Below are 71,019 nucleotides of genomic sequence, written 5' to 3' on the forward strand. Positions count from 1 at the left end.
CTTATCTTTTATTAGAAATTCTTCAAGACTTTTAAAGTCATTAATATTTTTATGACATTTTTTAAACCAAAGAAAGAAACCTATTATTTCTCCTGTGGTTTTTAAGTCTTGAAAATACTGAGATACTATTTCTTCTTTCTCAGTACTATTGAAATGGTTTGTATACCATTTCCGGAGGAGTGCATTTTCCTCAGACATAAAATCCTTATTTAGGATTTGTCTTAAAGAACTTCCAGTTTGGAGGCTCTTTTCTCGGTCTATTAGACTTATTGTTCTAAAATTAAAGAACAAATAGAGTTGGTCCATAATACTATTATTATGGGTGGAGATCACGCCTTTGGAGTCTTCCTCCAAAACTATGGAATATTTTTCCATATGGCGGAACACAGGGCATGGGGAGATAATCTCCATAGGTGCAGGCAGAGCTGGCTCTTTGGCGAGTGCTAAGTTGACCATGCACAGTGAAGATATAGCTTTCTTTCTATTAACCTTATCAACAGATATGTATATGCTAACTGATCATCAAATAGTATATGATTCTGAACAAAAGCAGTATGATATGGGAGCTATCTTCTAGTCTATATTTGAACCACTGAATCTTACTATACAGATATATGATATAAATGCATGCTCAGGATATGATAATTTAACCCCATGGAACTTAGTAAACCATCCTGGCAGTGGCTTCTGCAGTATCTCTGGCTCCACCTGTATAAACCTAGAATGCTTCTTCTTGAGATTTTCATAATAGAAAATATTGGTGAAGGCTTGAACATAGTCCCAGTAATTAACCAGATAGACTTGTCCGTTGGTTGTGATCTGCTTGGCCTGATTTGGGTCAAGTCCCCATTCATTTGGTCTGATCACCTTCAAAATATAGCATTTGCTAAAGTTGATTATTCCACTCCTGATACTTCCATTTTGGAAGTTATGTTGGGTTTCTACAGATTTAGTATGGAGCAGGAGTGCCTCCATTACTACTCTGTTTTTCCCCTCCATTGAAGGGTAACCCCGTTCGTCAAAGTATTTTTGACGTATGAACCATGGATCACTCAGATGAGCAACTTCACTGTGATCCAGGTACATAATAACCTCCTCAGATTTCTTCTCCGAGTAAGTACTGTCCAGGAGATTCTCCTGTAGTACTTCCTTCATCGTTGGGCTCGACGATGAAGTTGGTTGCAAGGAAGTTCCTTGCCCAGCACTAGTGTGCTGTTCATGGTCAACCTTCTGTTTTCCCTTATTGAGAAAGGTTGCCAAGTCCACCAGTTTCGAACTGCTGGGCTCCATTGGTGGGAAATTACCCGCAGTTAACTGTGGAGCAGCTTGAGTGGGAAGTGCATAAGCACTGCGTCCCCTGCCATATATGGGAAGTGCATAAGCACTGCGTCCCCTGCCATAATGACCATAATGGGGCCATGTATTCCCAGTATTTTCGGGAAGTGCTATATTTGCACTGCGTCCCCTGATATTTCGGGCAGATGATTTTCTGCCTTGTTCATGGTAGTCTCGCCTTGGGATCATTCCTGCAAGAATTCATGAAACAAGGGATGAAGAAGACTAGTATCTTCTACCGTCAGATATTCAATCTGAAAATCAAAAACACTTAATTGTGCTTGCCATCCAACAGATACTTTCTGTGAGGCTTCAATGATTTGTTTTACTGCATTGCAGTTTGTCCTTAGCACAAATGGCTTGGATAACAAATTGAGGGGGCGCAAGTCCCTCGGAGCGGAAGCGGGGGAAAGGAAGGAGAGAGGCAAGAAGCAAAGAACCGAGACGGAAGCAAAAGAGATTTTCTTATTACTTCAAGGGGCTGTCTAAGGTTCCTCCTACCCAAATGCGAGTAGTCGTTGCCTTAAATAGACCTCGGGTTACAATGGATTCCAATTCATTTTGGAGTCCGGGGTCAGACTGTCTCCTCACATGGACGACAGACAAAACAATAAAGAATGACACGACATAAAGAAAAGAAAAAGAAAGACCGAAAGGACTCAAAGGCAAAAGTAAGCAGTAAACAGTACTGCTTTACAAAAGTGCTTTATTGCACAGTGTCCTTGGTCCGCCGAAAGTGGATTCCTTCGTACGTCCTTTTCTTGTCCTCTGCTGGTGGAGATGCCATCCGTCAGAGTGACGTGACATTGGTCTGTGTTGCTTTCTGCCGAAAGTAGATTCCTTCGCTGCCAAGAAAGCATCTTTCCTGCCAAAAGCTATTTCTTGCTGGCCAAGAAAGCATCTTTCCTCGGGTGGAGGGATTCCTTCCGCCTGAAGGAAAGCACCGATGTGATGTAAAGTGGCCTCGGGCTGAGCCACTCTGCAAAGGCGATTCCTCCTGTTGGATGGAGGACGTCGATTGCATTTCCAATGCCAAAAGGAATGACATTCCATTCGTATTGTCCGAATGGTGTGGTAAATGCTGTTTTATACCTATCACATTCCTTAATTGGAATATGATAAAAAGCTAAGTCTAGCTTAAACTTAGAAAAGATGAATGATTCACTCAACCTATCTAAGCATTCTTTCTGGTTAAAAGATGGATATATTTTCCATCCCAAAGCTTTATTTAGAGGTTTGTAATTTATAACCAATTTTGGTTTACCTCTAGCTTGCACTATGTTACTTTTAACATAGTATGCTTCAGAACTCCATGGTGATTGGGATTCCCGAATCAGCCCTTCATTTAGGAGTCTATCTATTTCAGCTTTACACAGATCAAGATATTTCTGTGTAGGTCTAGCCTTAGGAGGTACATCCTTTTCATTAAAGGATTCATCATAAGGTAAGGAAATAAAATGATTTTCCCTAGACCTGGTTGATAGGTTATTTCCTATCTGTTTCCTTAGATCCTTAATCCTTTTAAGTATTAAAGGATCTTCAAGCTTTCCTAAGGTGCTAAGTATTTTAGCCTGCTTTATCAGAAAGCTTAAATAATCTTCTTTACAAGCTAACTTGATTTTAACTTGATATATGGCTTGATTATAGCCCTGAGAGACATACGGAGTTATTCTTTGCCTTTTCATATTAGGCACTATGTCTCTTTTAGATTCTAACAGATTAATTTCTGTTTTTAACTCCTCAATTTCTTGCCTCAGTTGATTTACCGAGACCATGGCTCTATGGTTATTGGTCAACATATTAACCATATGAACCATCTGATGTAGAGCTATAATCTACATCACTTTCTTCTTTATTAGAAGAATAATATCTTTCTTTTTCTTCTTCACTTGAAGAAGGATGAATTTTCTGTTTGTCTTCTTCTTTATTTGAAGAAGGATCTTCTACTGGTTCGTCCCTAATTTTGGACTTCCAATAATGGACTGACAGGGAAAGGAAGATGGTCGTTGCGCCCCCTCATTCAGGAGGCGGCCGTGCGGTTGAACAGGTTGAGCTGAAGATGGTCGCTCCCGCATCCCGGCGGAGTCCCCCTGCGTGCAAGCGTGTAAGGGCTCTCCCAGGGCAGGGTCAAGCAGTTGTGCGTGCTTTGATAGGTATACATGGGTGTCACTGTGGCGAGCCCATGTAGGAGGAATGGGCTTCCTCCTCAATTTGGTGGCACCCCCGCCATCAATTTGGTATCAGAGCCAAGTTAGTTCTTGGTTCAGGGAGGAGACTACCGCACGCCGGTAGGCCGGCAGGAACAGGGCTTAGCCTAATGAGAGGCTAAGAGGCGTCTGGCTTGGGAGTGCTAAGGCACTCGAAGGTATATGGTTCTTTCTATGTAGCCTTATTATGCTGCTGAAATAGTATAGGATTCTGCTGAAAGCATGATCTGGTGGCTATGGTCTATCTCGTTTTGAGCTTATGAATCTCCACTATCTGTTATGATGTCCAAGCATGATCTTATATGATAGTTTAATATTCTGTGTCCGAAGGCATCTTATGGTAATAGTTTATCTATCATTGAACGGTATGAACACATCTTCATCCTGAATCCGTCATAAGGATGATTTCAAGTATACTACACTTTCTCTCCCGGGGATAATGTACTTGGATGGGTTGAGGCCGAGAGCGGGAGGGTCAAGAAGTCCGATTGAAGTACCCGTTGGTAAGTCCGCATGGAGGCGGCAGTGAGGGGAAGAGAGGACGATGAAGCCTAAGTCCCCGCAGTGTTCCTCCCCTGGATGGTACATCGCCTGGTGTTCCTCCCCGCAGGGCCAGAAATTAATATGCTGCCCTCCCCAGTGCTTCAACATTTTGAAGAATGGGTGGATAATCATCCCACCATCAACAAGCTCACAGATGAATACATCTCAACAGAGCTATGCCCGATGATGTTCGTAATCCAGAACAAGATCCCATGGATATTCAAGTGGATCATATCGGCAGAAATGGACCAGGAGGTAAATATCCCTGTCCTAAAGAGAAAATATCTCTACAAATGGTGGCGAGGTATGCCTCAAGAAAAATATGATGATATCATTTCCACCATTAAATCTGATTTAGCTACCTTCAAGAAGGACCGTTCTGAAATTCAGTAGTCTGAAGGTTCTACTGACAATTATTTTGCCAGTCTTAAAGCTAAACTCTCCAGGAAATATCCACAATGCAGTCCTGAAGAGATTATGTCCAAATGTCTGGACCAGCTGAAGAAGCAGTTCTGTTCTACATTTGAAGCAGAACATCTGACAGACTCCATCAAGAGTACTGCATCGAAGAAGACAGTGTCAATCAAGGATGCTGCCTCGCAGAGTTCATCTAACTCTTTACCTGATGATGTTAATATGTTCAGGTGTCTTGCAGGAGAAGCTCAAGATCCCTATGCAGAGGATACTCTCTCTCCTGAAAAAGAAGAAGAACAGTCTACTTCTATGCATAATCAAATGCATAAGATGAGTAGAGCTGAAGCTACAGAACACATGTGGCAAAGCATCTTGGAAATACATCCAAGGAAGGGTGCAATCAAGACCCAACATCAAGCAATCCTTGATGATCCTAGGTTCAAGCCGGTGAAGCTACACCAAACCAAGGGAAAAGAACCTGCCTCTGACTAAGCAGAGGAAGATGATTGTTCTATGACCGGGAGAATCTACTTTCGGCAGAAGAACCAAGCCTTGTGTCTTCATCAAGCAATGCTTTCGGTGGAAGAAATAATCTCTCACCAAGCACAAGGACAAGTCCAGAGAAGATGCTCTGAACAAAGCTGGATTGAATTAGACCAGCAGTGCTCGCCTGCACATGGAAGGACGTCCTCCATCCAGCAGGAGGAATCGCCTTTGCAGAGTGGCTCAGCCCGAGGCCACTTTCTATCACATCACCGCTTTCCTTCAGGCGGAAGGAATCCCTCCGATCGAGGAAAGATGCTTTCTTAGCCAGCAAGAAATAGCTTTTGGCAGGAAAGATGCTTTCTTGGCAGCGAAGGAATCCACTTTCGGCAGAAAGCAACACAGACCAATGTCACGTCACTCTGACGGATGGCATCTCCACCAGCAGAGGACAAGAAAAGGACGTACGAAGGAATCCACTTTCGGCGGACCAAGGACACTGTGCAATAAAGCACTTTTGTAAAGCAGTACTGTTTACTGCTTGATTTTGCCTTTGAGTCCTTTCGGTCTTTCTTTTTCTTTTCTTTATGTCGTGTCATTCTTTATTGTTTTGTCTGTCGTCCATGTGAGGAGACAGTCTGACCCCGGACTCCAAAATGAATTGGAATCCATTGTAACCCGAGGTCTATTTAAGGCAACGACTACTCGCATTTGGGTAGGAGGAACCTTAGACAGCCCCTTGAAGTAATAAGAAAATCCCTTGAAGGGGAAGAAGATGGAGAAGAAGAAGAAGATGAAGAGGGTGGCAAAGAAGAAGAAGAGCAAGAGAAGAGGGAGAAGTAGAAGTAGAAGAATGAGAATAATGAGAAGTGGAAGAAGAGGGATGAGAAGCAGGTGAAGAGAAAAAGAAGGAGGACAAGAAGAAGTAGAAGCTGAAGATGATGACGAAGGATGAGAAGAAGAAGAAGATGATGAAGGAGAAGGAAAGAAGAAGATTAAGATAGGAGAAGTAGAAGAAGAAGGAGAAGAAGGAGAAGAAGATGAAGAGGTTGAAGTATTACAAGAAGATGATGATGATGATGATGATGATGATGGAGGAGAAGAAGAAGGAGAAGAAGAAGAAAAAGAAGAAGTTGGAGAAGCAGGAGAAGACAACCAAGTAGTGGAAGAAGAAAGAGAAGAAAAAGAACAAGAGGAAGAAGGAGTAGGAGGCGAAGAAGAAGAAGAAGAAGAAGATGGGGAAGAAGGAGAGGAAGGAGAAGAGGAGGAATAGGAAGAAGTGGGAGAAGGAGGAGGTGAAAGAACAAGAAGAAGAAGAGGAAGAGGAAGTAGATGGAGAAGAAGAAGTAGAAGAAAAAGAATAGGAAAAAGAAGAAGGAGAAGAGGGAGAATAAGAAGAAGTGGGAGAAGACGGAAAGGAAGAAGGAGAAGAAAAAGAAGAAGTGGAAGAAGTAGAGGAAAAGGAACAAGAGGAAGAAGAAGGAGAAGAGGAAGAGGAAGAAGAAGAAGAAGAAGAACAAGATGGAGAGCAAAAAGATAAAGAAGAAGAAGAAGGAGAAGACGAAGAAGATGGAGAAGAAGTAGAAGAAGAAAGAGAAGAAGTAGTAGACGTAGAAAAAGAAGAGGTAGGAGAAGAAGGAGAAGTTGATGATGATGAAGGAGAAGAAGAAGAAGATTGAGAAGAACAAGAAGAAGTTGGAGAGGAAGGGGAAGAGAAAAATGAAGTCGAACAAGAAGGAGAAGAGAAAGAACAAGGGGAAGAAGATGGAGGAGAAGAAGAAAATGAAGTTGGTGGATAAGAAGAAGAAGCGCAAGAAGAAGATGAAGAGCGAGAAGAAGGAGAAGAAGAAGAGGAAGGAGAAGTGGGAGAAGTGGAAGGAGAAGAAGAAGAGGAAGGAGAAGAGGGAGAAGACGAAGATGAAGAATGAGAAGAATAAGAAGAAGAAGAGGAATGGGAAGAAGGATAAGAAGAAGATAGAGAAGGAGAAGAAGAAGAAGAATGTCACGTACGAAGGGATTTCAGAACAAATCCCAACAACGTGCGGCTCGGTCCACCGAAGATAACCGATCAGCCTTCCTGGCGTAGGAACCTAGTCTCTATGACTTAGGTCATGCCTAACAACAATAATGCCACGAAGCATGACACCAGAAAATACCACGAAGGAGAGAGAGTGGAACACAGGGAAAGAGAACTTTATTGAATAACCACTCAACTGATTACAATAAGCTCTCCTGGTCTTTCGAGCTCTACCCGATACTAATCCCTCCCTTTTGAGGGTCCTCTTATAGAGGAGCAACCTCGAATTACAAGTCCCTCGCAAACTCCATTTTTCATGTACAAGATAAGGTTGAATCCTAGATAAGATAGAAAATCCTCCATTCCTGCAGGATTCTGCGCAATCAGATAAAACTGCCAAATTCATACCCCAACAGAACTCGGACTACCACGAAACCGGATTCGATGGATTCGGGATGAAAATCCTTCTAGATGATACTTTTCCACTTTGAACGGACTTCTGTAGAGTTTCCGAAATGCCCCTCAACGTGAAAACGCGTGGAACAGCGTTACAGCCACGTTTTCTAACCATACATCTTTCAGTTATGAAAACGTGTTAAAACGTGTCCCTTGCCTTCCGGAGACTTATGCCATGTACCTCCATTAGTGGCACACATTTTCATGCATCTCAATTTTCCGAATTTAGTCCATGCTTCGAGATAAGCCCACAACACTGAATCAGACTCGTTGCAGCAGCTTTCCTCCTAATGATGAGCCAGCATGTATTCTTGCCAATACATGCCTTGGAGCACGTGCCCCCAGCCCCATGCTCTTGGGTAGTACTCCTAGATCTTGCACACGTTTCCCTAGGTGATCCTAGGGCCCAAATTTGGTCTCCAAGTTGCCCAAATCTCCAAAAAGCACGGTCAGACCTCGAACCCGTCCAGCGATCCGATCTGGTTTATACCTTGACCCGCGTCTGGCCCAGCCTCGATTCGAGGAGCCATGACAAGAAGAACACGAAGAAGGAGGAGGAGGAGAAGACGAAGAAGATGGAGAAGAAGAAGAAGGAACAGACCAGGCAGAAGGAGGAGGAGAGGGAGAAGGAGGAGGAGGAGGGGCAGAAGAAGAAGAAGAAGAAGGAGAGGAAGAAGAAGTAGAAGAAGGAGAAGAAAAAGATGGATGAAGAGGTCCAGGAGGAGGAGGGAAGAAAGAGGAGAAGAAGAAGAAGAGGGAGAAGAAGAAGGAGAAGAAGAAGAGGTAGGAAAAGAAAAACAAGAAGCGAAGAATAAGAAGAAGAGAAATAACAAGGGGAAGAAGATGGAGGAGAAGAAGAAGATGAAGATGGTGGAGAAGAAGAAGAAGAGCAAGAAGAAAAACAAGAAGAGGGAGAAGAAGTTGGAGAAGAAGAAGAGGAAGGAGAAGAGGGAGAAGAAGAATGAGAAGAAGAAGATGAGGAATAAGAAGAAGGAGAAGAAGAAGAAGAAGAAGAAGAAGAACGAGAAGAAGAAGAGGGAGAAGAACAAGAAGATGTTGGAGAAGAAGGGGAAGAAAAACAAAAAGTTGAAGAAGAAGGAGAAGAGAAATAACAAGGGGAAGAAGATGGAGGAGAAGAAGAAGATGAAGATGGTGGAGAAGAAGAAGAGGAAGGAGAAGAGGGAGAAGAAGAAGAAAAAGAATGAGAAGAGTGAGAAGAAGAAGAAAAAGAAGGAGAAGAAGAAGAAAGTGAAGGAGAAGAAGATGAGGATGAAGAGGAAGGATGAGAAGAAGAATAAGATGATGAAGGAGAAGAATAAGAAGATTAGAATAGCAGAAGTAGAAGAAGAAAGAGAAGAAGGAGAAGAAGATGAAGAGGAGGAAGAAGTTGTACAAGAAGAAGAAGAAGGAGAAGAAGAAAAAGATGATGATGACGACGGAGGAGAAGAAGAAGGAGAAGAAGAAAAAGATGATGATGATGGAGGAGAAGAAGAAGGAGAAGAAGAAGGAGAAGATGGAGAAGGAGAAGAAGGAACGGACCGGGGTGAAGGAGGAGGAGGAGGAGGAGGAGGAGGAGAAGCAGAAGAAGAAGAAGGAAAAGGAGGAGAAGAAGAAAAAGAAGGAGAAGAAGGAGGAGGAGGAGAAGAGGGAGAAGAAGAAGAAGCATGAGGAGGTGGAGGAGGAGGAGGAGAAGAAAGAGAAGAAGAAGAAGAAGGAGAAGAAGAAGAAGGAGAAGAAGAAGAGGAAGGAGAAGAAGAAGAGGATGTGGAAGAAGGAGAAGAAAAAAAGTGTGGTAGGAGAAGGAGAAGAGAAAGAAGAAGTGGAAGAAGAAGGAGAAGAAGAAGGAAGAAGAAAAACAAGAAGTGGAAGAAGATGGGGAAGCGAGAGAAGGAGCGGACTAGGGAGAAGGATGAGGAGGATGAGGAGGAGGAGGAGGTGAAGAACAAGGGGAAGAAGTTGGAGGAGAAGAAGAAGATGAAGAGGGTGGCGAAGAAGAAGAAGAGCAAGAGAGGAGGGAGAAGTAGAAGTAGAAGAATCAGAATAATGAGAGGTGGAAGAAGTGGAATGAGAAGCAGGTGAAGAGGAAGAAAAAGAAGGAGGACAAGAAGTAGTGATAGAGATCAAGGGGCTGGCCGAGTGGTTCAAGCTAATTCCAAAGATCCATTACAAGGAATTGGAGGTCCAATGACTAGAGCAAGGGCAAAACAAATGAAAGAAGCTTTATATGGACTAGTCATGAAAATTCAAGAGAAGGAGGCTGCTCTAGAAGACTCTAAGGCTTCACCAAGATTGATCACTTATCTTTACATAGTAAATGCTGAAGAACAAAGCTTGGAGCCATTAAACAAGGCTGATCCACGTGGAGATGCTATTTAGGCCCATTTTTCGTGGGTACTTTTGGGCTTGAGTCTTGTTGTGTTCCTAATTACTTGTACATGAAGTTTTGACTTGTCAACTCGTTTTTCCTAAGTTATTCATGTACTTCGTAGTTAGGAACCTTGAAAGTTGTGTCATTTATTATTTTGAAGTTGTAACTTGGAAGTTGTGACTTGGAAAACGTTTTTTACTTATTGCCTTGGAAAGGGATGGTGTCCTTTCCAATAGCTTAGTTTGAAGCCTATATAAAGGCTGCCATATGTAACCAAGGGATTATTATGAATGAATTAAAGTGTTGGCAAGCTTTGCTATGCTCTTTTGTGTTCTTGGATTAGAATACAAAATTCTGACTTATCAAAGGGAGTGATCAACCTTTGTGGCGTCTTCAAGGATTAGGGTTTTAAGGACTTAGTTTCCTCAGAGTTCTAATCTGATCTCCTACAACTTGTTTTTCTAGCGATCTCGGGGCAAGTATAGCAAATTGATTCAAGGGTTCCTAGGGCAGGTCTCCTGGTGGGTTCTTGTCATTTGGTATCAGAGCTTTGGTTCTTGAAATCAGGTTACTTATCCTTTATCATCTTTGTTCCTTTGTTCTTATTTTATTTCTTTAAGTTTCTTTGTTCGTTCTCTTATTTCTGTTTTTTTTCAGTTCCTTGTGTTTCTTGTTTCCTCTAATCTGTTTTGTTCTTTAATCTTCTGTTACTTAGTTTGATTCAAAAAAAAAAAAAGACGAAAAAAAAAACGAAAAAAAAAACGAAAAAAAAAAGAAAAGAAAAGAAAGAAAGAAAGAAAGAAAGAAAGAAGGTTATTGATTAAGGGGCATTAATTACAAGGCTGTTTCACTTGTTGCAAAGCTGAAGACCCCTTGTTGCAAGGTTGTTTCACTTGTTACAAGACCGTTTTACGTATTACAAGGCTGCTTAGCTTGTTCTTATTTCTCCTTGCTTTCTAGTTGTTTCTATTACATATCCTTTACTTCCTTTTGAAGTCTTCTTATGTTCTTGATGCTTTAAGACAATTTTTCTTGTGAGTACCATTTGCCTCATCGAAGTCCTTAAAATTCTGATTTTCTTGGAGATTTGCCACCATCCATCTGATCGCTCTTTGTGATTTGTTGATTTTGATTCTTTCAAGAACATAAAGAGGGCTCGCTTGAGTGGTAAAAGGCAAGAGTGTGAGTTCATCATCAAGAAAAAGCCATAAAAGAGTGTCCACCCGAGAGAGGAGTGTGTGAGGACCTATTCTGTTTATACTAATCTTTTGATTGCAGCATACAAAGATGAGTAGTGGAGGTAGTGAACAACCAGATGTTGATATGAAGTTATGGATGAAAGCCATTGCTGATCAACTTACTAAGCTTGGTGCACGAATGGATGATTTGGAATCACCAAGCAGAATCAAACCTTTGAGGGGGCAGATGTTTGAAGATGATGAAGAAGATTTAGATTATGAATCTTACTCTAGAAGGGGAAAGAAGGCCGATGATTCAAAAGATAATAATCTGGGCAGCATCAAGATGAAGATTCCTATCTTTCAAGGAAAGAATGATCCCGAACTTTACTTGGAATGGGAGAGAAAAGTTGAACATGTGTTTGATTGTTACAACTATTCAAATGAGAAAAAGGTGAAATTGGCAGCCGTTGAGTTCACGGATTATGCAAGCATATGGTGGGATCAATTGATGATTAGTCGGCGAAGGATTGGAGAAAGGCCAATTCGGTCATGGGAAGATATGAAATTGGTAATGCGCAAGAGATTTGTACCTAGCCATTACTATAGAGATTTACATAGAAAGTTACAAGGGCTGGTTCAAGGCTCCATGAGTGTGGAAGACTATTATAAAGAAATGGAGATGGCAATGATTAAAGCTAATATAGAGGAAGATCGAGAGGCTACCATGGCAAGATTTATTGGAGGCTTAAACAAAGAGGTTGCTGATGTGGTTGAATTGCAACACTATGTGGAGATGGAGGAGCTGTTGCACAAGGCCATCAAAATAGAAAAGCAAATCAAGTCCAAAGGATCCAAATCGGATTTGGCTTCTAGTTCCACATGGAAGTCTAATTGGAAGGATAACAAATCTGCCTCAAAAACAAAAGAAGATGCAAAGCCAAAAGATTCGGTTGCTATTTCAAAAGGTAAAACCGAAACTAACACTTCTTCTAAATCACGTAATGTTAAGTGTTTTAGGTGCCAAGGATTTGGGCATATTGCTTCCCAATGCCCAAACAAGAGGATTATGATTATGTTGGAGAATGGTGACATTGAAAATGCTAGTTCAAGTGAGGATGAGATGCCACCCTTAGAAAATTGCAGTGATATTGACATGGAAGAACCTGTACATGGAGATATGTTGGTGACAAGAAGAGCACTAAGCATCCAGCCTAAGGATGATGGTGATAAGGAGCAACGTGAACATATTTTCCATACTAGATGTCATGTGAAGGGAAAGGTATGTACCATGATTATTGATAGCGGAAGCTGCACTAATGTTGCTAGTACTTTGTTAGTAGATAAGCTAGAGTTACCCACCATGAAGCATCCTAATCCATACAAGTTGCAATGGTTAAATGAATGTGGAGAAGTGAGGGTAAACAAGCAAGTGCTCATTTCATTTTCAATTGGCAAATACACAGATGAGATTCTTTGTGATGTGGCACCAATGCATGCTAGTCATATTTTGCTTGGACGACCATGGCAGTTTGATAGGAAGGTTACACACAATGGATACAAAAACCATTATTCTTTTATGATGAACAACCGCACTGTAGTCCTAACCCCTCTCAAACCTTTGCAAGCTTATGAAGATCAGATTCGGATAGCGAGAGAGTGTAAAAAGAGAGAAGGTGAGTCCGAGAGGAAAAATGCAAATGAAAGGAGTGAGATTGAGAGCAGAGAGAAAAGTATTCAAAAAAAAGAGAAAAGTAAAAAAATGAGTGTGTTTGCTGAAAAAAATGAGGTTAAGAGTGTTATGTTCTCAAGACAGCAACTACTTGTACTTATGTACAAGGATGTTTATCTTTCTACTAACGATCTTAACCCCTCCTTGCCTAGTGTTGTTGTGACTTTATTGCAGGAATTTGAGGACATATTTCCAAAAGAGATTCCTAATGGACTACCACCCTTAAGAGGCATTGAGCATCAAATAGACTTCATGCCCGGTTCTACCATTCCAAACAGACCTGCATATAGAGCTAATCCCGAAGAAACAAAGGAAATCCAAAGGCAAGTGGATGAGCTGGTGAAAAAGGGAATTGTCAGAGAAAGTCTTAGCCCATGTTCGGTTCCTGTCATCCTAGTCCCAAAGAAAGATGGAACATGGCGCATGTGTGTGGATTGTCGAGCCATCAACAAAATAACAGTTAAGTATAGACATCCTATCCCAAGATTAGATGATATGCTTGATGAATTACATGGCTCTTGTTTGTTTTCTAAAATTGATTTGAGAAATGGCTACTATCAAATTCGTATGAAAGAGGGAGATGAATGGAAGACATCATTCAAAACTAAATATGGATTGTATGAGTGGTTAGTGATGCCTTTTGGTTTAACTAATGCACCTAGTACTTTCATGAGATTGATGAATCATGTTTTGCGTGCTTTCATAGGTCAATTTGTGGTAGTTTACTTTGATGATATTTTAGTCTATAGTAAGAACTTGGATGAACATGAACAACATTTGCATGCTGTTTTTAGCAAATTGAGAGAACACCAATTATATGCTAATCTTAAGAAGTGTACATTTTGCATGGAATCTGTTGTATTTCTTGGTTTTGTTGTTAGTTCTCAAGGTATTAGCATGGATGAGGAGAAGGTGAAGGCAATCAGGGACTGGCCTACACCTAAGAATGCGAACGAGGTAAGAAGTTTTCATAGTTTAGCAAGTTTTTATCGAAGGTTTGTTAAAAATTTCAGTTCTATTGCTGCACCTTTAAATGAACTTGTTAAAAAGAATGTTATTTTTAAGTGGAATGATCAGCATGAACAAGCTTTCACTGATTTGAAAGATAAGCTAACTAATGCACCTTTGTTAAGTTTGCCTAACTTTGATAAAGCTTTTGAAGTTGAATGTGATGCATCCGCAATTGGAATAGGAGCTGTTTTGATGCAAGATTCCAAACCAATTGCTTATTTTAGTGAAAAGCTAAGTGGGGCAGCCTTGAATTATCCAACATATGACAAAGAACTTTATGCATTAGTGAGAACTCTTCAAACATGGCAGCATTACTTGTGGCCGAGGGAATTCATCATTCATTCTGATCATGAGAGCTTGAAGTTCTTGAAATCCCAGGGTAAGCTTAATAAGAGGCATGCTAAGTGGCTGGAGTTCATAGAAACATTTCCTTATTTCATCAAGTACAAACATGGAAAAGAAAATATCGTTGCTGACGCGTTGTCTCGAAGGTATGCTTTACTTACTACCTTGCAAACTAAGTTACTTGGTTTTGAATTGATTAAGGACTTGTATGCCAACGATTCTGATTTCTGCCAAACATGGAATACATGCAAAAAGAGTGCATCTGGTGAGTATTATAGGCATGACGGATTTCTATTTAAGAAAAATCAGTTGTGTGTGCCTATTTGTTCTATCCGTGAATTGCTTGTCAGAGAAACTCATGGGGGTGGTCTGATGGGACATTTTGGTGTGCAAAAGACTTTAGATATCTTGCATGAACATTTTTATTGGCCTAACATGAAGCATGATGTGCAAGCTGTTTATGATAAATGCATTACATGTAGACAAGCGAAATCTAAAGTTTTACCACATGGCTTGTATACACCTTTACCCGTGCCTAACCAACCTTGGATTGATATTTCTATGGATTTTGTTTTAGGATTACCAAGGTCTCAAAGTGGAAAGGACAGCATATTTGTTGTTGTTGATAGATTTAGCAAAATGGCTCATTTCATTGCATGTTCTAAAACCAATGATGCAATACATATTGCTGACTTGTTCTTTAAAGACATAGTTCGTTTGCATGGTTTGCCTAAGACAATTGTTAGTGATAGAGATGTGAAGTTCCTAAGTCATTTTTGGCGCACCTTGTGGAATAAATTAGGAACTAAACTCTTATTTTCTACTATTGCACATCCTCAAACGGATGGACAAACTGAAGTAGTTAATAGGACACTCACTACTTTGTTACGTACCATCATTCAAAAGAACTTAAGGCAATGGAAAAAATGTTTACCACACATTGAGTTTGCATACAACAGAACTGTTCATTCTTCTACTTCATTTTCACCTTTTGAAGTTGTCTATGGCTTTAATCCTTTAACTCCCTTGGATATTCTATCTTTGCCTACTAAAGAACGTGCTAATCTTGATGGAAAGCAAAAGGCAGAATTTGTGAAGGATTTACATGCCAAGGTTCGGGCTAACATTGAAAAGAAGAATGAGCAATATGCTAAGCAAGCCAACAAAGGACGTGTAAAGATTGTTTTTGAACCTGGTGATTGGGTCTGGGTGCATATGAGGAAAGAACGGTTTCTAACACAACGCAAATCCAAACTACAGCCTAGAGGAGATGGACCTTTTCAAGTCTTAGAGAGGATCAATGACAACGCCTACAAGCTGGATTTGCCAAGCAACTATAGTAATATTAGTGCTACTTTTAATGTTGCTGATTTATCCTTATTTGATGTAGGTGATTCGAGGACGAATCCTTTCAAGGAGGGAGGGAATGATAGAGATCAAGGGGCTGGCCGAGTGGTTCAAGCTAATTCCAAAGATCCATTACAAGGAATTGGAGGTCCAATGACTAGAGCAAGGGCAAAACAAATGAAAGAAGCTTTATATGGACTAGTCATGGAAATTCAAGAGAAGGAGGCTGCTCTAGAAGACTCTAAGGCTTCACCAAGATTGATCACTTATCTTTACATAGTAAATGCTGAAGAACAAAGCTTGGAGCCATTAAACAAGGCTGATCCACGTGGAGATGCTATTTAGGCCCATTTTTCGTGGGTACTTTTGGGCTTGAGTCTTGTTGTGTTCCTAATTACTTGTACATGAAGTTTTGACTTGTCAACTCGTTTTTCCTAAGTTATTCATGTACTTCGTAGTTAGGAACCTTGAAAGTTGTGTCATTTATTATTTTGAAGTTGTAACTTGGAAGTTGTGACTTGGAAAACGTTTTTTACTTATTGCCTTGGAAAGGGATGGTGTCCTTTCCAATAGCTTAGTTTGAAGCCTATATAAAGGCTGCCATATGTAACCAAGGGATTATTATGAATGAATTAAAGTGTTGGCAAGCTTTGCTATGCTCTTTTGTGTTCTTGGATTAGAATACAAAATTCTGACTTATCAAAGGGAGTGATCAACCTTTGTGGCGTCTTCAAGGATTAGGGTTTTAAGGACTTAGTTTCCTCAGAGTTCTAATCTGATCTCCTACAACTTGTTTTTCTAGCGATCTCGGGGCAAGTATAGCAAATTGATTCAAGGGTTCCTAGGGCAGGTCTCCTGGTGGGTTCTTGTCAAGTAGAAGCTGAAGATGATGACGAAGGATGAGAAGAAGAAGAAGATGATGAAGGAGAAGGAAAGAAGAAGATTAAGACAGGAGAAGTAGAAGAAGAAGGAGAAGAAGTTGAAGAAGATGAAGAGGTTGAAGTATTACAAGAAGAAGATGATGATGATGATGATGGAGGAGAAGAAGAAGAAGGAGAAGAAGAAAAAGAAGAAGTTGGAGAAGCAGGAGACCCGTGAAGTAAATCATCGCACCTACGGTCCAACCAATTGGGAGAGAATCAATAGATTCCTTTTCGAAGACAAACAAGAAGTGGAAGAAGAAAGAGAGGAAAAAGAACAAGAGGAAGAAGGAGGAGGAGGCGAAGAAGAAGAAGTAGGAGAAGATGGGGAAGAAGGAGAGGAAGTAGATGGAGAAGAAGAAGTAGAAGAAAAAGAATAGGAAAAAGAAGAAGAAGGAGAAGAGGGAGAATAAGAAGAAGTGGGAGAAGACGGAAAGGAAGAAGAAGGAGAAGAAAAAGAAGAAGTGGAAGAAGTAGAGGAAAAGGAACAAGAGGAAGAAGAAGAAGAAGAAGAAGAGGAGGAAGAAGAAGAAGAAGAAGAAGAAGAAGGTGGAGAGTAAAAAGATGAAGAAGAAGACGGAGAAGGCGAAGAAGATAGAGAAGAAGAAGAAGAAGAAAGAGAAGAAGTAGTACACGTAGAAAAAGAAGAGGTAGGAGAAGAAGGAGAAGATGATGATGATGAAGGAGAAGAAGAAGAAGAAGAAGAAGAAGAAGAAGAAGGAGAAGGAGAAAAACAAGAAGAAGTCGGAGAGGAAGGGGAAGAGAAAAAAGAAGTCGAAGAAGAGGGAGAAGAGAAAGAACAAGGGGAAGAAGATGGAGGAGAAGAAGAAAATGAAGTTGGTGGATAAGAAGAAGAAGCGCAAGAAGAAGAAGAAGAGCGAGAAGAAGGAGAAGAAGAAGAGGAAGGAGAAGTGGGAGAAGTAGAAGGAGAAGAAGAAGAGGAAGGAGAAGAGGGAGAAGAGGAAGATGAAGAATGAGAAGAATAAGAAGAAGAAGAGGAATGGGAAGAAGGAGAAGAAGGAGAAAGAGAAGGAGAAGAAGAAGAAGAATGTCACGTACGAAGGGATTTCAGAGCGAATCCTAACAACGTGCGGCTCGGTCCACCGAAGATAACCGATCAGCCTTCCTGGCGTAGGAACCTTGTCTCTATGACTTAGGTCATGCCTAACAACAATAATGCCGCGAAGCATGACACCAGAAAATACCACGAAGGAGAGAGAGAAGGAATACAGGGGAAGAGAACTTTATTGAATAACCACTCAACTGATTAAAATAAGCTCTCCTGGTCTCTCGAGCTGTACCCGATACCAATCCCTCCCTTTTGAGGGTCCTCTTATAGAGGAGCAACCTCGAATTACAAGTCCCTCAAGAACTCCATTTCCCATGTACAAGATAAGGTTGAATCCTAGATAAGATAGGAAAACCTCCATTCCTGCAGGATTCTGCGCAATCAGATGAAACTGCCAAATTCGTACCCCAACCGAACTCGGACTACCACGAAACTGAATTCGTTGGATTCAGGACGAAAAATCCTTCTAGATGATACTTTTTCACTTTGAACGGACTTCTGTAGAGTTTCCGAAATGCCCCTCAACATGAGAACGCGTGGAACAGCGTTACAGCCACGTTTTCTAACCATACATCTTTCAGTTTTGAAAACGTGCTAAAATGTGTTCCTTGCCTTCTGGAGACTTATGCCACGTACCTCCATTAGTGGCACACATTTTCATGCATCCCAATTTTTCGAATTCAGTCCATGCTTCGAGATAAGCCCACAACACTGAATCAGACTCGTTGCAGCAGCTTTCCTCCTAATGATGAGCCAGCATGTATTCTTGCCAATACATGCCTTGGAGCACGTGCCTCCAGCCCCATGCTCTTGGGTAGTACTCCTAGATCTTGCACACGTTTCCCTAGGTGATCCTAGGGCCCAGATTTGGTCTCCAAGTTGCCCAAATCTCCAAAAAGCACGGTCAGACCTCGAACCCGTCCAATGATCCGATCTAGTTTATACCTTGACCCGCGTCTGGTCCAGCCCCGATTCGAGGAGCCGTGACAAAAAGAACGCGAAGAAGAAGGAGGAGTAGAAGACGAAGAAGATGGAGAAGAAGAAGAAGGAACAGACCAGGGAGGAGGAGAGGGAGAAGGAGGAGGAGGGGAAGAAGAAGAAGAAGAAGAAGGAGAGGAAGAAGAAGTAGAAGAAGGAGAAGAAAAAGATGGATGAGGAGGTGCAGGAGGAGGAGGGAAGAAAGAGAGGAAGAAGAAGAAGAGGGAGAAGTAGAAGGAGAAGAAGAAGAGGAAGGAGAAGAGGGAGAAGAAGAAGATGAAGAATGAGAAGAAGAAGAAGAAGAAGAAGAGGAATGGGAAGAAGGGGAAGAAGAAAGAGAAGGAGAAGAAGAAGGAGAAGAAGAAGAGGAAGGAGAAGTGGGAGGAGTGGAAGGAGAAGAAGAAGAGGAAGGAGAAGAGGGAGAAGACGAAGATGAAGAATGAGAAGAATAAGAAGAAGAAGAGGAATGGGAAGAAGGATAAGAAGAAGATAGAGAAGGAGAAGAAGAAGAAGAATGTCACGTACGAAGGGATTTCAGAACGAATCCCAACAACGTGCGGTTCGGTCCACCGAAGATAACCGATCAGCCTTCCTGGCGTAGGAACCTAGTCTCTATGACTTAGGTCATGCCTAACAACAATAATGCCGCGAAGCATGACACCAAAAAATACCACGAAGGAGAGAGAGAAGGAAACAGGGGAAGAGAACTTTATTGAATAACCACTCGACTGATTAAAATAGGCTCTCCTGGTCTCTCGAGCTCTACCCGATACCAATCCCTCTCTTTTGAGGGTCCTCTTATAGAGAAGCAATCGCGAATTACAAGTCCCTCGCGAACTCCATTTCCCATGTACAAGATAAGGTTGAATCCTAGATAAGATAGGAAAACCTCCATTCCTGCAGGATTCCGCGCAATCAGATGAAACTGCCAAATTCGTACCCCAACCGAACTCGGACTACCACGAAACTGGATTCGTTGGATTCAGGACGAAAAATCCTTCTAGATGATACTTTTTTACTTTGAACGACTTCTGTAGAGTTCCGAAATGGCCCTCAACATGAGAACGCGTGGAATAGCGTTACAGCCACGTTTTCTAACCATACATCTTTCAGTTTTAAAAACATGCTAAAACGTGTCCCTTGCCTTCTAGAGACTTATGCCACGTACCTCCATTAGCGGCACATATTTTCATGCATCCCAATTTTTTGGATTCAGTCCATGCTTCGAGATAAGCCCACAACACTGAATCAGACTCATTGCAGCAGCTTTCCTCCTAATGATGAGCCAGCATGTATTCTTGCCAATACATGCCTTGGAGCACATGCCCCCAGCCCCATGCTCTTGGGTAGTACTCCAAGATCTTGCACACATTTCCCTAGGTGATCCTAGGGCCCAGATTTGGTCTCCAAGTTGCCCAAATCTTCAGAAAGCACGGTCAGACCTCGAACCCGTCCAGCGATCCGACCTGGTTTATACCTTGACCCGTGTCTGGTCCAGCCCCAATTCGAGGAGTCGTGACAAGAAGAACGCGAAGAAGGAGGAGGAGAAGACGAAGAAGATGGAGAAGAAGAAGAAGGAGCAGACCAGGGAGAAGGAGGAGGAGAGGAAGAAGGAGGAGGAGGGGGGGCAGAAGAAGAAGAAGAAGGAGGAGAAGAAGAAGAAGTAGAAGATGGAGAAGAAGAAGATGCATGATGAGGTGCAGAAGGAGGAGGGAAGCAAGAGAAGAAGAAGAAGAAGAAGAGGGAGAAGAAGAAGAGGTAGGAGAAGAAAAACAAGAAGCGAAGAAGAAGAAGAAGAGAAATAACAAGGGGAAGAAGATGGAGGAGAAGAAGAAGATGAAGATGGTGGAGAAGAGGAAGAAGAACAAGAAGAGGGAGAAGAAGTTGGAGAAGAAGAAGAGGAAGGAGAAGAGGGAGAAGAAGAATGAGAAGAATGAGAAGAAGAAGAAGAGGAACAAGAAAAAGGAGAAGAAGAAGAAAAAGAAGGAGAAGAAGAAGAAGGAGAAGAACAAGAAGATGTTGGAGAAGAGGGGGAAGAAAAACAAGAAGTCGAAGAAGAAGGAGAAGAACAAGAAGATGTTGGAGAAGAAGGGGAAGAAAAACAAGAAGTCGAAGAAGAAGGAGAAGAGAAATAACAAGGGGAAGAAGATGGAGGAGAAGAAGAAGATGAAGATGGTGGAGAAGAAGAAGAAGAAGAGCAAGAAGAATAACAAGAAGAGGGAGAAGAAGTTGGAGAAGAAGAAGAGGAAGGAGAAGAGGGAGAAGAAGAAGAAGAAGAATGAGAAGCGTAAGAAGAAGAAGAAAGAGAAGGAGAAGAAGATGAGGATGATGAGGAAGGATGAGAAGAAGAAGAAGATGATGATGGAGAAGAATAAGAAGATTAGGATAGCGGAAGTAGAAGAAGAAGGGGAAGAAGGAGAAGGAGATGAAGAGGAAGAAGAAACTAGTTGTACAAGAAGAAGAAGAAGGAGAAGAAGAAAAAGATGATGATGAAGGAGGAGTAGAAGAAGGAGAAGAAGAAGAAGAAGATGGAGAAGAAGAAGAAAGAACGGACCGGGGTGAAGGCGGAGGAGGAGGAGGAGGAGGTGAAGAAGCGGAAGAAGAAGAAGGAAAAGGAGGAGAAGAAGAAAAAGAAGGAGAAGAAGGAGGAGGAGGAGGAGAGGAGGGAGAAGAAGAAGAAGCATGAGGAGGTGGAGGAGGAGGAGGAGAAGAAAGAGAAGAAGAAGAAGAGTGAGAAGAAGAAGAAGGAGAAGAAGAAGAGGAAGGAGAAGGAGAAGATGTGGAAGAAGGAGAAGAAAAAAAGTGTGGTAGGAGAAGGAGAAGAAAAAGAATAAGTGGAAGGAGAAGAGAAAGAAGAAGTGGAAGAAGAAGGAGGAGAAGAGGAAGAAGAAGGAAGAAGAAAAACAAGAAGTGGGTGAAGATGGGGAAGCGAGAGAAGGAGCAGACTAGGGAGAAGGATGAGGAGGACGATGAGGAGGAGTAGGTGAAGAAGAAGAGTAGGAAGAAGAAGAAGGAGAAGACGGAGAAGTAGGAGAAGAAAGAGAAGAATAAGGAGAAGAAGTAGTGGTAGTAGAAAAAGAAGAGGTCGGGGAAGATGAAGGAGAAGAAGATGATGATGAAGGAGAAGAAGGAAAAGAAAACCAAGAAGTCGAAGAAGAAGGGGAAGAAGATGGAGGAGAAAAGGAAGATGAAGAGGGTGGCAAAGAAGAAGAAGAGCAAGAGAAGAGGGAGGAGTAGAAGTAGAGGAATGAGAATAATGAGAAGTGGAAGAAGAGGAATGAGAAGCAGGTGAAGAGGAAGAAAAAGAAGGAGGACAAGAAGAAGTAGAAGCTGAAGATGATGACGAAGGATGAGAAGAAGAAGGAAAGAAGAAGATTAAGACAGAAGAAGTAGAAGAAGAAGGAGAAGAAGATGAAGAAGAGGTTGAAGTACTACAAGAAGATGATGATGATGATGATGATGATGATGGAGGAGAAGAAGAACGAGAAGACGAAGAAAAAGAAGAAGTTGGAGAAACAAGAGAAGAAAAACAAGTAGTGGAAGAAGAAAGAGAAGAAAAAGAACAAGAGGAAGAAGGAGGAGGAGGCGACGAAGAAGAAGAAGAAGAAGATGGGGAAGAAGGAGAGGAAGGAGAAGAGGAGGAATAGGAAGAAGTGGGAGGAGAAGGAGGAGGTGAAATAGCAAGAAGAAGAAGAGGAAGAGGAAGTAGATCGAGAAGAAGAAGTAGAAGAAAAAGAATAGGAAAAAGAAGAAGAAGGAGAAGAGGGAGAATAAGAAGAAGTGGGAGAAGAAGGAAAGGAAGAAGAAGGAGAAGAAAAAAAAGAAGTGGAAGAAGTAGAGGAAAAGGAACAAGAGGAAGAAGAAGGAGAAGAAGAAGAGGAAGAAGAAGAAGAAGAAGAAGAAGGTGGAGAGCAAAAAGATGAAGACGAAGAAGAAGGAGAAGACGAAGAAGATGGAGAAGAAGAAGAAGAAGAAGATGAAAGAGAAGAAGTAGTAGTAGTAGAAAAAGAAGAGGTAGGAGAAGGAGAAGTTGATGATGATGAAGGAGAAGAAGAAGAGGAAGAAGAAGAAGGAGAAGTTGGAGAAGAAGGGGAAGAGAAACAAGAAGTCGAAGAAGAAGGAGAAGAGAAAGAACAAGGGGAAGAAGATGGAGGAGAAGGAGAAAATGAAGTTGGTGGATAAGAAGAAGAAGCACAAGAAGAAGAAGAAGAAGAGCGAGAAGAAGGAGAAGAAGAGAAGAAGAAGAGGAAGGAGAAGTGGGAGAAGTAGAGGGAGAAGAGGAAGAGGAAGGAGAAGAGGGAGGAGAAGAAGACAAAGAATGAGAAGAATAAGAAGAAGAAGAGGAATGAGAAGAAGGAGAAGAAGAAGAAAGAGAAGGAGAAGAAGAAGAAGAATGTCACGTACGAAGGTATTTCAGAGCGAATCCCAACAACATGCGGCTCGGTCTACCGAAGATAATCGATCAGCCATCCTGGCGTAGGAACCTAGTCTCTATGACTTAGGTCATGCCTAACAACAACAATGCAGCGAAGCATGACACCAGAAAATACCACGAAGGAGAGAGAGAGAAATACAGGGGAAGAGAACTTTATTGAATAACCACTCAACTGATTACAATAAGCTCTCCTGGTCTCTCGAGCTCTACCCGATACCAATCCCTCCCTTTTGAGGGTCCTCTTATAGAGGAGCAACCTTGAATTACAAGTCCCTCGCGAACTCCATTTCCCATGTACAAGATAAGGTTAAATCCTAGATAAGATAGGAAAACCCCCATTCCTGCAGGATTCTGGGCAATCAGATGAAACGGCCAAATTCGTACCCCAACCGAACTCGGACTATCACGAAACTGGATTCGTTGGATTCGGGACGAAAAATCCTTCTTGATGATACTTTCCCACTCTGAACAGACTTCTGTAGAGTTCCCAAAATGCCCCTCAACGTGAGAATGCGTGGAACAGCGTTACAGCCACGTTTTCTAACCATACATCTTTCAGTTATGAAAACGTGTTAAAACATGTCCCTTGCCTTCTGAAGACTTATGCCATGTACCTCCATTGGTGGCACACATTTCCATGCATCCCAATTTTTCGGATTCAGTTCATGCTTCGAGATAAGCCCACAAGACTGAATCAGACTCGTTGCAGCAGCTTTCCTCCTAATGATGATCCAGCATGTATTCTTGCCAATACATGCCTTGGAGCACGTGCCCCCAGCCCCATGCTCTTGGGTAGTACTCCTAGATCTTGCACATGTTTCCCTAGGTGATCCTAGGGCCTAGATTTTGTCTCCAAGTTGCCCAAATCTCCAGAAAGCACGGTCAGACCTCGAACCTGTCCAGCGATCCGATCTGGTTTATACCTTGACCCGCGTCTGGTCCAGCCCCGATTCGAGGAGCCGTGACAAGAAGAATGCGAAGAAGAAGGAGGAGAAGACGAAGAAGATGGAGAAGAAGAAGAAGGAACAGACTAGGGAGAAGGAGGAGGAGGAGGGGCAGAGGAAGAAGAAGAAGAAGGAGAGGAAGAAGAAGTAGAAGAAGGAGAAGAAAAAGATGGATGAGGAGGTGCAGGAAGAGGAGGGAAGAAAGAGAAGAAGAAGAAGAAGAGGGAGAAGAAGAAGGAGAAGAAGAAGAGGTAGGAGAAGAAAAACAAGAAGCGAAGAAGAAGAAGAAGGGAAATAACTAGGGGAAGAAGACAGAGGAGAAGAAGAAGATGAAGATGGTGGAGAAGAAGAAGAAGAGCAAGAAGAAGAACAAGAAGAGGGAGAAGAAGTTGGAGAAGAAGAAGAGGAAGGAGAAGAGGGAGAAGAAGAATGAGAAGAAGAAGAAGAGGAACAAGAAGAAGGAGAAGAAGAAGAAAAAGAAGGAGAAGAAGAAGAAGGAGAAGAACAAGAAGATATTGGAGAAGGGGAAGAAAAACAAAAAGTTGAAGAAGAAGGAGAACAGGATGGAGGAGAAGAAGAAGATGAAGATGGTGGAGAAGAAGAAGACGAAGAGGGAGAAGAAGTTGGAGAAGAAGAAGAGGAAGGACAAGAGGGAGAAGAAGAAGAAAAAGAATGAGAAGAGTGAGAAGAAGAAGAAAAAGAAGGAGAAGAAGAAGAAAGAGAAGGAGAAGAAGAAGAATGTCACGTACGAAGGGATTTCAGAGCGAATCCCAACAACATGCGGCTCGGTCTACCGAAGATAATCGATCAGCCTTCATGGCGTAGGAACCTAGTCTCTATGACTTAGGTCATGCCTAACAACAACAATGCAGCGAAGCATGACACCAGAAAATACCACGAAGGAGAGAGAGAGAAATACAGGGGAAGAGAACTTTATTGAATAACCACTCAACTGATTACAATAAGCTCTCCTGGTCTCTCGAGCTCTACCCGATACCAATCCCTCCCTTTTGAGGGTCCTCTTATAGAGGAGCAACCTTGAATTACAAGTCCCTCGCGAACTCCATTTCCCATGTACAAGATAAGGTTGAATCCTAGATAAGATAGAAAAACCCCCATTCCTGCAGGATTCTGGGCAATCAGATGAAACGGCCAAATTCGTACCCCAACCGAACTCGGACTATCACGAAACTAGATTCGTTGGATTCGGGACGAAAAATCCTTCTTGATGATACTTTCCCACTTTGAACAGACTTCTGTAGAGTTCCCAAAATGCCCTTCAACGTGAGAATGCGTGGAACAGCGTTACAGCCACGTTTTCTAACCATACATCTTTCAGTTATGAAAACGTGTTAAAACATGTCCCTTGCCTTCTGGAGACTTATGCCATGTACCTCCATTAGTGGCACACATTTCCATGCATCCCAAATTTTCGGATTCAGTTCATGCTTCGAGATAAGCCCACAAGACTGAATCAGACTCGTTGCAGCAGCTTTCCTCCTAATGATGATCCAGCATGTATTCTTGCCAATACATGCCTTGGAGCACGTGCCCCCAGCCCCATGCTCTTGGGTAGTACTCCTAGATCTTGCACATGTTTCCCTAGGTGATCCTAGGGCCTAGATTTTGTCTCCAAGTTGCCCAAATCTCCAGAAAGCACGGTCAGACCTCGAACCCGTCCAGCGATCCGATCTGGTTTATACCTTGACCCGCGTCTGGTCCAGCCCCGATTCGAGGAGCCGTGACAAGAAGAATGCGAAGAAGAAGGAGGAGAAGACGAAGAAGATGGAGAAGAAGAAGAAGGAACAGACTAGGGAGAAGGAGGAGGAGGAGGGGCAGAAGAAGAAGAAGAAGAAGGAGAGGAAGAAGAAGTAGAAGAAGGAGAAGAAAAAGATGGATGAGGAGGTGCAGGAGGAGGAGGGAAGAAAGAGAAGAAGAAGAAGAAGAGGGAGAAGAAGAAGGAGAGGAAGAAGAGGTAGGAGAAGAAAAACAAGAAGCGAAGAAGAAGAAGAAGGGAAATAACAAGGGGAAGAAGACAGAGGAGAAGAAGAAGATGAAGATGGTGGAGAACAAGAAGAAGAGCAAGAAGAAGAACAAGAAGAGGGAGAAGAAGTTGGAGAAGAAGAAGAGGAAGGAGAAGAGGGAGAAGAAGAATGAGAAGAAGAAGAAGAGGAACAAGAAGAAGGAGAAGAAGAAGAAAAAGAAGGAGAAGAAGAAGAAGGAGAAGAACAAGAAGATATTGGAGAAGGGGAAGGAAAACAAAAAGTTGAAGAAGAAGGAGAACAAATGGAGGAGAAGAAGAAGATGAAGATGGTGGAGAAGAAGAAGACGAAGAGGGAGAAGAAGTTGGAGAAGAAGAAGAGGAAGGACAAGAGGGAGAAGAAGAAGAAAAAGAATGAGAAGAGTGAGAAGAAGAAGAAAAAGAAGGAGAAGAAGAAGAAAGAGAAGGAGAAGAAGATGAGGATGATGAGGAAGGATGAGAAGAAGGGGAAGAATAAGAAGATTAGGATAGCAGAAGTAGAAGAAGAAGGAGAAGAAGGAGAAGAAGATGAAGAGGAGGAAGAAGTTGTACAAGAAGAAGAAGAAGGAGAAGAAGAAAAAGATGATGATGTGGAGGAGAAGAAGAAGGAGAAGATGGAGAAGAAGAAGAAGGAACGGACCGGGGTGAAGGAGGAGGAGGAGGAGGAGGAGGAGGAGGAGAAGCAGAAGAAGAAGAAGGAAAAGGGGAAGAAGAAAAAGAAGGAGAAGAAGGAGGAGGAGGAGAAGAGGGAGAAGAAGAAGAAGCATGAGGAGGTGGCGGAGGAGGAGGAGAAGAAAGAGAAGAAGAAGAAGAGGGAGAAGAAGAAGAAGGAGAAGAAGAAGAAGAGGGAGAAGAAGAAGGAGAAGAAGAAGAGGAAGGAGAAGAAGAAGATGTGGAAGAAGGAGAAGAAAAAAAGTGTGGTAGGAGAAGGAGAAGAGAAAGAAGAAGTAGAAGAAGAAGGAGAAGAAGAGGGAAGAAGAAAAACAAGAAGTGGAAGAAGATGGGGAAGCGAGAGAAGGAGCAGACTAGGGAGAAGGATGAGGAGGATGAGGAGGAGGAGGAGGTGAAGAAGAAGGGGAAGAAGATGGAGAAGAAGAAGAAGATGAAGAGGGTGGCAAAGAAGAAGAAGAGCAAGAGAAGAGGGAGAAGTAGAAGTAGAAGAATGAGAATAATGAGAAGTGGAAGAAAAGGGATGAGAAGCAGGTGAAGAGAAAAAGAAGGAGGACAAGAAGAAGTAGAAGCTGAAGATGATGACGAAGGATGAGAAGAAGAAGAAGATGATGAAGGAGAAGGAAAGAAGAAGATTAAGATAGGAGAAGTAGAAGAAGAAGGAGAAGAAGAGGGAGAAGAGGAAGAGGAAGGAGAAGAGGGAGGAGAAGAAGACAAAGAATGAGAAGAATAAGAAGAAGAAGAGGAATGAGAAGAAGGAGAAGAAGAAGAAAGAGAAGGAGAAGAAGAAGAATGTCACGTACGAAGGGATTTCAGAGCGAATCCCAACAACATGCGGCTCGGTCTACCGAAGATAATCGATCAGCCTTCATGGCGTAGGAACCTAGTCTCTATGACTTAGGTCATGCCTAACAACAACAATGCAGCGAAGCATGACACCAGAAAATACCACGAAGGAGAGAGAGAGAAATACAGGGGAAGAGAACTTTATTGAATAACCACTCAACTGATTACAATAAGCTCTCCTGGTCTCTCGAGCTCTACCCGATACCAATCCCTCCCTTTTGAGGGTCCTCTTATAGAGGAGCAACCTTGAATTACAAGTCCCTCGCGAACTCCATTTCCCATGTACAAGATAAGGTTGAATCCTAGATAAGATAGGAAAACCCCCATTCCTGCAGGATTCTGGGCAATCAGATGAAACGGCCAAATTCGTACCCCAACCGAACTCGGACTATCACGAAACTGGATTCTTGGATTCGGGATGAAAAATCCTTCTTGATGATACTTTCCCACTTTGAACAGACTTCTGTAGAGTTCCCAAAATGCCCCTCAACGTGAGAATGCGTGGAACAGCGTTACAGCCACGTTTTCTAACCATACATCTTTCAGTTCTGAAAACGTGTTAAAACATGTCCCTTGCCTTCTGGAGACTTATGCCATGTACCTCCATTAGTGGCACACATTTCCATGCATCCCAAATTTTCGGATTCAGTTCATGCTTCGAGATAAGCCCACAAGACTGAATCAGACTCGTTGCAGCAGCTTTCCTCCTAATGATGATCCAGCATGTATTCTTGCCAATACATGCCTTGGAGCATGTGCCCCCAGCCCCATGCTCTTGGGTAGTACTCCTAGATCTTGCACATGTTTCCCTAGGTGATCCTAGGGCCTAGATTTTGTCTCCAAGTTGCCCAAATCTCTAGAAAGCACGGTCAGACCTCGAACCCGTCCAGCGATCCGATCTGGTTTATACCTTGACCCGCGTCTGGTCCAGCCCCGATTCGAGGAGCCGTGACAAGAAGAATGCGAAGAAGAAGGAGGAGAAGACGAAGAAGATGGAGAAGAAGAAGAAGGAACAGACTAGGGAGAAGGAGGAGGAGGAGGGGCAGAAGAAGAAGAAGAAGAAGGAGAGGAAGAAGAAGTAGAAGAAGGAGAAGAAAAAGATGGATGAGGAGGTGCAGGAGGAGGAGGGAAGAAAGAGAAGAAGGAGAAGAAGAGGGAGAAGAAGAAGGAGAAGAAAAACAAGAAGCGAAGAAGAAGAAGAAGGGAAATAACAAGGGGAAGAAGACAGAGGAGAAGAAGAAGATGAAGATGGTGGAGAAGAAGAAGAAGAGCAAGAAGAAGAACAAAAAGAGTGAGAAGAAGTTGGAGAAGAAGAAGGGGAAGGAGAAGAGGGAGAAGAAGAATGAGAAGAAGAAGAAGAGGAACAAGAAGAAGGAGAAGAAGAAGAAAAAGAAGGAGAAGAAGAAGAAGGAGAAGAACAAGAAGATATTGGAGAAGGGGAAGAGAAACAAAAAGTTGAAGAAGTAGGAGAACAGGATGGAGGAGAAGAAGAAGATGAAGATGGTGGAGAAGAAGAAGACGAAGAGGGAGAAGAAGTTGGAGAAGAAGAAGAGGAAGGACAAGAGGGAGAAGAAGAAGAAAAAGAATGAGAAGAGTGAGAAGAAGAAGAAAAAGAAGGAGAAGAAGAAGAAAGAGAAGGAGAAGAAGATGAGGATGATGAGGAAGGATGAGAAGAAGGGGAAGAATAAGAAGATTAGGATAGCAGAAGTAGAAGAAGAAGGAGAAGAAGGAGAAGAAGATGAAGAGGAGGAAGAAGTTGTACAAGAAGAAGAAGAAGGAGAAGAAGAAAAAGATGATGATGTGGAGGAGAAGAAGAAGGAGAAGATGGAGAAGAAGAAGAAGGAACAGACCGGGGTGAAGGAGGAGGAGGAGAAGCAGAAGAAGAAGAAGGAAAAGGAGAAGAAGAAAAAGAAGGAGAAGAAGGAGGAGGAGGAGAAGAGGGAGAAGAAGAAGAAGCATGAGGAGGTGGCGGAGGAGGAGGAGAAGAAAGAGAAGAAGAAGAAGAAGAGGGAGAAGAAGAAGAAGGAGAAGAAGAAGAAGAGGGAGAAGAAGAAGGAGAAGAAGAAGAGGAAGGAGAAGAAGAAGATGTGGAAGAAGGAGAAGAAAAAAAGTGTGGTAGGAGAAGGAGAAGAGAAAGAAGAAGTGGAAGAAGAAGGAGAAGAAGAAGGAAGAAGAAAAACAAGAAGTGGAAGAAGATGGGGAAGCGAGAGAAGGAGCAGACTAGGGAGAAGGATGAGGAGGATGAGGAGGAGGAGGAGGTGAAGAAGAAGGGGAAGAAGATGGAGAAGAAGAAGAAGATGAAGAGGGTGGCAAAGAAGAAGAACAGCAAGAGAAGAGGGAGAAGTAGAAGTAGAAGAATGAGAATAATGAGAAGTGGAAGAAGAGGGATGAGAAGCAGGTGAAGAGAAAAAGAAGGAGGACAAGAAGAAGTAGAAGCTGAAGATGATGATGAAGGATGAGAAGAAGAAGAAGATGATGAAGGAGAAGGAAAGAAGAAGATTAAGATAGGAGAAGTAGAAGAAGAAGGAGAAGAAGGAGAAGAAGATGAAGAGGTTGAAGTATTACAAGAAGAAGAAGATGATGATGATGATGATGATGGAGGAGAAGAAGAAGAAAAAGAAGAAGTTGGAGAAGCAGGAGAAGACAAACAAGTAGTGGAAGAAGAAAGAGAAGAAAAAGAACAAGAGGAAGAAGGAGTAGGAGGCGAAGAAGAAGAAGAAGAAGAAGATGGGGAAGAAGGAGAGGAAGGAGAAGAGGAGGAATAGGAAGAAGTGGGAGAAGGAGGAGGTGAAAGAACAAGAAGAAGAAGAGGAAGAGGAAGTAGATGGAGAAGAAGAAGTAGAAGAAAAAGAATAGGAAAAAGAAGAAGAAGGAGAAGAGGGAGAATAAGAAGAAGTGGGAGAAGACGGAAAGGAAGAAGAAGGAGAAGAAAAAGAAGTGGAAGAAGTAGAGGAAAAGGAACAAGAGGAAGAAGAAGGAGAAGAGGAAGAGGAAGAAGAGGAAGAGGAAGAAGAAGAAGAGGAAGAAGAAGAACAAGGTGGAGAGCAAAAAGATGAAGAAGAAGAAGAAGGAGAAGACGAAGAAGATGGAGAAGAAGTAGAAGAAGAAAGAGAAGAAGTAGTAGACGTAGAAAAAGAAGAGGTAGGAGAAGAAGGAGAAGTTGATGATGATGAAGGAGAAGAAGAAGAAGATTGAGAAGAACAAGAAGAAGTTGGAGAGGAAGGGTGATATGATCCAGCTCAAGGACTTTGATAAGGACAAAGAAGATGCTCAAGATGATGTGGAGATTCCAATTGGGCCAATCACAAGAGCTCGGGCCAAGAAACTTCAAGAAGCTGTCCAAACTTTATTAACTCAAGCCCAAGGAGAAGGTTCTAGTCCACATGAAGATTTGGACTTGAAGATGGTTAATATGTGGCAAGTCCATTTCGACAATATCCAGCCCAATTAATTATTTAAACATGGAAAAGAAGAGTCTAATCCTTTCAAATTCGGACTCCTCTTTATGGTGCATTTATCATAGGCTTTTGGAAGGCTGAAGGACATTTTTGAGGCTTGCAAATGAAGGATGAACCTAGTCAAAATTGTTGGAAGTTTTGCTGCAACTTCCCAAGGTTAATTAATTGCTGCCAAGACTTTAAGTAGTATTCCTTTCATCTTCACCAACTTTCATTTAATGTTTTTTTTAGTTGGTTCAATGCACCCAAGGCTTGTTTTGCCTATAAATACTTGGTGTTTTCACTTGTAATCAAGCAATTCCGAAATATAATCTTTTTGTGAGAATTTTCTCTCTATTGTTCTTGTGTAGAACTTACGGTAGTTTCAAGTACAACCACTTGAACCTCCAACCCTTGATAATATTGGTTTCTGACTCTCTATAGTCATGGGGTCAATATTCCTAATCCTTTGATAATATAGGTTTCTTGCTCTTTATAGCAACGGGGTCTATATTCCTTTCCTTTTAACCTTTTTGGACGATCTGGGAATTGATTTTCCAAACTTTTGTTGTTGGGTCTCACGGCAGGTTCGTTGAGGTTTGCATCATTTGGTATCAGAGCCAAGGTTTCCAATCAGGTTACCTATCCCTTATTTGCTTTTATATTCTCTCATTTATATTTTTTTCATCCTTTTGCATCGTTTGATATCATTTCATCCATAACCATTTCATTTCTATTCTCTACCATTTCTTTTCGTGCTTCATCTTTGTTGATATTGCTGTTGGTTCTATTATTGAAAGAAAAACATAAAAAGAGGAGACTGAAGTTGTAAAAAAAAAAAAGAAGAAAAGAAAAAAAAAACAAAAAAAAGGGAGATCAAAAGGAGTTAGAAGGTTAAATGTTTTGAAAGAAAAAAGAAGGAGAAGTTTGCCTTTTATTATCATCTATTTCTCATATTTCATCTCTATATATCCATCATTCAACTTTTCATGTCCATTTGCTTTCTTTTCATATTCTTTGCTTTTCTTTTCATATCCATTTCTTCCCATCATTTATGTTCCTAAACTCTTCACACTTGTTGCTTCCATATTGACTCCCCTCAAAAATCTGTATTTTTAAGTGTGTTGGTTTTTCATTTGCTTTGCTTTGAAATTTACCTTAGTTTTCTCAAGAACTTTTAAGAGAAAATTGAGTGGTAAAAGGCAAGAGTGTGTGAGATCATCAGAGGGAAAAAGCCAAATCATTGTGTGCAAAGACGAGTGATTGAGTGAAATATATTTGAGTGAAACACGTGAGGGAGTGGTGAGGTTCTTTCCATTTTTACAACATGTCTCAAGGCGGAAGTGAGGAAGCACCAATAGACACCAAATTGAACATTCAAGCTCTGCAACAACAATTCCAGCGGATGAATGCCCAACTTGAAGAAATCCGAGAACGATTAGATCATAATGACCAACAAGTGAATCAAATACAGCAAGGCACTATGCCACGAGGGAGAAGGCAAAATAGGCGTCCCTCCATTCCTCCAGCTGATCATGTTGATACTTATGAAGGTGAAAATGAAGAATTTGATGATGAAACCTCCCTAGCTTCCATACGAAGACAAAGAGATCATAGACCAAGACGACATCGCCAGCACATGCATCAAAATAGAGATGTTGTCGATCGCAACACAGGTTCGATTAAACTTTCTCTCCCACCTTTTCAAGGTAAAAATGATCCTGATGCTTACATTGAATGGGAAAGAAAAGTGGAACTTGTTTTCGATTGTCATAACTATTCGGAGGAAAAGAAAGTTAAGCTTGCAGCTGTTTCTTTTACTGACTATGCAATTGTTTGGTGGGACCAATTGGTTCTAAGTCGAAAAAGAAACCGAGAGATTCCAATTGATAATTGGGATGACATGAAAGCTACCATGAGGAGAAGGTTTGTTCCTTCACACTATTATAGAGACTTACATTTGAAGTTGCAAAGTCTTAAACAGGGAACAAAATCTATTGAAGAATACCATAAGGAGATGGAAATAACCATGATTCGTGCCAATGTTGAAGAAGATAGAGAGGCAACAATGGCTAGATTCATTTGTGGTCTCAATCGTGAGATTGCGAATGTTGTGGAACTACAACATTATGTGGAAATTGAAGATGTGGTCCACATGGCTATGAAAGTTGAGAGGCAACTTAAAAGAGGACGAAGATCATCATCCAAGCATGAAGCTGCTGGTTCATCTAATTGGAAGTCCAAATGGAGTCCTACTCCAAAACAAGAAGAAAATCCTACTTCTAGTCCTAAAGAAGAAAAAACTATGACCAAACAATCTGAAAAAGGTACTTCTTCCAACCAAACTCAAAAAAATCGTGATATTAAATGCTTCCGATGTCAAGGCTTTGGTCATATTTCTTCTCAATGCCCAAACAAGAGAACCATGATCTTGCTAGATAATGGGGATATTGTTTCTGAAGAAGAAAATGATAAAGAGTCTATGCCACAACTTGAAGATGCTAGTGATATAGAGCAGGCTGTTGTTGGTCAAGCCTTAGTTGTTCTTAGAGCCCTCCATGTTCAAGCTCAAACAGACAATGATGAACAACAACGTGAGAATATCTTTTACACTCGCTGCCATGTCAATGAAAGAGTTTGTGGTTTGATAATTGATGGTGGAAGTTGTGTGAATGTGGCAAGCAAGCTGATGGTGGACAAGCTAGGGTTGAAGACTCAAAAGCACCCTCATCCATATCGACTTCAATGGCTTAATGATAGTGGAGAATTAAAAGTCACAAAATAGGTACTTCTATCTTTTTCCATTGGAAGATATTCTGATGAAGTCCTCTGTGATGTGGTTCCAATGCAAGCAAGTCACATATTGCTTGGAAGACCTTGGCAATTTGATAGGCGTACCCTCCATGATGGTTACAAAAATAAGTACAGCTTTACCAAGAATGGCAGAAACATCACTTTGGCTCCTTTACCCCCTCATCAAGTTCTTGAAGAGCAAAATCAAATCAAGAAATCTGTAGCAACCAGTGCTAAACAAAGTAAGGATGAAAATGAGAGTTCAAAAGAAATTGTGAGTAAAGAATCTGATAAGAAAAGTGAGAAAAAGAAAGAAAAAAAAAAGTGAATTTCTATACAAAAGAAAGAGAGATTAAGAGAGCTATGGTTTCACAGAAGCCAATGATGTTGATCTTGTATAAGGAAGCTTATCTCTCAACAACTAACCTTGATGATTCTTTGCCTAGTACTGCCATATCTCTTTTACAGGAATTTCAAGATGTTTTTCCAGAAGAGATGCCACCAGGATTGCCACCAATTAGAGGCATTGAACATCAAATTGACCTAGTTCCGGGTGCCCAAATTCCAAATAGACCAGCTTATAGATGCAGCCCCGAAGAAGCAAAAGAATTGCGAAGACAAGTTGAAAAGTTGATGAACAAAGGTCATGTTAGAGAGAGCATGAGCCCATGTGCTGTTCCAGTTTTGCTAGTTTCCAAGAAAGATGGAACTTGGAGGATGTGCATTGACTGCCGTACTATCAACAAAATAACGGTAAAGTATTATTATCCTATTCCCCGTCTTGATGACATGCTTGATGAACTCCATGGTTCCACTATCTTTTCTAAAATTGATTTGAAATCTGGATATCATCAAATTCGAATGAAAGAGGGAGATGAGTGGAAAACTGCTTTTAAAACAAAACATGGACTTTATGAGTGGTTAGTTATGCCCTTTGGATTAACTAATGCACCCAGCACTTTTATGCGCTTAATGAATCATGTCTTGCGGAAGTTTATTGGAAAATTTGTGGTTGTCTACTTTGATGACATATTGATTTACAGCAAGAACTTGCATGAACACTTAGGGCATTTAAAGAATATTTTATTTGAGCTAAGAAAAGAGCAATTGTATGCTAACCTTAAGAAGTGTACATTTTGTTTGGACAAAGTTGTATTTCTTGGCTTTGTTGTAAGTACTAGAGGTGTAGAAGTTGATGAAGAGAAGGTAAAGGCAATCAAAGACTGGCCTACACCAACTACCATCACTGAAGTTAGGAGCTTCCATGGCTTGGCGGGATTCTACCGAAGGTTTGTTCCAAACTTTAGCACTATAGCTGCTCCATTGACAGAAATCATCAAGAAAAGTGTTGAATTCAAATGGGGTGAAGCACAAGAGAAAGCATTCAACACTTTGAAAGAAAAGCTAAGTTCTGCCCCTTTATTACTTTTACCAGATTTCTCTAAAACTTTTGAAATGATGCTTCTGGTATTGGTATAGGTGCTGTCCTAATACAAGATAAGAGACCCTTGGCTTACTTTAGTGAGAAGTTGAGCGGAGCTGCCTTGAACTACTCCACCTATGACAAAGAACTCTATGCATTGGTGAGAGCATTAGAGACGTGGCAACACTACCTATGGTCAAAGGAGTTTGTTATTCACACCGATCATGAATCTTTGAAGCATTTGAAGAGCCAAGGTAAGCTTAATCGAAGGCATGCTCGTTGGGTTGAGTTTATTGAGATGTTCCCATATGTTGTCCAATACAAGCAAGGTAAAAATAATATTGTTGCTGATGCGTTATCAAGAAGGTATATTCTTCTATCTACTCTTTCAGCAAAGTTTTTGGGGTTTGAACATATCAAGGAGTTGTACCCACAAGATTCTGAGTTTTCAACAGTTTTTGAAGCTTGTGAAACAAAACCTTTTGAAAAATTTTACAAGCAAGATGGGTACTTATTTCGGAAAAATAAGCTTTGCGTTCCGAAGTGTTCTTTACGTGAGCTTCTTGTCAGGGAGTCTCATGAGGGAGGATTAATGGGACATTTTGGTATTTTTAAAACTCTGGAAATTTTGAAAGAACATTTCTTTTGGCCTCACATGAAAAGAGATGTTCACAGAATTTGCAACAGATGTGTCACTTGCAAAAAGGCCAAATCAAGAGTGAAGCCTCATGGATTATATAAAGCTTTACCTATTCCTAGTCACCCTTGGACTGATGTTTCTATGGATTTTGTTTTAGGTTTACCTAGAACTAGAAGGGGAAAAGATTCAATTTTTATTGTAGACCGATTTTCTAAAATGGCGCATTTTATCCCTTGTCATAAAACTGATGATGCCGTTCATATTGCTGAATTGATGACGAAGGATGAGAAGAAGAAGAAGATGATGAAGGAGAAGGAAAGAAGAAGATTAAGACAGGAGAAGTAGAAGAAGAAGGAGAAGAAGGAGAAGAAGATGAAGAGGTTGAAGTATTACAAGAAGATGATGATGATGATGATGATGATGGAGGAGAAGAAGAAGGAGAAGAAGAAGAAAAAGAAGAAGTTGGAGAAGCAGGAGAAGACAAACAAGTAGTGGAAGAAGAAAGAGAAGAAAAAGAACAAGAGGAAGAAGGAGGAGGAGGCGAAGAAGAAGAGAAGAAGAAGATGGGGAAGAAGGAGAGGAAGGAGAAGAGGAGGAATAGGAAGAAGTGGGAGGAGAAGGAGGAGGTGAAAGAACAAGAAGCAGAAGAGGAAGAGGAAGTAGATGGAGAAGAAGAAGTAGAAGAAAAAGAATAGGAAAAAGAAGAAGAAGGAGAAGAGGGAGAGTAAGAAGAAGTGGGAGAAGACGGAAAGGAAGAAGAAGTGGAAGAAGTAGAGGAAAAGTTACAAGAGGAAGAAGAAGGAGAAGAAGAAGAGGAAGAAGAAGAAGAAGAAGAAGAAGGTGGAGAGCGAAAAGATGAAGAAGAAGAAGAAGGAGAAGACGAAGAAGATGGAGAAGAAGAAGAAGAAGAAAGAGAAGAAGTAGTAGACGTAGAAAAAGAAGAGGTAGGAGAAGGAGAAGATGATGATGATGAAGGCGAAGAAGAAGAAGAAGAAGAAGAAGGAGAAGAACAAGAAGAAGTTGGAGAGGAAGGGGAAGAGAAAAAAGAAGTCGAAGAAGAAGGAGAAGAGAAAGAACAAGGGGAAGAAGATGGAGGAGAAGTAGAAAATGAAGATGGTGGATAAGAAGAAGAAGCGCAAGAAGAAGAAGAAGAGCGAGAAGAAGGAGAAGAAGAAGAGGAAGGAGAAGTGGGAGAAGTAGAAGGAGAAGAAGAAGAGGAAGGAGAAGAGGGAGAAGAAGAAGAGGAAGAATGAGAAGAATAAGAAGAAGAAGAGGAATGGGAAGAAGGAGAAGAAGAAGAAAGAGAAGGAGAAGAAGAAGAAGAATGTCACGTACGAAGGGAATCCTAGATAAGATAGGAAAACCTCCATTCCTGCAGAATTTTGCGCAATCAGATGAAACTGCCAAATTCGTACCCCAACCGAACTCGGACTACCACGAAACTGGATTCGTTGGATTCGGAACGAAAAATTCTTTTAGATGATACTTTTCCACTTTGAATGGACTTCTGTAGAGTTTCCGAAATGCCCCTCAACATGAGAACGCGTGGAACAGTGTTACAGCCACGTTTTCTAACCATACATCTTTCAGTTATGAAAACGTGTTTAAACATGTCCCTTGCCTTCTGGAGACTTATGTACCTCCATTAGTGGCACACATTTTCATGCATCCCAATTTTCCGAATTCAGTCCATGCTTCGAGATAAGCCCACAACACTGAATCAGACTCGTTGCAGCAGCTTTCCTCCTAATGATGAGCCAGCATGTATTCTTGCCAATACATGCCTTGGTGCACATGCCCCCAGCCCTATGCTCTTGGATAGTACTCCTAGATCTTGCACACGTTTCCCCAGGTGATCCTATGGCCCAGATTTGGTCTCCAAGTTGCCCAAATCTCCAGAAAGCACGGTCAGACCTCGAACCCGTCCAGCGATCCGATCTGGTTTATACCTTGACCCGCCTCTGGTCCAGCCCCGATTCGAGAAGCCGTGACAAGAAGAACACGAAGAAGAAGGAGGAGGAGAAGACGAAGAAGATGGAGAAGAAGAAGAAGGAACAGACCAGGGAGAAGGAGGAGGAGAGGGAGAAGGAGGAGGAGGGGCAGAAGAAGAAGAAGAAGAAGAAGAAGAAGGAGAGGAAGAAGAAGTAGAAGAAGGAGAATAAAAAGATGGATGAGGAGGTGCAGGAGGAGGAGGGAAGAAAGAGAAGAAGAAGAAGAAGAGGGAGAAGTAGAAGGAGAAGAAGAAGAGGAAGGAGAAGAGGGAGAAGAAGAAGATGAAGAATGAGAAAAAGAAGAAGAAGAAGAGGAATGGGAAGAAGGAGAAGAAGAAGAAAGAGAAGGAGAAGAAGAAGGAAGAAGAAAAACAAGAAGGAAGATGGAAGAAGGAAGAAGAAAAACAAGAAGTGGAAGAAGATGGGGAAGCGAGAGAAGGAGCAGACTAGGGAGAAGGATGAGGAGGATGAGGAGGAGGAGGAGGTGAAGAAGAAGGGGAAGAAGATGGAGGAGAAGAAGAAGATGAAGAGGGTGGCGAAGAAGAAGAAGAGCAAGAGAAGAGGGAGAAGTAGAAGTAGAAGAATGAGAATAATGAGAAGTGGAAGAAGAGGAATGAGAAGCAGGTGAAGAGGAAGAAAAAGGAGGAGGACAAGAAGAAGTAGAAGCTGAAGATGATGACGAAGGATGAGAAGAAGAAGAAGATGATGAAGGAGAAGGAAAGAAGAAGATTAAGACAGGAGAAGTAGAAGAAGAAGGAGAAGAAGATGAAGAGGTTGAAGTATTAGAAGAAGATGATGATGATGATGATGATGATGATGGAGGAGAAGAAGAAGGAGAAGAAGAAGAAAAAGAAGAAGTTGGAGAAGCATGAGAAGACAAACAAGTAGTGGAAGAAGAAAGAGAAGAAAAAGAACAAGAGGAAGAAGGAGGAGGAGGCGAAGAAGAAGAGAAGAAGAAGATGGGGAAGAAGGAGAGGAAGGAGAAGAGGAGGAATAGGAAGAAGTGGGAGGAGAAGGAGGAGGTGAAAGAACAAGAAGCAGAAGAGGAAGAGGAAGTAGATGGAGAAGAAGAAGTAGAAGAAAAAGAATAGGAAAAAGAAGAAGAAGGAGAAGAGGGAGAGTAAGAAGAAGTGGGAGAAGACGGAAAGGAAGAAGAAGTGGAAGAAGTAGAGGAAAAGTTACAAGAGGAAGAAGAAGGAGAAGAAGAAGAGGAAGAAGAAGAAGAAGAAGAAGAAGGTGGAGAGCGAAAAGATGAAGAAGAAGAAGAAGGAGAAGACGAAGAAGATGGAGAAGAAGAAGAAGAAGAAAGAGAAGAAGTAGTAGACGTAGAAAAAGAAGAGGTAGGAGATTTCAAGAAATGGCAGATCTATTCACTCTATCAATAACCGAGCCGGATCTGGTGTATCATAGGGGATTTGCCTTTTCTATTGATTCCTACGGGTTGGATCAGATTTGAACTGGGGATAAAGGATTTGCAGTCCCCCGCCTTACCACTTGGCCATGCCGCCAAATCCGATCCAAAAAAAATGGATAATATTTTTATCCATCCATATTCTATTACTAATTTTTTTTGATCTTGAATCCCATTGTACTTATCCCTTTTCTTTGAGGGGGCGCGAGTCCCTCGGAGCGGAAGCGGGGGAAAGGAAGGAGAGAGGCAAGAAGCAAAGAACCGAGACGGAAGCAAAAGAGATTTTCTTATTACTTCAAGGGGCTGTCTAAGGTTCCTCCTACCCAAATGCGAGTAGTCGTTGCCTTAAATAGACCTGGAGTTACATTGGATTCCAATTCATTTTGGAGTCCGGGGTCAGACTGTCTCCTCACGTGGACGACAGACAAAACAATAAAGAATGACACGACATAAAGAAAAGGAAAAGAAAGACCGAAAGGACTCAACAGTAAAAAGCAAGCAGTAAACAGTACTGCTTTTACAAAAGTGCTTTATTGCACAGTGTCTTTGGTCCGCCGAAAGCTGATTCCTTCGTACGTCCTTTTCTTGTCCTCTGCTGGTGGAGATGCCATCCGTCAGAGTGACGTGACATTGGTCTGTGTTGCTTTCTGCCGAAAGTAGATTCCTTCGCTGCCAAGAAAGCATCTTTCCTGCCAAAAGCTATTTCTTGCTGGTCAAGAAAGCATCTTTCCTCAGGGAATGGATTCCTTCCGCCTGAAGGAAAGCATCGATGTGATGTAAAGTGGCCTCGGGCTGAGCCACCCTGCAAAGGTGATTCCTCCTGTTGGATGGAGGACGTCCTTCTTCGTGCTGGCTTCACGGGCGAGCACTGCTGATCTGATCCGATCCAGCTTTGTTCAGAGTATCTTCTCTGGACTTGTCTTGGTCTGAAGCGATTCCTTCTTCTGCAAGACTTGATGAAGAATAGCTATAGCGCTTATTAACGTCTTTTATAGCTATAGAGCTTATTAGCTTCTTTTAACCAGAATTGGTTATTACCAATCTGTTGCCAAGGAGTTAATTTATTTTTTAACTCTATGAACCTTCTATCATTCAGATAGCCTTCATCATGATATTGGTTCAATAACCTCCCAGAATACTTCTCTGAGAACGAGTAATAATACTCCCTTTGTTCCTGGCTAAGAACAAAGTTGGTTGCAATGAATTAATTGCAATATAGCAATTTGCTATCAAGGCTATTCTTCCAAACAGAATGCCAAAAGTGGGAAGTGCTTCCTCACTGCGTCCCGTAGGATTATTCCCAGTATTTCGGGAAGTGCATCAGCACTGCGTCTCATATTATGAGAAGTGCTTCCTCACTGCGTCCCTTGGGGATAATTCCCAATGTTTCGGGAAGTGCATCAGCACTGCGTCCCCTGTTATCACAAGTGGGAAGTGCTATTAGCACTGCGTCCCCTGATTTATCAAGCAGATAAAATTTTCTGTCCTGATCTTGTTCCTGCATGACAGACAGGTTAGGGAGGACTATTTTCAAATCCAGTATTATAATATTTATAATACTCTATAGCATCTATTATTGATGCATAATCAGGCAAGCAATTTACCTCGGGGTGTTTCCCCTTTCTTACCAGAGCTTGGTGCTGTGGTTGACTGCAGCTAGCATTGTTGGCTGTTCCTGCATCAAGAATTTCTTGTGGTTGCGATAATTTCACCTTTTCATTAAGATGCACCATTATCTGTTTAATAACCTCATAATTTGGGTTCACAAAGGGAAGCCTAATTTGTTTGCCCCTTTTTTGGAACATTATTCCTGTATAATCTATCTTATTGATAGGCATAATTTGGTCTAGGAAAGGTGTTCCTAGAATGACATTATGTGTCAAATTTTCTATTATTACAAAGGATGTTTTCATCTTTGTTTCCTCTGTAATAATATATGCATCCAACAATTGATTGGATATACTTAATCTGGTTCCTTCTGCTATAGTAGCTGATTGGGTTGTTTTAACCAGATAAGTCTTAGGGATAATTCCCTCTTTGATACAATTAAAATCTGCTCCAGAATCTATCCGAGCAATAATATTTGGTATGACAAGTTTATTAACCTTTATTTTAATATTGACATACCATTTCGGGGTGATTACCCTTTGCAATAAGTGTACATCTTGAGAAGATATATTTTCTTCTTCATTGATTACACTTTTCCCTTTTAAAGATTTTTGGGAATTTTCTAAGTCTGTGATTCGAGACTTAATCTGATTATTTTCAGATTTTAAAAGAGCTATATCCATTTCTAACTCTTCAATTTTCTGTTTCAATTCATTTGTTGAAACAGGTTTTTCCCTGATTTGGGATGAGTAAAATCGATTCATGACTTCACTCAATTGGTATGTGTAAGTAGGGATTTTAGGCCCTATTTCTGTATTATTCGGGTTCTTTTCTATTAAGAACTCGAGCAAAGTCTTCCTTGCATCTAAATCCTTAATTTGATCAAGGAGTTCAAGAATATGTTCTTGCTCTCTGGATAGAACATTTATATTGTTCATTTCGACTATGGATTTCCAATAGTCATTTTTGCAGCTTGCTCTACTGCAACATGCCTCTCTTTCTGAAGAAGAGGAAGATGAGATGGTGTCTATTTCATCATCTGCATCAGAAATATCAGAATCTATTTCCTGATCTGATGAAGATGCTAGCACTATTTTTGCTATTTGTGCTTTTGTCTCTTCATCATAACTGAGATTATTAATCCGTTTCTTTATCTTGCAGTACTTAGAAGTATGACCTTTTTTCCCGCAAGTATAACACGTAAGTTCATTCTTAGGTGTTTTAGTTTTAGGAGGTAAATTTCTCCTACGAGGTTTGGGCTTTCTTTCCCTTTCCCTTCGCGATTTGCGATGTTTATGCTTTTTTATAGGTGGTGTATCCTCTCCTATATCACAAGCAAATTGGTCACAGAATTCACCTAGTTGATGTTTTTCTGTGAGCCTCTGTTTTTTCAACTGTCTTTTTAACCTTAAGTCATTACATAAGGCAAGACCTTCCTGGACACAAGTATTAATAAGTTGTCCATAGGTATATTGTTGATAATTTATAGAAATTCCATTATTTCTATTTCTCAGGACTCTCTTAATTCTTTCCGCAAATAAATGCGGGAGTCCTTCTATAAATTTAGACTTCCAACCTTCTGAGTTTGAGTCCGGTAATTGCATGACTCTGCTAAGGAAAGTATCCTTATACCATCTGAAATGGGTTAAGGTTGGGCATTTAAGATTGATCAATAATGATTTGATCGTATCGGTCACTGAGATTTCATGACCTAACCAGTTTTGAACTATGGCAAGAGTGAGTGTATAAACTGCATCTTGCTCTGTGACAGCTGTTGTTCCTGCCATATCAGGTTCTATTTTAATAATTTTCTGATGGCTCATAATTTCAATTCTTTGAGCCTCAGAAAGATAATGCTGCCACCAGCCTCTTAGTTGGCCTATGAACCCAGTTATTATGAACTGAGCTATCTGATGGTCTGAGTTACCATTGGCTCTACAAACAGTGCTATACATCATCATTCTATGTATAACATCAATTATCTGTTTGTCATTCATACCATCTATGTTCCATTCATAGATTTGTTTTCCAGAGAATGAAGTCTGGAAATGAGGTTGATTTTCCTCAAGGAGTACATCAGCCGGAGTAGGTCTTTGATAATAATAATGCTCCATTCTTGCCGGCTTATATTTAACTTGATTAATCTGTGATAATTCATCTAGATGATCAAGTTTAAATACTCCTAGTTGGTGTTCCAACTTTTCTAGGCTTGATTGATTTTCAAAGCCATAATATGGAGATCTTTCTTCCTTTAGGAAATGATTTTGATTTATCATTCCTATGTGAAGGGTTTTTAACCTATCTTCCAATAATTCTAAAAATTCAGAATTATGGTTTTTCAATTTGAATCCTTCCACCTTAATTGGTGGTTGTATCATTGGAAGATCAATTGCTTCCTTTTGTTTGGTGGGTTCTTTAAGAGATTTCAAAGTTTGAATTTCTCTCTTAAATTTGTTTGTCATTTTTTCAATTTTGTTTTCCAGTTCTAATAACTGGCTTCCAAGACAAACTAGGTACACATTTGTGTAGTTTTGGGACTTAATTAATTCATTAAGTTCTTTTACCCTTATGTGTTCTAGGACTGATTTATTTAATCCTAGATAAGCATTAGCTTCAGTCGATTCTAATTTAATCGGCTGTTGAGGTGGAAATGGGGCTTTTATTACCTCATCTTGAACTGTTATCCAAGATCTTTGTATAACAGTCAATTTCTTTTCTTGTTCATTCAAGAAATATATCAAAAACCAAGGGATAAAAAATTGGATATCCTGGTTTCTTTGGAGTTCTTTATAGAATTTCTTTTTATAGAACTCTTTTTCTTTTTGGGAAAATCTCTTTTCATACCATTGTCTAAATGGCTTGTTTTTGTCAAGCCCAAACTCTTTACTTAAGAGTTTCTATAATGACTTCCTATTTTATAAGAAATCATAGATGAAAGCTCATCTCAGATTGGGTCGGAGATTCCTTCCCTCTGTCTCTGGAGTAGATTCCAAAAGGAATTTCATTTCTACTCATCCCTATTCCTTCAACTGTCTCGATGTCTTCATTCCTCATTCGAGACGTTGATGCTCTATTAGGGATATCAACCAGATTAGGTTGGCGAAAGGATCTACTAGAGAATGATCTCTTGATCCTACCTGTTTCTTTATCATGAAACATAATTTCTACAGATCCATCTGTATGTTGGATTACCTGATCTACACTTTTATTTAGTATAGGCTCAGTTTGTTCTTCTTTTTCCATTTTCCAAGATTCTGGAAATTTTATCTTATTCCATTCGATAAGCTTATTGGTCATGACATGGGATGACCTTAAATTTGTTTGGACCACTGTGGTAAATCCATGTGGTAGATTTACCTCCTTAGTTCTAGGAGCAAGTGTGGTCAGGATCTTATAGTAAATTCTATAACTAATGGCCATAATTTCTGACCCTGGAATAAAATTATATCCATGAGTAGATACCTTAAGTTCTAAGGCTCTCAAAAGATTTTGGTCTTTTAATGAAAGACTAAAGTTTGGGAAACAGTTAAAATAAACTGGACCATAGCAGAGACTAGTTTCAACTGCTGCTGCCAAGGAAGTCTGGAAATCCATATTCCTTGCATCCCTTATTATGGACATAAAGCTAGAGTTTATTCCTAGCAAGGTTAATGGTTTAAATGAAACCTGGACCATACCGATGTGTATAAAATTATACTTTTCTCGGTATTCCTTAATATCCTTTTCATCTAATAACTGAAAAGTTTGGGTCTGTTTCTTAACAGACAGTTAGGGTCCTTTCGATAGTTTTTACTATCATCTTAGAACCTAAACCCAGCCATCCTTTCTTGTAGATATGGCTCGGATTTACCTTAGGAATTGACCAATTATTCAATTCATCCAAATATTTTGGATATTCTATGCTTTCCGCATAGGTAACCTCATTGGTCGAGGCAGAGTTTCGGGAGACCTCATAGGAGGCAGGAACTGGGTCTATGGATTCCATATCCATGGTTCAAGGCATAAACTGGCTCTTTGGCGAGTGCTAAGTTGAACATGCACAGTGAAGATATAGCTTTCTTTCTATTAACCTTATCAACAGATATGTATATGCTAACTGATCATCAAATAGTGTATGATTCTGAACAAAAGCAATATGATATGGGAGCTATCTTCTAGTCTATATTTGAACCACTGAATCTTACTATACAGATATATGATATAAATGCATGCTCAGAATATGATAATTTAACCCCATGGAACTTAGAAGCATAACATGATAATATTTTATTCTAGCATTGAAATGTACAACTCTTCAATCCTGCCATCTTATGGATGACCAACCCTACGGTCCTCGATCACCAGGCGATGTACCATCCAGGGGAGGAACACTGCGGGGACTTAGGCTTCATCGTCCTCTCTTCCCCTCACTGCCGCCTCCATGCGGACTTACCAACGGGTACTTCAATCGGACTTCTTGACCCTCCCGCTCTCGGCCTCAACCCATCCAAGTACATTATCCCCAGGAGAGAAAGTGTAGTATACTTGAAATCATCCTTATGACGGATTCAGGATGAAGATGTGTTCATACCGTTCAATGATAGATAAACTATTACCATAAGATGCCTTCGGACACAGAATATTAAACTATCATATAAGATCATGCTTGGACATCATAACAGATAGTGGAGATTCATAAGCTCAAAACGAGATAGACCATAGCCACCAGATCATGCTTTCAGCAGAATCCTATACTATTTCAGCAGCATAATAAGGCTACATAGAAAGAACCATATACCTTCGAGTGCCTTAGCACTCCCAAGCCAGACGCCTCTTAGCCTCTCATTAGGCTAAGCCCTGTTCTTGCCGGCCTACCGGCGTGCGGTAGTCTCCTCCCTGAACCAAGAACTAACTTGGCTCTGATACCAACTTTGAGGGAGGAGAAGGAGGAGGTGAAAGAACAAGAAGCAGAAGAGGAAGAGGAAGTAGATGGAGAAGAAGAAGTAGAAGAAAAAGAATAGGAAAAAGAAGAAGAAGGAGAAGAGGGAGAGTAAGAAGAAGTGGGAGAAGACGGAAAGGAAGAAGAAGTGGAAGAAGTAGAGGAAAAGTTACAAGAGGAAGAAGAAGGAGAAGAAGAAGAGGAAGAAGAAGAAGAAGAAGAAGAAGGTGGAGAGCGAAAAGATGAAGAAGAAGAAGAAGGAGAAGACGAAGAAGATGGAGAAGAAGAAGAAGAAGAAAGAGAAGAAGTAGTAGACGTAGAAAAAGAAGAGGTAGGAGAAGGAGAAGATTGACACGAACGAAGGGATTACAAAGCGAATCCCAACAACGTGCGGCTCGGTCTATCGAAGATAACCGATCAGCCTTCCTGGCGTGGGTACCTAGTCTCTATGACTTAGGTCACGCCTAACAACAATAATGCAGCGAAACACAACACCAGAAAATACCACGAAGGAGAAGAAGAAATGTAGGGGAAGAGAACTTTATTGAATAACCACTCAACTGATTACAATAAGCTCTCTTGGCCTCTCCAGCTCTACCGGATACCCATCCCTCCCCTTTGAGGGTCCTCTTATAGAGGAGCAACCTCCAGTTACAAGTCCCTCACGAACTCAACTTCCCATGCACAAGAGAAGGATGAATTCTAGATAAGATAGGAAAACCCCCATTCCCGCAGGATTCTGCGCAATCAGATAAAACCGCCAAGTTCATACCTCAAACGAACTCCGATTACCGTGAAACTAGATTCGTTGGATTCAAGACGAAAAATGCTTCCAGATGGCACCTTTTCCACTTTAAACAGACTTCTGTAGAGTTCCCGAAATGCCCCTCAAAGTGAAAACGCGTGGAAACAGCGTTACAGCCACGTCCTCTAACCATACACGTTTTCAGTTATAAAAACGTGTTAAAACGTGTCCCTTGCCTTCTGGAGACTTATGCCACGTTCCTCCATCAGTGGCACACATTTCTATGCATCCCAATTTCTCGGATTCAGTCCATGCTTCGAGATAAGCCCACAACGCTGAATCAGTCTCGTTGCAGCAGCTTTTCTCCTAATGATGAACCAACATGTATTCTCAACAATACACGCCTTGGAGCACGTCCCACGGCCCCATGCTCTTGGGTATTCCACCTACATCTTGCACACGTTTCCCTAGGTGATCCTAGGGCCCAGATTTGGTCTCCAAGTTGCCCAAATCTCTAGAGAGCACCGTTAGACCTCGAACCCGTCCAGCGACCTGATCTGGTTTATACCTTGATCCGCGTCCGGTCCAGCCCCGATTCGAGGAGCCGTGACACCCTCCCCCACCTAAGCCGAAGTCGCCCCTGACGAGGCTAGGCGGTACTCGTTGATGATGTCTTCGAACTGCCATAGTTCGTCACCATATTCCCAGCTTGCTTTTGAATCTGATAATCCTTTCCATCGGACTAAGTATTGCACACGGTTACCCTTTTTCCTGTCCGCCTTGATTTCAGAAACCTTCTTGGTCTAATGAACTCGTACGGCCACTGGAGCTCGCCCGCTTCGAGCCCGAGAAGGGTCAGTTGTGTCCTCTTTGAATGGTTTCAACAAGGACACGTGGAACACTGGGTGCACTTTCAGCTTGAAAGGCAGCGACAATCGGTATGCTGTCTCTCCAATTCGATGTGTGATGATGAAGGGACCTTCATACCTCCTCACAAGTTTTTTGTGGTAGCCCGACTTCAATTTCATGTGATGATAAAGCTTCACCAATACCCGATCACCAACCTGAAATTCAGCTGCCCGCCGCTTTATGTCAGCCCACTTCTTCATTCGTTTGGTCGCCTTCCACAAGGAGACCTGAACCAAATCTGTATCCTCCTTCATATCCCTCACGAACCTGTAGGCGGTCGGACTACGTCCCATGTAGTCTGCTGCGATACTTCTCGGAGTGTCTGGTTGCAGCCCTGTAATCACCTCAAATGGTGATTTACCTGTCGACTCCGATCGCTGTAAGTTGTAGCTGAATTGGGCTTGGTCCAAGAGTCGCACCCAATTCCGCTGGTTGGCACTCACATAGTGCCTCAAATACATCTCCAATAATGCATTGGTTCGCTCTGTTTGGCCATCGGTCTGAGGGTGGAAGGCCGTGGACATCTTCAACTCCGTTCCGAGCATCCGAAATAACTCCGTCCAGAACCTCCCCGTGAAGCGAGCATCGCGATCAGAAACGATACTCCGCGGTATTCCCCAATATTTCACCACATATGTAAAGAACAACCGCGCCACGTCCTCTGCATGGCAAGTAGTAGGTGCTGCAATGAAGACTCCGTACTTCGAGAAGCGATCCACCACTACCATGATAGAGCTGTTCCCATCCGCCAGAGGTAGTCCTATGATGAAGTCCATGGAGACACTCTCCCACGGACGCTCTGGTATAGGTAATGGCTCCAACAACCCCGCAGGCCGTCGATGTTCAACCTTGTCTTGTTGGCATAGTAGACAAGTGCGAACATACTCCTCGATGTCATCCCGCATCTTCGGCCAATAGTAGTTATGTTCTATGAGAGCTTGGGTCCGATGCACCCCCTGGTGTCCCGCCCACATAGAATCATGGTGTTCTCGCAACACCTCGCGCCTCAGCCCTCCACCTGAAGGCACATAGACACGTCGCCCTCGTGTCAAAATCAGCCCTCCTTCGGTCCAGAAACGGCGCGCCTTGCCGTCTTTGATGAGTTCACCCATGGAAGTGGCCCAATGATCCTTCTCCATCTCGGTCTTGACCCTCTCCATTAGGTTACTTGCTGGTCCGGAAAAGGAAGAGACTGCAGCCAGCTGTGCCTTTCTACTCAAAGCATCAGGGACTGAATTAGTTCGGCCCGGCTTGTACTCGATGTCGAAATCAAATTCAGCCAGAAACTGCTGCCATCTCGCCTGCTTGGGGGTGAGTTTTGGTTGGGTCTGAAAGTAGCTTGTGGCCACGTTATCCGTGCGCACCACAAACTTAGATCCGAGGAGGTAATGACGCCAGGTTCGAAGACAATGCACAATTGCAGTCATCTCCTTTTCATGAACCGTATACCTGCGCTCGGTGTCGTTCAACTTCCGACTCTCGTAGGCCACTGGGTGCCCTTCCTGCATGAGCACCCCTCCAATGGCAAAATCTGATGCATCGGTGTGGACTTCAAAAGAAATAGAAAAGTCCGGTAGCACGAGGACCGGCTCCGCCGTGACCGCCTGCTTGAGACGATCAAATGCCTCCTGACATTGGTTTGACCACCGCCATGGTCGATCCTTCTTTAACAAATCCGTCAGTGGGGCGCATAACTTCGAATATCCGGTGATGAACCTCCTATAGTAATTTGCCAAGCCAAGAAAAGAGCGTAAGGGTGTAACACGTGTAGGTACCTCCCACTCGGCTATGGCTGAAATTTTTGAGGGATCCATCATGAGCCTTCCATCCCCAATGATGTGCCCGAGGAACGGCACCCTCTGCTGCGCAAACACACATTTCTCCTTCTTCACAAAGAGTTGGTGCTGCCGTAGGGTAGAGAAGACTTGCCTCAGGTGTGCCACATGCTCATCCAATGCCCGGCTGTATACAACAATGTCATCCAAGTATACTACCACGAATTTATCGATGAAGTCGTGGAGTACATGCTGCATCAAAGCACAGAAAGTTGCTGGTGCGTTGGTGAGGCCGAAAGGCATGACAAGGTACTCGAAGCTCCCGTACCTTGTCACACATGCAGTCTTCTCAATGTCCTTCTCCGCCACGCGAACCTGATAGTACCCGCTGCGAAGATCCAACTTGGAAATCCATCGTGCCTTGCCAAGTTGATCGAACAAATCATCAATCCGAGGAATGGGGTACTTGTTCTTCACCGTGAGCTTGTTGAGGGCCCTGTAGTCGATGCAGAGTCTCAACGAACCATCGTGCTTCTTCTGAAAAAGTACCGGTGCTCCATACGGACTCTTCGAAGGTCGAATGAACCCGCTGTCCACCAATTCCGTTAGCTGCCTCCTCAGCTCCTGGAGTTCAGGTGGGGCCATCCTATATGGTGCTTGAGCTGGTGGACGTGCTCCATGCACCAAATCAATCCGATGATCGATTTCTCTTTCTGGCGGCAATTGCTTGGGTAACTCGGGGGGCATCACATCCCCGAATTCAGTGAGAACACCCTCGATGGGCACTGGAATCTCCTCTCCTTCCAATAGTTCTTCCTCCTGAAGGGACGCAATATATGTTGGAAGTCCCCTTCTCAGCCCCTTAGCAAGTTGAATCGCCGATAGGACTCGCTGCGGAGTCCCTTTAACTCGCTTCCCTGGAACTACGCAAGCTCCACTCGGATTCAGGACCACCACCACATCTGAATCCGGCTTTATCATGGCTTGTAGCTGGGTAAGCAAAGACATGCCGATGACCACCTCGTAGTCGTCGATCGGGGCGACCACCGCTGTCACCCGTCCGGTCCATGCGCCGATAGGTGCATAGAGCAGACCTCGTGGCCCCTTGGCCTTCAGGGCATTGAGACTGAGTGAGCCCATCCTTTGGTCGGTCTCTTGCTTCTCCTCCACAGCCATAGTTGCTATCTTGCCCCTCAATGGACAGTCCTTCACCTTGTGCGGTCCATTGCAAATATAGCATGAGATGGTGCTCGTACCTTGCGCCACCCCTTTGCCCTTCGCTTGGGAAGCCCCTCCACTCGAGGAGCTCGGATTCGAGCCCTTTGTACCTCCTTTGTGACCCGATTTCGCTCCCCCACCTTTGCCCTATTTCGATGCTTGGGCTTTGGGAGCTGTGGGTTGAGTCTTGAACTCGATGAGAGCCTCCGCTTGAGCTATCGCCTCGTTCAAACTCTGGACTCCTCTTCGCTGCAATTCCATCTTTGCCCACGGTTTGAGCCCGTCAAGAAAAGTGAAGAGAGAGTCCTCGTTGCTGAGGTCTGGTACCTCCAACAACAATTCGCTGAACTCTCGCACATACTCACGCACATCGCCCTTTTGCGTGAGCTGCCGTAGTCGTGCTCGAGCATCATCCTTAGCGAACGCGGGGAAGAATTGCTTTTGAAGTTCAGTTTGGAACTGTACCCAAGTGGTGATTGGAACAGCCCCTAGCTTCACATCGTCGGCCCGACGTCGCCACCAAAGCATCGCCACATCCCTCAAGAACATGGCCGCCGTGCTCACCTTCATGGCTTCCTCCCTCACGCCGGTAACCTGCAAGTATTGCTCCACGGCGAAAAGAAAGTTATCCACCTCCTTCGCGGACCGTCGTCCGCAGAACTCTTGTGGCTTGGGAACATCAAGCTTGTGCAGGGGGCGCGTAGCCTCTCTTGCGACCTCCATTGTCAATGGAGAAGAGGATACGCATGTGGTGGTACTCTCCTTTAAAAGGCCAACCACCTGATTTTGGAGAGCCTTCACCATGATCTCTAACTCCTCGTTACGCCGCAGCACTTCCTTATAGCGCCGCTCCATATCGAAGGAAATCTGGTTCAGCTGAGCAGCGATCTCACCTCGGAGGGTTGCGTCCCTACCCTCAAGGTCCTCCATCCGTCCTTCAACCTCAGCTATTTGGGCCTCGCACCTCCGTAATCGATTGTCGGCGGAGATAACCGGAGATGCAATACGTAACCCATACAGAGATTTATCAACTGGATGCGCTCCACCCATCGCCGTGCCTCCTCCTGAGGCTGGATTGGGATCCATGGTCGAGGATGATGCGTCCGCCATTCCCACCATGGAAGTTACCGTAGAGGTCGTCTCCTTCATTTCTGGTATGGCTCTGATGCCAAGTGACACGAACGAAGGGATTACAAAGCGAATCCCAACAACGTGCGGCTCGGTCTATCGAAGATAACCGATCAGCCTTCCTGGCGTGGGTACCTAGTCTCTATGACTTAGGTCACGCCTAACAACAATAATGCAGCGAAACACAACACCAGAAAATACCACGAAGGAGAAGAAAAAATGTAGGGGAAGAGAACTTTATTGAATAACCACTCAACTGATTACAATAAGCTCTCTTGGCCTCCCCAGCTCTACCGGATACCCATCCCTTCCCTTTGAGGGTCCTCTTATAGAGGAGCAACCTCCAGTTACAAGTCCCTCACGAACTCAACTTTCCATGCACAAGAGAAGGATGAATTCTAGATAAGATAGGAAAACCCCCATTCCCGCAGGATTCTGCGCAATCAGATAAAACCGCCAAGTTCATGCCTCAAACGAACTCCGATTACCATGAAACTAGATTTGTTGGATTCAGGACGAAAAATGCTTCCAGATGGCACCTTTTTCACTTTGAACGGACTTCTGTAGAGTTTCCGAAATGCCCCTCAAAGTGAAAACGCGTGGAAACAGCGTTACAGCCACGTCCTCTAACCATACACGTTTTCAGTTATAAAAACGAGTTAAAACGTGTCCCTTGCCTTCTGGAGACTTATGCCACGTTCCTCCATCAGTGGCACACATTTCCATGCATCCCAATTTCTCGGATTCAGTCCATGCTTCGAGATAAGCCCACAACGCTGAATCAGTCTCGTTGCAGCAGCTTTTCTCCTAATGATGAACCAACATGTATTCTCAACAATACACGCCTTGGAGCACGTCCCACGGCCCCATGCTCTTGGGTATTCCACCTACATCTTGCACACGTTTCCCTAGGTGATCCTAGGGCCCAGATTTGGTCTCCAAGTTGCCCAAATCTCTAGAGAGCACCGTCAGACCTCGAACCCGTCCAGCGACCTGATCTGGTTTATACCTTGATCCGCATCCAGTCCAGCCCCGATTCGAGGAGCCGTGACAAGATGATGATGATGAAGGCGAAGAAGAAGAAGAAGAAGAAGAAGGAGAAGAACAAGAAGAAGTTGGAGAGGAAGGGGAAGAGAAAAAAGAAGTCGAAGAAGAAGGAGAAGAGAAAGAACAAGGGGAAGAAGATGGAGGAGAAGTAGAAAATGAAGTTGGTGGATAAGAAGAAGAAGCGCAAGAAGAAGAAGAAGAGCGAGAAGAAGGAGAAGAAGAAGAGGAAGGAGAAGTGGGAGAAGTAGAAGGAGAAGAAGAAGAGGAAGGAGAAGTGGGAGAAGTAGAAGGAGAAGAAGAAGAGGAAGGAGAAGAGGGAGAAGAAGAAGAGGAAGAATGAGAAGAATAAGAAGAAGAAGAGGAATGGGAAGAAGGAGAAGAAGAAGAAAGAGAAGGAGAAGAAGAAGAAGAATGTCACGTACGAAGGGAATCCTAGATAAGATAGGAAAACCTCCATTCCTGCAGGATTCTGCGCAATCAGATGAAACTGCCAAATTCGTACCCCAACCGAACTCGGACTACCACGAAACTGGATTCGTTGGATTCGGAACGAAAAATTCTTTTAGATGATACTTTTCCACTTTGAATGGACTTCTGTAGAGTTTCCAAAATGCCCCTCAACATGAGAACGCGTGGAACAGTGTTACAGCCACGTTTTCTAACCATACATCTTTCAGTTATGAAAACGTGTTTAAACATGTCCCTTGCCTTCTGGAGACTTATGTACCTCCATTAGTGGCACACATTTTCATGCATCCCAATTTTTCGAATTCAGTCCATGCTTCGAGATAAGCCCACAACACTGAATCAGACTCGTTGCAGCAGCTTTCCTCCTAATGATGAGCCAGCATGTATTCTTGCCAATACATGCCTTGGTGCACATGCCCCCAGCCCCATGCTCTTGGATAGTACTCCTAGATCTTGCACACGTTTCCCTAGGTGATCCTATGGCCCAGATTTGGTCTCCAAGTTGCCCAAATATCCAGAAAGCACGGTCAGACCTCGAACCCGTCTAGCGATTCGATCTGGTTTATACCTTGACCCGCCTCTGGTCCAGCCCCGATTCGAGAAGCCGTGACAAGAAGAACACGAAGAAGAAGGAGGAGGAGAAGACGAAGAAGATGGAGAAGAAGAAGAAGGAACAGACCAGGGAGAAGGAGGAGGAGAGGGAGAAGGAGGAGGAGGGGTAGAAGAAGAAGAAGAAGAAGGAGAGGAAGAAGAAGTAGAAGAAGAAGAATAAAAAGATGGATGAGGAGGTGCAGGAGGAGGAGGGAAGAAAGAGAAGAAGAAGAAGAAGAAGAGGGAGAAGTAGAAGGAGAAGAAGAAGAGGAAGGAGAAGAGGGAGAAGAAGAAGATGAAGAATGAGAAAAAGAAGAAGAAGAAGAGGAATGGGAAGAAGGAGAAGAAGAAGAAAGAGAAGGAGAAGAAGAAGGAAGAAGAAAAACAAGAAGGAAGAAGGAAGAAGGAAGAAGAAAAACAAGAAGTGGAAGAAGATGGGGAAGCGAGAGAAGGAGCAGACTAGGGAGAAGGATGAGGAGGATGAGGAGGAGGAGGAGGTGAAGAAGAAGGGGAAGAAGATGGAGGAGAAGAAGAAGATGAAGAGGGTGGCGAAGAAGAAGAAGAGCAAGAGAAGAGGGAGAAGTAGAAGTAGAAGAATGAGAATAATGAGAAGTGGAAGAAGAGGAATGAGAAGCAGGTGAAGAGGAAGAAAAAGGAGGAGGACAAGAAGAAGTAGAAGCTGAAGATGATGACGAAGGATGAGAAGAAGAAGAAGATGATGAAGGAGAAGGAAAGAAGAAGATTAAGACAGGAGAAGTAGAAGAAGAAGGAGAAGAAGGAGAAGAAGATGAAGAGGTTGAAGTATTACAAGAAGAAGATGATGATGATGATGATGATGATGGAGGAGAAGAAGAAGGAGAAGAAGAAAAAGAAGAAGTTGGAGAAGCAGGAGAAGACAAACAAGTAGTGGAAGAAGAAAGAGAGGAAAAAGAACAAGAGGAAGAAGGAGGAGGAGGCGAAGAAGAAGAGAAGAAGAAGATGGGGAAGAAGGAGAGGAAGGAGAAGAGGAGGAATAGGAAGAAGTGGGAGGAGAAGGAGGAGGTGAAAGAACAAGAAGCAGAAGAGGAAGAGGAAGTAGATGGAGAAGAAGAAGTAGAAGAAAAAGAATAGGAAAAAGAAGAAGAAGGAGAAGAGGGAGAGTAAGAAGAAGTGGGAGAAGACGGAAAGGAAGAAGAAGTGGAAGAAGTAGAGGAAAAGTTACAAGAGGAAGAAGAAGGAGAAGAAGAAGAGGAAGAGGAAGAAGAAGAAGAAGAAGAAGGTGGAGAGCGAAAAGATGAAGAAGAAGAAGAAGGAGAAGACGAAGAAGATGGAGAAGAAGAAGAAGAAGAAAGAGAAGAAGTAGTAGACGTAGAAAAAGAAGAGGTAGGAGAAGATGATGATGATGAAGGCGAAGAAGAAGAAGAAGAAGAAGAAGGAGAAGAACAAGAAGAAGTTGGAGAGGAAGGGGAAGAGAAAAAAGAAGTCGAAGAAGAAGGAGAAGAGAAAGAACAAGGGGAAGAAGATGGAGGAGAAGTAGAAAATGAAGTTGGTGGATAAGAAGAAGAAGCGCAAGAAGAAGAAGAAGAGCAAGAAGAAGGAGAAGAAGAAGAGGAAGGAGAAGAGAAGGAGAAGAAGAAGAGGAAGGAGAAGAGGGAGAAGAAGAAGAGGAAGAATGAGAAGAATAAGAAGAAGAAGAGGAATGGGAAGAAGGAGAAGAAGAAGAAAGAGAAGGAGAAGAAGAAGAAGAATGTCACGTACGAAGGGATTTCAGAGCGAATCCCAACAACGTGCGGCTCGGTCTACCGAAGATAACCGATCAGCCTTTCTGGCATAGGAACCTAGTCTCTATGACTTAGGTCATGCATAACAACTATAATGCAGCAAAGCATGACACCAGAAAATACCACGAAGGAAAGAGAGAGAAATACAGGGGAAGAGAACTTTATTGAATAACCACTCAACTGATTACAATAAGCTCTCCTAGTCTCTCGATATCTACCCGATACCAATCCCTCCCTTTTGAGGGTCCTCTTATAGAGGAGCAACCTCGAATTACAAGTCCCTGCGAACTCCACTTCCCATGTACAAGATAAGGTTGAATCCTAGATAAGATAGGAAAACTCCCATTTCTGTAGGATTCTGCGCAATCAGATGAAACGGCCAAATTCATGCCCCAACCGAACTCGGACTACCACGAAACTTTTTTCGTTGGATTCGGGACGAAAAATCTTCTAGATGATACTTTCTCACTTTGAACGGACTTCTGTGGAGTTTCCGAAATGCCCCTCAACGTGAGAACGCGTGGAACAGCGTTACAGCCATGAGTGTGTTCTTCTGAGAGTGTTTTCTTCTGAGAGAGTTTACTTTTTATATTGTGACTCGGATTAATCTCATACGGGGTGTGATTCCATATCCTGCTAATAGATGGCTTCATAGCTCGTGGGGATTCTCTGATGATATCTTTTGACACTCTCGTCATTTTGTTCTTACAAGCTTTGTAGTTAGTTATTGTGGCTAGAGGGGTATGCCCTCCTAGGCTTTGATTTCTGGGGTATGCCCCTGTGCATTTATACGTCATTTCTTCAATTTGGATATATACACACTTACCTTTATTCAAAAAAAAAACAACATTACAGCCACGTTTTCTAACAATACATCTATCAGTTATGAAAACGTGTTAAAACGTGTTTCTTGCCTTCTGAAGACTTATGCCACGTACCTCCATTAGAGGCACACTTTTCCATGCATCCCAATTTTTCGAATTCAGTCCATGCTTCGAGATAAGCCCACAACACCGAATCAGACTCGTTGTAGCAGCTTTCCTCCTAATGATGAGCCAGCATGTATTCTTGCCAATACACGCCTTGGAGCATGTGCCCCCAGCCCCATGCTCTTGGGTAGTACTCCTAGATCTTGCACACGTTTCCCTAGGTGATCCTAGGGCCCAGATTTGGTATCCAAGTTGCCCAAATCTTCAGAGAGCACGGTCAGACCTCGAACCCGTCCAGCGATCCGATTTGGTTTATACCTTGACTCACGTCTGGTCCAGCCCCAATTCGAGGAGCCGTGACAAGAAGAACGAGAAGGAGAAGAGGAGGAGAAGACGAAGAAAATGGAGAAGAAGAAGAAGGAACATACCAGGGAGAAGGAGGAGGAGGAGGGGCCGAAGAAGACGAAGAAGAAGAAGTAGAAGAAGGAGAAGAAGAAGATGGATGAGGAGGTGCAGGAGAAGGAGAAGAAGAAAGAGAAGAAGAAGAAGAAGAGGGAGAAGAAGAAGGAGAAGAAGAAGAGGTAGGAGAAGAAAAACAAGAAGCGAAGAAGAAGAAGAAGAAGAGAAATAACAAGGGCAAGAAGATGGAGGAGAAGAAGAAGATGAAGATGGTGGAGAAGAAGAAGAAGAAGAACAAGAAGAGGGAGAAGAAGAATGAGAAGAATGAGAAGAATGAGAAGAAGAAGAAGAAGAGGAACAAGAAGAAGGAGAAGAAGAAGAAAAAGAAGGAGAAGAAGAAGAAGGAGAAGAACAAGAAGATGTTGGAGAAGAACAAGAAGATGTTGGAGAAGAAGGGGAAGAAAAACAAGAAGTCGAAGAAGAAGAAGAGAAATAACAAGGGGAAGAAGATGAAGGAGAAGAAGAAGATGAAGATGGTGGAGAAGAAGAAGAAGAAGAGCAAGAAGAAGAAGAAGAAGAGGGAGAAGAAGTTGGAGAAGAAGAAGAGGAAGGAGAAGAGGGAGAAGAAGAAGAAGAAGAATGAGAAGAGTGAGAAGAAGAAGAAAAAGAAGGAGAAGAAAAAGAAAGAGAAGGAGAAAAAGATGAGGATGGTGAGGAAGGATGAGAAGAAGAAGAAGATGATGAAGGAGAAGAATAAGAAGATTAGGAACCTCATAATGAAGAAAAGATTAAAAAATTAGAAAAACAGTTTAAAGATGAAATTTGTGATGAATTACCTAATGCTTTTTGGAATAGAAAAAGTCATCAGGTTAGCCTACCATACGAAGAGTCGTTTGATGAGAAAAATATTCCCACCAAGGCTAGACCGACACAAATGAATCAAGAGTATCTTAAGCTCTGTAAAAATGAAATAGAAACACTCCTGAATAGAGGATTGATAAGGAAATCTCACTCTCTCTGGAGTTGTACTGCCTTTAATGTTAACAAAAATGCAGAAAAAGAAAGAGGAAATCCAAGGTTAGTAATCAACTATAAACCTTTAAACAAAGTATTTAAATGGATAAGATATCCATTACCAAACAAGAAAGATTTGTTAGATAGATTGAATGAAGCAACTATCTTTTCAAAATTTGATTTGAAGTCAAGATATTGGCAAATTAAGATTAAAGAATCTGATAGATATAAGACTGCTTTCACAGTACCATTTGGTCATTACGAATGAAACGTAATGCCTTTTGGACCTAAAAATGCACCTTCTGAATTTTAGAAAATAATGAATGAAATCTTCAATAATACAAAAAACATAATTGTTTTTATAGATGATATTTTAGTATTTTCTAAAACAATAGATGACCATATTAAACAACTTAAGCATTTTACAATGCTAGCTCATAAAAATGGATTGGGTATCTTAGCAAGAAAAATGAGTTTGTTTCAAACCAAGATAAGGTTTTTGGGACACTACATATCCCAAGGAAAAATAATCCCAATTGAAAGAAGCATAGAATTTGCATCCAAATTTCTGGATGAAATAACAGATACCAAGCAACTTCAAAGATTTTTAGGAAGTTTGAATTATGTATCTTACTATTATAAGAATTTAGCAGATGATACTGCAATATTATATGAGAGACTGAATAAAAGTCCAGTTCCGTGGAGTAATTTACACATCTACCAGGTAAAGAAAATCAAGTCAAAGGTAAGATGTTTGCCTTGTTTAGCATTGGCTAATCCTAATTGGTTTAAAATAATCAAAACCGATGCATCTGACATTGGATTTGGTGGTATTTTAAAGCAATTAGATCCAAATCTCAATAAAGAGATTTTGGTAAAATACACTTCTGGAAAATGGAATGCCACACAGAGTAAGTACTCAACAATAAAAAAGGAAATGCTTTCAATAGTTAAATGCATTTTAAAGTTTCAAAGTGATTTATTGAATCAGCGATTTCTGCTGAGGATAGATTGCACAGCAGCAAAACAAATCATTGAAAAAGATATTAAAAATTTAGTATCCAAGCAAATATTTGCTGGATGGCAGGTACAATTGTCTGTATTTGATTTTGATATTGAATATCTTAAATCTGAAGAAAATTCTTTTCCAGATTTTCTAACACGAGAATTTTTGCACGGATGAATCCTCTCCGAGGAACATATGCTCGACGAAGAAATTCTTCTCGAGGAATCAGGGGATGCAGAGCCAATGCACTTCCCATGAATACAGTGTATTTGCTGTTTCATAGACAACCAGAGAGGGTACCACAAATGGTGGACCTAGCAACCTACCTCAATCAGTAAAAAACAAAAGGAGGTTGAACAGCAAAATGCTGCAAGAGAAAATCTCTCTTCCACATCATCGTTGAAACCGACAATGAAAGAGGTGCTTCAAGAAAGTACTATTGACACCTCGTTCTTGCAAAATAATTGCGAGCAAATTATTATGTATATGGGTCAAAGTGATATTCAATAAATGGACGACCCATGGTGCATACGTCAAAAATATTTTGATGATGAAGGGTATCCTTCAATGGAAGGCAAAAACAGACAGATGATGGAGAAATTATTGCTCCTCACTGATTCTATGAAAATTAATCATAATTTTCATAATAATAATATGAATAATTATATAAATTATAGTAAATGTACTATTTGAAGGATCATCCAACCGCAAGAGTGGGCACTTGATCCCAATAAGCCATCAGTGATAAAAAAAATATGGCCATGAAATCACAGCAACCTACTGGGACTACGTCAGCGCGTTTACTAATATGTTTTATTATGAAAATCCCAAGATGAAGCACTCTTGGTTTCTGCAGGTACATCCTGATATATTGGCCAAAACTTTTCCAGGCTGGTTCAACCAATGATGGACGTTCTTCGGCCCCGACATAAAAATACTATCTAAAGAACTATTTAATCTCTTCAAAGAATGGGTGGATAACCATCCAACCATCAACAAAATGACAGATGACCAAATCTATTCCGGCACTTGCCCAATGCCCTAGTTCATTGAAAATAGAATTCCATTGAAATTGTTTATGGTTTTATTCCTTTGACTCCATTGGATTTATCTCCATTACCTGTTTCTGAGCGTGTTAATTTGGATGGGAAGAAAAAGGCTGAATTTGTGAAGCAGATACATGAGAAGGCAAGGCTCAATATAGAGAGGAGAATAGTGCAATATGCAAAACAAACCAACAAAGGGCGACATAAGCTGATTTTTGAACCCGGAGATTGGGTTTGGTTACATATGAGAAAAGAGAGATTTCCGGCGCAAAGATATTCCAAACTGCTTTCAAGAGGGGATGGTCCTTTCCAAGTTCTAGAGCGCATCAATGACAATGCTTACAAGCTAGATTTGCCCGGTGAGTACAATGTTAGTACTACTTTTATTATTGATTTGAGTCCTTATGATGTAGGTGATGATTTGAGGGCAAATCCTTTTCAAGAGGAGGGGAATGATGCAAATAATGGCATGACTACAAAGGAACCTGTTCAAGTTCCAACTGGGCCGGTTACAAGAGCACGAGCTAAAGTGTTCAAGGAGGCATTAAACGGGCTGGTTAAAGAAGTTTGGGCTCAAGCAAATTTGTGGAGGTCCATTGAAGGTGATGAACATGTTCCTCAAGGCTGGAATTCCATAATTCAAGTTGTGGAATAATCCGGAAGAAATCCGCAAAGATTGCAGCACAATTGGCGTGTTATTGGGGCTTAGTTTCCATCCTTGGTTGCTTTCCCGTTTTGACTCATCAAGGATAATAAGTGGCTGCAATTTCAAGCAACCTTTTTAAGACAGCTCATTTACTTTCCTTATTTGATATTTTAGGTTCATAATTTTGGTTTTGTAAGAAGAAAGGAATCAGAAAATTCCTTGTTTCCTTTTAAGTTGTTTAGGCGAATTTAAGGCAGCCTATTTTGGGGTTTTCTTTTTTTTTTTTGCAGCTGCAAATTCGTGGACCTTTTGTATTTAAAAAGCCTTGGCTTATTCGAAGGGGAAAGATCATATTTTTCAGAAAATTGGTGAGTTTTTATTCTCTTTGGTTCTTTGAAGGACTCTTCGAACTTATCGAAATTTTTCGTGGCGTTCATCATCCACTTATCAAGCGGATTCCCACTACCGTTTGTGGCGTCTTCTTTATACCAAGGTTCTTGTTTCGCATTAAACAATGGGTTGAGGTCAAATATTCCAAGGTTCTTGTTTTTTGTTGAAGCAACGGGTCGAGCTCTCCCAACCAAACCTGATCGTGGGCGTTCTTGGGTTTTCCTATCGTTTGACGAGTCTCGTTATTCCTGACGGGGTTCGCATCATTTGGTATCAGAGCCAAGGATTTCTCGTCTCAGGTTTGCCTATCCCATTTAAATGTCACGGCTCCTTGAATCGAGGCTGGACCGAACGCGGATCAAGGTATAAACTAGATCAGGTCGCTGGACGGGTTCGAGGTCTGACCGTGCTCTCTAGAGATTTGGGCAACTTGGAGACCAAATCTGGACCCTAGGATCACCTAGGGAAACGTGTGCAAGATGTAGGAGGAATACCCAAGAGCATGGGGCCGTGGGCACGTGCTCCAAGGCATGTATTGTTGAGAATAAATGCTGGTTCATCATTAGGAGGAAAGCAGCTGCAACGAGACTGATTCAGCGTTGTGGGCTTATCTCGAAGTATGGACTGAATCCGAGAAATTGGGATGCATGGAAATGTATGCCACTATGCCACTGATGGAGGAACGCGGCATAAGTCTCTAGAAGGCAAGGGACACGTTTTAACACGTTTTTATAACTGAAAACGTGTATGGTTAGAAGATGTGGCTGTAATGCTGTTTCCACGCGCTTTCACTTTGAGGGGCATTTTGGAAACTCTACAGAAGTCCGTTCAAAGTGGAAAAGTTACCATCTGGAAGGGTTTTTCGTTCCAAATCCAACGAATCTAGTTTCATGGTAATCCGAGTTCGTTTGGGGCACGAACTTCGCTGTTTTATCTGATTGCGCAAAATCCTGCGGGAATCAGGGTTTTCCTATCTTATCTAGAATTCATTCTTATCTTGTGTATGGAAAGTTAAGTTCGTGAGGGACTTGTAACTGGAGGTGGCTCCTCTATAAGAGGATCCTCAAAGGGGAGGGATTGGTATCCGGTAGAGCTGGAGAGGCCAGGAGAGCTTATTGTAATCAGCTGAGTGATTATTCAATAAAGTTCTCTTCCCCTATATTTCTCCTTCTCCTTCGTGGTATTTTCTGGTGTTGTGTTTTGCTGCATTATTGTTGTTAGGCGTGACCTAAGTCATAGAGACTAGGTACCCATGCCGGGAAGGCTGATCGGTTACCTTCGGTAGACCGAGCCGCACGTTGTTGGGATTCGCTTTGAAATTTCCTTCGTACATGACACTTACTAGGTACCCACGCTTGGAAGGCTGATCGGTTATCTTCGGTAGACCGAGCCGCACGTTATTGGGATTCGCTTTGAAATTCCCTTCGTACGTGACACTTGGTATCAGAGCCATACCAGAAACGAAGGAGACGACCTCCACGGTAACATCCATGGTGGGAATGGCGGACGCATCTTCCTCGACCGTGGATCCCAATCCAGCCTCAGGAGGAGGCACGACGATGGGTGGAGCACATCCAGTTGATGATTCTCTGTATGGGTTACGTGTTGCATCTCCGGTTATCTCCGCCGACAATCGATTACGGAGGTGCGAGGCGCAAATAGTTGAGGTTGAAGGACGGATGGAGGACATTGAGGGTAGGGACGCAACCCTTCGAAGTGAAATCGCTGCTCAGCTGAACCAGATTTCCTTCGATATGGAGCGACGCTATAAGGAAGTGCTGCGGCTTAACGAGGAGTTGGAGATCACGGTGAAGGCTCTCCAAAATCAGGTGGTTGACCTTTTAAAGGAGAGTACCACCACAGGCATATCCTCTTCTCCATTGACAATGGAGGTCGCCAGAGAGGCTACGCGCCCCCTGCACAAGCTTGATGTTCCCAAGCCACAGGAGTTCTGTGGACGACGGTCCGTGAAGGAGGTGGATAACATTCTTTTCGCCGTGGAACAAATACCTGCAGGTTACCGGCGTGAAGGAGGAAGCCATGAAGGTGAGCACGGCGGCCATGTTCTTGAGGGACGTGGCGATGCTTTGGTGGCGACGTCGGGCCGACGTGAAGCGAGGGGCTGTTCCAATCACCACTTGGGCACAATTCCAAATTGAACTTCGAAAGCAATTCTTCCCTGCGTTCACTAAGGATGATGCTCAAGCACGACTACGGCGACTGATAGAGATCAAGGGGCTGGCCGAATGGTTCAAGCTAATTCCAAAGATCCATTACAAGGAATTGGAGGTCCAATGACTAGAGCAAGGGCAAAACAAATGAAAGAAGCTTTATATGGACTAGTCATGGAAATTCAAGAGAAGGAGGCTGCTCTAGAAGACTCTAAAGGCTTCACCAAGATTGATCACTTATCTTTACATAGTAAATGCTGAAGAACAAAGCTTGGAGCCATTAAACAAGGCTGATCCACGTGGAGATGCTATTTAGGCCCATTTTTCGTGGGTACTTTTGGGCTTGAGTCTTGTTGTGTTCCTAATTACTTGTACATGAAGTTTTGACTTGTCAACTCGTTTTTCCTAAGTTATTCATGTACTTCGTAGTTAGGAACCTTGAAAGTTGTGTCATTTATTATTTTGAAGTTGTAACTTGGAAGTTGTGACTTGGAAAACGTTTTTTACTTATTGCCTTGGAAAGGGGATGGTGTCCTTTCCAATAGCTTAGTTTGAAGCCTATATAAAGGCTGCCATATGTAACCAAGGGATTATTATGAATGAATTAAAGTGTTGGCAAGCTTTGCTATGCTCTTTTGTGTTCTTGGATTAGAATACAAAATTCTGACTTATCAAAGGGAGTGATCAACCTTTGTGGCGTCTTCAAGGATTAGGGTTTTAAGGACTTAGTTTCCTTAGAGTTCTAATCTGATCTCCTACAACTTGTCTTTCTAGCGATCTCGGGGCAAGTATAGCAAATTGATTCAAGGGTTCCTAGGGCAGGTCTCCTGGTGGGTTCTTGTCATTTGGTATCAGAGCTTTGGTTCTTGAAATCAGGTTACTTATCCTTTATCATCTTTGTTCCTTTGTTCTTATTTTATTTCTTTAAGTTTCTTTGTTCGTTCTCTTATTTCTGTTTTTTTTTTTTCAGTTCCTTGTGTTTCTTGTTTCCTCTAATCTGTTTTGTTCTTTAATCTTCTGTTACTTAGTTTGATTCAAAAAAAAAAAAAAAAAAGACGAAAAAAAAAACGAAAAAAAAAGAAAAGAAAAGAAAGAAAGAAAGAAAGAAAGAAAGAAGGTTATTGATTAAGGGGCATTAATTACAAGGCTGTTTCACTTGTTGCAAAGCTGAAGACCCCTTGTTGCAAGGTTGTTTCACTTGTTACAAGACCGTTTTACGTATTACAAGGCTGCTTAGCTTGTTCTTATTTCTCCTTGCTTTCTAGTTGTTTCTATTACATATCCTTTACTTCCTTTTGAAGTCTTCTTATGTTCTTGATGCTTTAAGACAATTTTTCTTGTGAGTACCATTTGCCTCATCGAAGTCCTTAAAATTCTGATTTTCTTGGAGATTTGCCACCATCCATCTGATCGCTCTTTGTGATTTGTTGATTTTGATTCTTTCAAGAACATAAAGAGGGCTGGCTTGAGTGGTAAAAGGCAAGAGTGTGAGTTCATCATCAAGAAAAAGCCATAAAAGAGTGTCCACCCGAGAGAGGAGTGTGTGAGGACCTATTCTGTTTATACTAATCTTTTGATTGCAGCATACAAAGATGAGTAGTGGAGGTAGTGAACAACCAGATGTTGATATGAAGTTATGGATGAAAGCCATTGCTGATCAACTTACTAAGCTTGGTGCACGAATGGATGATTTGGAATCACCAAGCAGAATCAAACCTTTGAGGGGGCAGATGTTTGAAGATGATGAAGAAGATTTAGATTATGAATCTTACTCTAGAAGGGGAAAGAAGGCCGATGATTCAAAAGATAATAATCTGGGCAGCATCAAGATGAAGATTCCTATCTTTCAAGGAAAGAATGATCCCGAACTTTACTTGGAATGGAAGAGAAAAGTTGAACATGTGTTTGATTGTCACAACTATTCAAATGAGAAAAAGGTGAAATTGGCAGCCGTTGAGTTCATGGATTATGCAAGCATATGGTGGGATCAATTGATGATTAGTCGGCGAAGGATTGGAGAAAGGCCAATTCGGTCATGGGAAGATATGAAATTGGTAATGCGCAAGAGATTTGTACCTAGCCATTACTATAGAGATTTACATAGAAAGTTACAAGGGCTGGTTCAAGGCTCCATGAGTGTGGAAGACTATTATAAAGAAATGGAGATGGCAATGATTAAAGCTAATATAGAGGAAGATCGAGAGGCTACCATGGCAAGATTTATTGGAGGCTTAAACAAAGAGGTTGCTGATGTGGTTGAATTGCAACACTATGTGGAGATGGAGGAGCTGTTGCACAAGGCCATCAAAATAGAAAAGCAAATCAAGTCCAAAGGATCCAAATCGGGTTTGGCTTCTAGTTCCACATGGAAGTCTAATTGGAAGGATAACAAATCTGCCTCAAAAACAAAAGAAGATGCAAAGCCAAAAGATTCGGTTGCTATTTCAAAAGGTAAAATCGAAACTAACACTTCTTCTAAATCACGTAATGTTAAGTGTTTTAGGTGCCAAGGATTTGGGCATATTGCTTCCCAATGCCCAAACAAGAGGATTATGATTATGTTGGAGAATGGTGACATTGAAAGTGCTAGTTCAAGTGAGGATGAGATGCCACCCTTAGAAAATTGCAGTGATATTGACATTGAAGAACCTGTACATGGAGATATGTTGGTGACAAGAAGAGCACTAAGCATCCAGCCTAAGGATGATGGTGATAAGGAGCAACGTGAACATATTTTCCATACTAGATGTCATGTGAAGGGAAAGGTATGTACCATGATTATTGATAGCGGAAGCTGCACTAATGTTGCTAGTACTCTGTTAGTAGATAAGCTGGAGTTACCCACTATGAAGCATCCTAATCCATACAAGTTGCAATGGTTAAATGAATGTGGAGAAGTGAGGGTAAACAAGCAAGTGCTCGTTTCATTTTCAATTGGCAAATACACAGATGAGATTCTTTGTGATGTGGCACCAATGCATGCTAGTCATATTTTGCTTGGACGACCATGGCAGTTTGATAGGAAGGTTACACACAATGGATACAAAAACCATTATTCTTTTATGATGAACAACCGCACTGTGGTCCTAACCCCTCTCAAACCTTTGCAAGCTTATGAAGATCAGATTCGGATAGCGAGAGAGTGTAAAAAGAGAGAAGGTGAGTCCGAGAGGAAAAATGCAAATGAAAGGAGTGAGATTGAGAGCAGAGAGAAAAGTATTCAAAAAAAAGAGAAAAGTAAAAAAATGAGTGTGTTTGCTGAAAAAAATGAGGTTAAGAGTGTTATGTTCTCAAGACAGCAACTACTTGTACTTATGTACAAGGATGTTTATCTTTCTACTAACGATCTTAACCCCTCCTTGCCTAGTGTTGTTGTGACTTTATTGCAGGAATTTGAGGACATATTTCCAAAAGAGATTCCTAATGGACTACCACCCTTAAGAGGCATTGAGCATCAAATAGACTTCATGCCCGGTTCTACCATTCCAAACAGACCTGCATATAGAGCTAATCCCGAAGAAACAAAGGAAATCCAAAGGCAAGTGGATGAGCTGGTGAAAAAGGGAATTGTCAGAGAAAGTCTTAGCCCATGTTCGGTTTCTGTCATCCTAGTGCCAAAGAAAGATGGAACATGGCGCATGTGTGTGGATTGCCGAGCCATCAACAAAATAACAGTTAAGTATAGACATCCTATCCCAAGATTAGATGATATGCTTGATGAATTACATGGCTCTTGTTTGTTTTCTAAAATTGATTTGAGAAATGGCTACTATCAAATTCGTATGAAAGAGGGAGATGAATGGAAGACATCATTCAAAACTAAATATGGATTGTATGAGTAGTTAGTGATGCCTTTTGGTTTAACTAATGCACCTAGTACTTTCATGAGATTGATGAATCATGTTTTGCGTGCTTTCATAGGTCAATTTGTGGTAGTTTACTTTGATGATATTTTAGTCTATAGTAAGAACTTGGATGAACATGAACAACATTTGCATGCTGTTTTTAGCAAATTGAGAGAACACCAATTATATGCTAATCTTAAGAAGTGTACATTTTGCATGGAATCTGTTGTATTTCTTGGTTTTATTGTTAGTTCTCAAGGTATTAGCATGGATGAGGAGAAGGTGAAGGCAATCAGGGACTGGCCTACACCTAAGAATGCGAACGAGGTAAGAAGTTTTCATGGTTTAGCAAGTTTTTATCGAAGGTTTGTTAAAAATTTCAGTTCTATTGCTGCACCTTTAAATGAACTTGTTAAAAAGAATGTTGTTTTTAAGTGGAATGATCAGCATGAACAAGCTTTCACTGATTTGAAAGATAAGCTAACTAATGCACCTTTGTTAAGTTTGCCTAACTTTGATAAAGCTTTTGAAGTTGAATGTGATGCATCCGGAATTGGAATAGGAGCTGTTTTGATGCAAGATTCCAAACCAATTGCTTATTTTAGTGAAAAGCTAAGTGGGGCAGCCTTGAATTATCCAACATATGACAAAGAACTTTATGCATTAGTGAGAACTCTTCAAACATGGCAGCATTACTTGTGGCCGAGGGAATTCATCATTCATTCTGATCATGAGAGCTTGAAGTTCTTGAAATCCCAGGGTAAGCTTAATAAGAGGCATGCTAAGTGGCTGGAGTTCATAGAAACATTTCCTTATTTCATCAAGTACAAACATGGAAAAGAAAATATCGTTGCTGACGCGTTGTCTCGAAGGTATGCTTTACTTACTACCTTGCAAACTAAGTTACTTGGTTTTGAATTGATTAAGGACTTGTATGCCAATGATTCTGATTTCTGCCAAACATGGAATACATGCAAAAAGAGTGCATCTGGTGAGTATTATAGGCATGACGGATTTCTATTTAAGAAAAATCAGTTGTGTGTGCCTATTTGTTCTATCCGTGAATTGCTTGTCAGAGAAACTCATGGTGGTGGTCTGATGGGACATTTTGGTGTGCAAAAGACTTTAGATATCTTGCATGAACATTTTTATTGGCCCAACATGAAGCATGATGTGCAAGCTGTTTATGATAAATGCATTACATGTAGACAAGCGAAATCTAAAGTTTTACCACATGGCTTGTATACACCTTTACCCGTGCCTAACCAACCTTGGATTGATATTTCTATGGATTTTGTTTTAGGATTACCAAGGTCTCAAAGTGGAAAGGACAGCATATTTGTTGTTGTTGATAGATTTAGCAAAATGGCTCATTTCATTGCATGTTCTAAAACCAATGATGCAATACATATTGCTGACTTGTTCTTTAAAGACATAGTTCGTTTGCATGGTTTGCCTAAGACAATTGTTAGTGATAGAGATGTGAAGTTCCTAAGTCATTTTTGGCGCACCTTGTGGAATAAATTTAATAAGAGCACACTTCGGACCGTCCTGGAAACAGGTAGAGAATGAGGAACTTGACCCTAACCGCGACCTGCCGGTAGAACCAAAGTTATCAAAAGAAGCGTGACCCTAACCGCGACCTGCCGGTAGAACCAACACTATCAAGTTCTAATCCAAGAACAAAGGTGAAGCTCTCACATAAGAGAAACCCTCAAATTTCATTCATGCATTCCCCCCCTCTCAAGTACAATCAGGTGCTATTTTAAGGCTGAAATGGCTTCAAAGAGAAGCAACTCCTAGGAAATTACATAGCACTACTTGTCATACATTTTCCACGGCTGCATTTACCAAGGCTTGGAAAAGATGCATGTTACACCTACTCCTAGAAAAGTAACCAGAACTTAGGAAAAAGATCCCAAAGTAATTATAGTGACTTTGGGAACTACAAGAAAGTCTGAATGTGACTTGGGGAATACAAAACATCATCTGAAATATCACCCCAAAAGTATGCACGAAAATCCAAATATAATAGGAAAGTTGGCCTTCCCATGAATGCTTCTTGTCATGTGATTTGGACTTTCCAAAGTGTTGTCTTCAGGTTGGACTCAAAGCATCTTCACCCAATTGTATGAAAGTGACCCAATTAGGTGCAGCCTCTATCTCACGTTGGTCTTCTTTTCCTTTGATTTTTATGATCAGGCTTTCCAAAGCTTGTTTCATCCTCTTAGTCTTGGCCCTAGTCATAGGACCTTCAATTCCATGCAAAGGATCTTTAGATGGGCTGGTTGCGTCTCTATCATTGGTTGCGTCTCTATCATTTCCTCCCTCTTCAAAAGGATTCGTCCTCGAATCAGATTCATCACCTACATCAAACAAAGATAGATCAGCCACATTAAAGGTAGCACTTACATTACCATATTCACTTGGCAAGTCCAACTTGTAGGCATTGTCATTGATCTTCTCTAGAACTTGGAAGGGTCCATCTCCTCTTGTTTGCAGCTTAGATTTTCTTTGAGTGGGAAACCTCTCCTTCCTCATATGAACCCAAACCCAATCTCCTGGTTCAAAAATAACTTTAATACGCCCCTTATTTGCTTGCTTTGCATATTGCTCATTCTTCCTCTCAATGTTGGCTCGAACTTTTGCATGCAACTCCCTAATAGTATCCGCCTTTTTCTTACCATCCAAATTGGTACACTCATTAGTAGGCAAAGGTAAGATGTCTAAAGGAGTCAAAGGATTAAAGCCATACACAACTTCAAAAGGAGAATAAGAAGTAGTAGAATGAACAGTTCTATTATAAGCAAACTCAACATGTGGCAAGCATTTCTCCCAATTTTTCAAATTCTTTTGAATGATAGCACGCAACAAGGTAGTAAGTGTTCTATTTACTACTTCAGTTTGTCCATCCGTTTGAGGATGTGCAACAGTAGAAAATAAGAGTTTTGTTCCTAGTTTATTCCACAAAGTTTTCCAAAAATGACTTAGGAACTTTACATCCCTATCACTTACTATTGTTCTAGGCAATCCATGCAAGCGCATTATCTCTTTAAAGAACAGATCAGCAATATGTGTTGCATCATTGGTTTTAGAGCATGCAATGAAATGTGCCATTTTACTAAACCTATCAACAATGACAAATATACTATCTTTGCCACCTTGAGATCGAGGTAATCCTAACACGAAATCCATTGAAATATCAGTCCAGGGTTGATTAGACACAGGCAAAGGTGTATAGAAGCCATGGGGCATGACTTTAGATTTAGCTTGTTTACATGCTATGCACTTGTCACAGACCGATTGCACATCATGCTTCATGTTAGACCAATAAAAATGCTCATGCAATATTTCTAAGGTCCTTTTTATCCCAAAATGTCCCATCAATCCACCACCATGACTTTCTCTAACTAGCATTTCACGCAAGGAACAAACAGGCACACACAACTTATTTTTCTTAAACAAGAAACCATCATGCCTATAATAGTCCCCAAAAGCATGTTTAGAACAAGAATCCCATACTTGGCCAAAGTCAGAATCATTAGCATATAAGTCCTTTATAAACTCAAAACCAAGTAATTTAGTCTGCAAAGAAGTAAGCAATGCATACCTTCTGGACAATGCGTCAGCCACTTTGTTTTCCTTACCATTCTTGTACTTGATTACATAAGGAAACATCTCAATGAATTCCAACCACTTGGCATGTCTTTTTTGAAGCTTACCTTGAGATCTTAGAAACTTCAAGCTTTGATGGTCAGAATGAATTATGAATTCCCTTGACCACAAGTAGTGTTGCCAAGTTTGCAAAGCTCTCACCAAAGCGTACAACTCTTTGTCATACGTGGAATAATTCAATGATGCCCCATTAAGCTTTTCACTAAAGTAAGCAATTGGTTTAGAGTCCTGCATTAGTACGGCCCCTATGCCAACACCAGATGCATCACATTCAATTTCAAAAGCTTCATCAAAATTAGGCAAACAAAGCAAAGGTGCATTGGTCAATTTTTCTTTTAATGAATTAAAAGCTTCCTCATGCACTTCATTCCACTTAAACACAACATTCTTTTTAACAAGTTTATTCAAAGGTGCAGCATAGAACTGAAGTTCTTTACAAACCTTCTATAAAAACTTGCTAAACCATGAAAACTTCTTACCTCATTTGCATTCTTAGGTGTAGGCCATTCTCTAATTGCCCTTACCTTCTCCTCATCCACACTTATTCCTTTCGAGCTTACAACAAAACCCAAAAACACAACAGATTCATGGCAAAATGAACACTTTTTAAGATTAGCATATAATTTGTTTTCTCTCAAAACATTAAGAACAACATGCAAATGATTAACATGTTCATCTTAGGTTTTGCTATAAATCAAAATATCATCAAAATACACTAC

General features: G+C 41.7%; 2 protein-coding genes across 2 annotated transcripts; both read left to right on the top strand.

Moving 5' to 3' along the window:
* The first annotated feature begins 32,081 nt into the window (after window positions 1-32,081).
* Window positions 32,082-60,228, top strand: LOC108510825 (uncharacterized). Its single transcript, XM_089929903.1, has 5 exons — window positions 32,082-33,460; window positions 33,566-33,821; window positions 34,016-34,910; window positions 35,027-35,224; window positions 59,987-60,228. Exons 1-5 carry the CDS (start codon window positions 32,082-32,084, stop codon window positions 60,226-60,228), a joined length of 2,970 nt encoding a protein of 989 aa, XP_089786029.1.
* A 4,282-nt stretch (window positions 60,229-64,510) lies between these two features.
* Window positions 64,511-67,724, top strand: LOC149768031 (uncharacterized). Its single transcript, XM_089929904.1, has 4 exons — window positions 64,511-66,515; window positions 66,702-66,952; window positions 67,073-67,616; window positions 67,702-67,724. Exons 1-4 carry the CDS (start codon window positions 64,511-64,513, stop codon window positions 67,722-67,724), a joined length of 2,823 nt encoding a protein of 940 aa, XP_089786030.1.
* Window positions 67,725-71,019: the final 3,295 nt, after the last annotated feature.

The sequence above is a fragment of the Phoenix dactylifera genome, chromosome 3, assembly GCF_051530095.1.
Source record: "Phoenix dactylifera cultivar Ajwa chromosome 3, Ajwa_hap1_PhDact_Kaust_v1.1, whole genome shotgun sequence".
NCBI lineage: Eukaryota > Viridiplantae > Streptophyta > Magnoliopsida > Arecales > Arecaceae > Phoenix > Phoenix dactylifera.

Excerpts from the sequence above, each read along its gene's own strand:
- LOC149768031 (XM_089929904.1), top strand. The coding sequence starts at position 64,511 with ATGTTTGAAGATGATGAAGAAGATTTAGATTATGAATCTTACTCTAGA. Across the intron at positions 66,516-66,701 it reads TGATGAATTACATGGCTCTT|GTCAATTTGTGGTAGTTTAC; the intron begins GTTTGTTTTCTA and ends GTGCTTTCATAG. Across the intron at positions 67,617-67,701 it reads ATGCAAAAAGAGTGCATCTG|AGAAACTCATGGTGGTGGTC; the intron begins GTGAGTATTATA and ends ATTGCTTGTCAG.
- LOC108510825 (XM_089929903.1), top strand. The coding sequence starts at position 32,082 with ATGTCTCAAGGCGGAAGTGAGGAAGCACCAATAGACACCAAATTGAAC. Across the intron at positions 33,461-33,565 it reads CTGATGGTGGACAAGCTAGG|ATATTCTGATGAAGTCCTCT; the intron begins GTTGAAGACTCA and ends TTCCATTGGAAG. Across the intron at positions 33,822-34,015 it reads ATGAGAGTTCAAAAGAAATT|GAATTTCAAGATGTTTTTCC; the intron begins GTGAGTAAAGAA and ends TCTCTTTTACAG.